At 44.5% G+C, this 72,089-nt stretch overlaps 1 protein-coding gene across 1 annotated transcript; it reads left to right on the plus strand.

Moving 5' to 3' along the window:
* Positions 1 to 6,848: 6,848 nt before the first annotated feature.
* Positions 6,849 to 56,782, plus strand: LOC147706145 (regulator of G protein signaling 9-binding protein-like). The gene is made up of 3 exons (XM_086929041.1): positions 6,849 to 7,001; positions 43,174 to 43,568; positions 55,755 to 56,782. The coding sequence occupies exons 2-3, from the start codon at positions 43,364 to 43,366 to the stop codon at positions 56,273 to 56,275; spliced, it is 726 nt and encodes a 241-aa protein (XP_086785167.1). The 5' UTR covers positions 6,849 to 7,001; positions 43,174 to 43,363; the 3' UTR covers positions 56,276 to 56,782.
* The last annotated feature ends 15,307 nt before the right edge of the window (positions 56,783 to 72,089 follow it).

Below are 72,089 nucleotides of genomic sequence, written 5' to 3' on the forward strand. Positions count from 1 at the left end.
CCGCTTTGTTTTTAGCTGGTCGGTTATTGATAGTAAGATCTTTAGCCACCTGGGAGCAAATGGCTTCAAATGAGGTTATTACTTCCTCCCCGTTAGAGAGGACATCCTCACAGATGTTTAGGTTGTGTGCCGCCTTATTAGTGATGGTAATAAAAAACTCCTCCGGCACAATTTTACTTCACTTTAGCCTCCTCCCCTGATCTTTAGCCTTAACCTCCACTACAGCCCGTGGCAAAACAGTTTTGTTTAAAAGAGAGAAACCATCTACCAGCTCAATCATCACTGGATTGTGATCACTAAACGATGAATTTATAGCATTATAAGCGATAACATATCTTAAAAGACCTGGCGAGAGAAAAATATAATCAATTATTGTTTCACAATCCCTGCCTATATATGTGGCTATACGAGTGCTTTTGTCCGAAAACCCTGCTTCATACAGTTCATTTGTAGACAGGAGTTTTTCCAAAGCTTCCCCCTTATTAGTATGCTCAAAATGTTGCAGGGATGTGAAATCTGGACCATCATAATCAATTAAAAACAATTCTCACTACATAGATGTACATTAAAATCACCCAACAATATATATTGGCAGAAAGTGGTTTGCTTTACATTATAGGTATTTAAAAAAATCTGTCAACCAGGCCAGATGTTCATTTGGGGAATCACCTTGCTGGGAGTTATAACAATTCACAAGAATCAATTTAGTATTATCTGGTAGTCTTAGTTCTAAGACAAGAAAATTATGTGTAGCACAATCTACCCTTTTCACTTTTCCCCTTATATTCACAGTTACTAATAACATAAGACCCCCTCTGTCCCTTCCTGCTGCTGATCTCAAAGCAGGGACAAAGTATGAGGTGTAACCATCCATCCAAAAATCACAGTCCCTATCCCAAGTCTCTTGGAGAGCCACTATATCCTATTGTTTAACAACGTTTAACCAGCTGCTATCCTCCCTCTTAGATCGCAGACCAGCAATGTTCCAACTTAACATCTTAACCGTTTCCCCCACACCTTTGTACTTTATTACTTGATTCCTGTGAGCGATGACAGGGGTCGGTATAGTTTGATCTGATGCCAAGGAGACCAGGACTGGTGGAGGCTCTCTACTGGGTCCCTCAGATACTTCTCGTCAATCACACAGTTCTAAACCGGAGAGAGCATCAAATCTGTTTTGTGTGACAATATTGTGACCATAATTAAAGTAATTTTCTCCTCCTGATCCCTGTGCAGAGCCTGGTGTCTGGACCAAAGCTGGTGTATGAGGTCTCCTGCTCATGTTATGTTGGGATGCTCTAGCTAAATGATTATAAAAAAAAACAAGTGGTCGCACTCCAATACTATTTGCATCTTGCGTCATAGAGGCTGCCCTTAACAGAACGGTAGCTACGTGTTGTGGGTGTCTAAAATTTACAACTATGCAGTCTCCTGTGCAGTTCTTCCTAGTAGGCCCAATCCAGTTTGCCCTTCTAGTTGTTATAATATCCGGGGCAAATTTAATGGGGAAACCACACTTCCTGTTTAGCCATGCCACAGTTTTGTTTTTAAGGTAGTTGTGCGTCTCCTCAAGTATCTGGGCAGTGTGCATATCCTGAGGTGGGACATTAGTTAATTTCTCAAACTGTATGTCGGCAGTAGCCACCTGGATGGACAATAATTGTCTCCGCTTAAATGGAGACAAGACCGAGGTATTGGTGGTAGGGAAAGAAATCTCCGTATGGTCTTATGCATGGCGGCCCAGTGAACTGGGTAAACTGCCCAGCCCTGTAGAAATGGTAAGAAATCTAGGGGTCATGCTGGACTCAGACCTCTCTGGCAAGACCCAAGTCAATAAAATAACAGGAAAATGCTTTGGCATATTAAAAGTCCTCCGAAAAGTACTTGATCTCATTCCCATCGGGGTTAGAAAAACAATAGTCCATGCTCTAATAACACCTCAAATGGACTATGGAAATGCCCTCCTGATAGGTCTCAGCCAGAAGGGCCTTCACCAGCTTCAATGTATACAAAATGCAGCTGCTCGACTGGTGTTAGGTCTTTCAAGAAAAACATCTACCAAAGCAGCCTTAGCAAAGCCTCATTGGCTCCCTATTAAGGAGAGAATTAGATTCAAGAGTCTCTGCTATGCCCATCGTATAGCTCACAATAAAGGCCCCATTTATCTTAGAAGTCTTCTGACCATCCACCGTCCGATTAGAGACTTAAGATCATCAGGCATGATGCAATTTAAGCTACCCCGAATTACAAGAGCTAAAATGGGAGGCAAATCCTTCCGTTACTTGGCCACAAAATATTGGAACGCTCTTCCACTCCAACTGCGGATGGAACCTTCCGAAATGAGATTCAGGGCAAAATTAAAAACTCTCTTATTCCCGAATTGCTAAATAGTCGGATGATCCCCTTGCCTCTATTCCTCTAGATTGATTTGTTAGCAGTTAGCGCGGGGACACACAGTTTTGTGCAGCCAGGCGCTTTACAAACGTTTTATTATTATTATTATTATTATTATTATTATTATTATTATTATTAATACTACTACATAGGGGCTACATTCAGGGGGAAGATTTAGATATTTACTTCTCCTCACAGATATATTACTAGCTATGACTTCAGGCCCCATTATTGGACGTGTAACTACACTTATCGCTGTAGGGCAAGCCTCTATTTCTGGGTCAGGGCTTAACATAGTCGGGGTGGGTTGTGGCTGGGTCTCAGGTGTAGTTTTCTGCTCTTTCCCACCCAAGCCTTTTCCCATCGATTTTGTACTATCTCCCACTGTTGGTTGTTTAGCTAGCAACTCCCCTAGTCTCTTTAATTCGGCAGTTACACTATCAAGTTTGCTCACTAGGGGTTGAACATACTGGAGTAATTTTGCCTCAAACGTGACCTCTAAGGAACGGAATAAATGGGCAATTTGGTCTGAGCATAGTTTGTTATTGGACATAGTGCTCTCTTCCTGTACTATACTAGACTCATCAGAATTAGTCCTTGTTGGTAAATGGGTAGCTGCCCTTTTTTGGATGCTTACCCCCCCTTTTGCTTAGTTGTTTCCTACAGTTTCTGACTGGTCTGGTAGATGGCAGTACTTCTTCATTATTGTCACTCCCAGTGTTGAGATCTGCAGGGGGCGTCTCAGTATGAATCTGGGCAACCACCATAGTACCCCCCGTATGGTCCGAGAATGAGGTGGCAACCACTGGGATAATCCCAGAATGAGTCGGGGGATCTTCGGCAGAGTTTGGTGGACTACTCCTACCTAGTGAGGCTCTCCTATCGCTGTTTATTTTATTCACCATCTTTACTAGGTAATTGTTGATAGGGCCTCCCCCCGAGATACATTTCTCCTTTGAAGCACTTGGCATGATTTAACCTGTTGCCCTGTGTAATGAATAAAGTAAAAAGTAATACCACCGTTCAACAGGATGATTCCAGGGGTAAAGTTTCGAGTAGCCAAATGTCTGGATACAAGTACCTTAGATCACCAGTAGTCCCGACACAAATCGGCCAGAATTTGTGGCCCAGCCCTGCCTCTTCCTGTCTATGACTGTCATAGACTGTCCCGCCCTTGTCCCGGGCTTCTCCAGCGCGCATCCCGTGGGACGAGGGACCAAGGGAGCCCTTAAGCGCCTCCTTGCGCCTTCAGGTCGGCGTCAGCGGCGTCCTTGCCGCGCTGGGGCTGCTGGGGATTGTAGTAACCAACGGCCCGGCGGAGCCAAGCCCGGCCAGACCCAGAGCGGAGCTAAGCCCGGCCCGAGATTCACCACAGGAGGACAGGAAACACAGCAGAGCCAAGCCCGGCCGTCAGCAGCACTCCCGGTCAGCTGCAGATTTATACCAGTCACTTTTGTGATTTTTACGAAAAAGATTTTTTGTGTTTCCTCTCAGGCAGAAGAGAAATACATATTTACATACACTTAGATCAATATTTACACATATAAATACATTTTGTACAACACAAAAAATTACAAAAATTACAAAAATTAAACATCACAAATCAAAAACATCAAAATGACAATAGACATTTCAATTTTCATTTGTTACCAACTCAATTCTTATTCAGAAAAATGCAAGACAACGTCAAATCTAAGGAGCAAAGAACAAACACAACAAGTATCCTTCTGCAGTCAATGTACTAGTTTGCTCCTGGTGGTATGCCGGCGCGTTTCAAGTTCGGGGAGCAAGTTACCAAACTCTAATCAGGGCCTTGTCATTTATCTGTGGTTTTCTATTCAGACTGGGACTATGCAGTTCGAAAAAGCTTCACGAATTCCAGATTGCGTGAACTGTGTTTTGTGAATCTATGTATGATTGCTTTATCTCTCTATGTGCACAAGACGACGCCGGGTGAGGAGGAGGACTTGTCGACTTGATTGATATGCCTCCTAATGTTTAGAACAGCCACGGTGTCACGTGTTTGAGTCTGCGGTCTGAACAGACGTTGTTCCTGGGCTGTTATTCAATTGGTTGTGCCGCTCTCTCCCCTGACGCCGCTATTGGAGTTATAAAATGCATGGGTGGTAAAGTGGCTACAGTGATCTTTACGCAAAGTAGATTTGTCCCCCAAAAAGACACATTTGACCTTCTGTTTAGGTATATTAGTCGCACTTACGGGGTCACTGAAAACCTCCAGATCAAACATTTATTTATAAGAAGTTGAAACATAATTTAACCAAGGGATCTGACGGACTTTATCCAAGCGAAGACAGTCTTGAATTATTCGCCTAGTGAAACCTGTTTCTTCCTTGGCCCATATTGACCTCCAGGCCATAAGGGGCCTCAATCCTGTCAAATCAGTTTGGTAGATGCCGATGATGGTAGACAGAGGAGCCTCTTTAACTCCAACAACCACATTAATGGTCCTGGTGATGTTGGCATAAAAGCCTGGAAGACTAGATGATGGCCAGACTCTATGGTGGTATGATTAGTGACATCTGGAAGGATTTACTGAACAATCTGAGGGTTGCCTTTCTTCAACATCTGTTTGGTTTCGAGTCAAGAAGATCAACAGCTTTTGGGTGAGTGCTAGGGCTAAAAACTTCCTACTAATAGAGTGAATAAGGAATCATCTTTCTATGATGGGACTTGGACTTCCAGATTTGACATTTCGAGTTCACAGGTGAACCTGGGGCGAGTTTGTGAATTGCTTTGAGGGCAGGGTTGGAGAAACTACTCCCTGAGTGGATTGGGTAGATTGGAGTGGAGGGGCGTACAGTTGAGTGGACGGACGAACAGCGGAGTGGGGGGGTCATAGAGTGGAGTAGAATGGCGTAGATGACAGTGTTATAATTGAGTGTGCTTTCCGGATTTAAGAAGGTGCCTCCAGCAGTCAACAGTAGCCCTTCCTAGAAGGCGCAATGATACATAAAGCAAGAGACGAGGGAGAAATATTGCACTGGATGGGGCCAATGTATGTTTTCTTTCTGGCAACAACAGGTTCACCCACACAGGTGTGTTTTCAAGCCAGACCTAAGAAAAAGACAATCATCTAAACGATGGGATGTTATTCCCGGAGAGCTAGAGTTTTCATCCTGAGCACTCTGCCCTAACCTCCAATATTTGTTCCCACACTCAAGACTGTGAGCACAAGCCCAGGACACTGGGGTCAAACAAAGTGTTTGATGTTCATACCCAGCAGTGCACTCTCTTGGTACGGAGTGCTGTGCTTCTATTAAACACTCTGGTCACACTTATTGCTCTTATTATACTCAAGCTTCCCTGTGGTCTTAAGTACTAATACACATGGGTTCACTCCCAGTCCTCACCCGAGGTCAGGTGCTCTGACTGTTCTCATAGTCAATATAGTGCTGTAATCAAAGACCACTTTTCTCACACCTGGTGTTCTGTGATCAGATCTCGAATTCTGTCCTCGTTCCTGTTCCTCTGGAGTCAAACCCAATGAAATTACACGATTCTGGAACTGCAGCATTTTCCACATAAACACGAATGCACCACCCTCGCCACATAATCATGCATCTGTAGCATAATTTGCAGATTTCACTAGCAAAAGCGCTATTTCTAGCTCAGAGCGAACGTTGCTAAACCAAAAGCCACACGTCGTTCTGCGCACAAGCAGACCCTTGGTAAAGATGAAATGGCCATGTGTTAGCTTCTAATTGCAATCTTAAAGTGTGGAACTGGAACTAATTTGGGGGGTGCAGTGCCCCAGACAGAGCTAACGCATGTTGACATGGCAATATAGTGGCCCTACTGCCTCAGAATGAGCGGCGTTACACTGCATAATCTGCTTTTTCATACCGCACAGGTTATCCAATCTGCCGCATAATTCGGTCCTACCTTGCCGCATAATTACAGCGGCTTCGATCACACAGCGAACCTCGCACCAAGTATTCAAAGCTGACACACACAGGCCTGTACCCGCACCCGACCCTCTGTGCTCACATCCGGGGCTCGGGGGGAACGCTGTGCTTGCATTCCAACATCGTGCATGGCAAATGGCAATAGATCTGTAGATGACGGCGAAAGCAAGATTCTTGAAAATGTCCGTCTCTAATGCAATGTGATGTTTTCTTTTGACGAGGGGGCGGAGAAAAGCATCCTTAGGGCCACTCCTCAGAACCCCTCCCATCACCACCCTCCCCGGACTGCCTGGTGCCGCGAGGATGAGGTGCTCCCTGGGGTGGGCGAGATGGGCAGCGGGGGGAGGGGGGGGGGTTAATGGATGCTCAGCTCCTGGAAGCTTTAATCAGCTCAACATCTGCTTCCTGCCAAGAGAGCTCTCTTATTGCACTAATCAGGCGCGCGCCCAATCAGCGCGAGGCAGCCTCCTCCTCCCGGGCTCTCCATTCTCAAGCGAGGCGGCTCCGCTCAGTGTGGGAAAGCACTGACCTATCACCGCCGGGGAAGCGGGCAGCATCCCAGACCCTTGCATCCACCGCCGCCCGCGAGAGGCAGACGAAGCCGGGCCTGCACACTGCCAGGCAGCAGAGGGCGGCACCGCGCGGGCGTCAGCTGCAGGAGGCACCGGCAGGGCGCAGCAGGTGGGTAGGACCGCCGCAGGGGAAGTTGGAGGGACGAATACCCCATCCTCTACACTACTGGGTCGGGCACGGAAAGCGGGCTGGGTGAGAGTCATAATAAGAACGAGAAAATGGGGAGTGGAGACTGAATTGGGGACGACATTGAAAAGGATGGAGAACATGAGGGCAAGGGTGGGAGATAGTGGGGCAGAAAAGGAATCAGAATTTCAGGTAAAAAGAAAATAGAGTGGAAGCCAAAGGAGAAGAAAAAAGTATAAACACCGATCACGCAAAAGAAATCCAACAAAAGGAAAATGTGAGGAAAACAATAAAAGAACAGACCGAAAGAGAGGAACTATGGAAAGGGGTAAAAGATAGAATAGAGAACAAACAGAACAAATGTTAGGAGAATGGAAAGAGGAAGAGAAGGAACCAAAACAAATGTAAGAGGGGAGCATGAAGAAGGAGAAGAAAAAGCAATAGTGAGAAAGATAGTGTGAGCAGGCGCTGGAAAAGAAGAAGAGGACATAACTAGAGAGGGCGTCGAGAATAGAAAGGACAGTGGTTGAGAGGGCAATGAAGAGCAAGGAAAGAGGACTGAAATAAGTAAAAAGTACGTGTTTAATAAATGTGACGAGAAAAGAGTGAAAATAAAATACTGAGAGAAAATATAAGAAGCGTGAGCGGATTGAAGAAGGTTAGCGAAAAGGATAAAGAGGAAGAAAAGGCAATAGAGACACGGTGAACAAAGAAAAGGCAAAATAGAAACGACGATTGAAGGATTAGAAACAAAAGGGCAACGAGAAATAAATAACAATAAAAAGAGAAGAGATGAACTATTGGGAACCGGCTTCACTTTTGGAATATGCTTCGTGGTTTGGCACATCCTGGGTCTGGCAAAAAGAGAACTCTGCATTCGTGCCACCCTTTACCAGGGTGACTGACAATGAAACACTGGCATTTCCCCTGGGTACAACTTTTTATATATTTTTTAAGTTTTACAGAGCTCAAACCTGGTCCGAGGGCATTACAGGGCTGTACATCTTCACCAGAATACGTTACACATTGTCTTTAGGCACAGGGTCAGGGAGATTACGTAATTTGCTCAAGATCACAATACGTTGAGCCGAGGGTAGAATTTAAGTCCGGTTTACAAGTTTCTTTGTCAGCAGCTCTCGCCACAAGGCCACATCTCCTCCCCTATTAAGTGCAACTACATTCTGTAGGGTTTTCAGCTCCCGCGTGCCCTTGAAGGAGATGCCCAGTCCCACGTGCACAGTCCAACCCAAACTGATGAGTCATGTTACCTCTTCGGGGGTCCCCCAAGAACTCCACCCTGTGGCATTTAGGCCTTATTGGCGTCCTGGACTGTGCAGCTTGAGCCAGAGTGACACAGCAAGTTTCGCACTCATACACATCCCAGTCAAAGCTGGGCAGAGCCTCTTAGACAGCAGAAAGGGACGGATGTCACTGCTTAAGAACAAGCTTCACATGGGAGGCAGGTACTAAGGTCAATGAGAAGTGCCTGATACATTCATGCGGTGACGGCAGTCCTGGGATACAGTGTGAATTACATGGATTTGGGCTCTGGCAGCCATTTTTATGCCGGTTCTGCCCCCCACCTGTGTTTGGTGCACGATGCTGTCCTTGAATCACATGCGTTGGGAATGATGCATATTATTTAATGTGTGTGCCGCCCAGGGCTGTCTCATAGAATGAGGTGGTGGGGTTAAGGCCACTCTAAACCTTCCACCCTGCTCCAGTTGCCTGACTACTATGATATATTCCTCTGCCATAGGCGTGTCCAAGAGCATAGCTTAGATGCATTGGGCCCCAGTAAAAGAAAGGAAAGTGGACCCCACCTGCCCAGTGGTTGGGAGCAAAATATAGACATAATTTAAAAACTTGATATAAAAACATAGCAATAATTAGGGTTCAGTGGGCCTTGGGGACTCTGCAGGGGCTGCAGTATTGGTAGTTAAAAACCTTGGTTGAGGTGTGACTGGGAAAAGGTGTCAAAGGGATCCCAACTGAATGGGGCCCCATGATCTCCAGGCTCAGCAGCCCATTGAGAGAAACAATAATCTGAGTTCCTTTACACGTTGACAAAAGGTGAAGGAATACTGGAACCTCTTCACTTTGTTAGGCACTGTTTGCAATTATTAGTGAGTTCTATAAAGCACCATACATCACCTAGGTGACGTCTGAGATATAGTGCGTTGGTCTATGCATGTAATTACAATAATTAACATTTCTATAGCATACAATACAAACTCCATTGTAATGTTAGGAACTTCATAATATTTGATTATTGTTGTCCAATCAGTGGGAATCTTTCCACCTGGGAAGAAAGAAATATTGTATTTAAATCTACAATCATTGAATTTTATGCCTTGGAAGGGGCATACAGCTACTTACAACGAGAAAATAACCCATTGAGTTATTTAACAAGGGTTGACACTTTATGACCCAGGAACTGAAGATACTCCTTCGTTCTTTGATACATGACCCCAGCCATAAGATCTTAAGAACTTTGGGTTGCAAAGTTGCTCCTGGAGTTAGAAGGCCACATTTTATAAAAGCTAGGCTTCCTCCACTTTCAGATGGGCCATCAGAATGCCTTAAGTAGTTATTGTCAAAATTAACAAATCTTCTAACAGTGTTAGCAAATGTCCATAATGCTTCTGGAAGTTGTAGATCTTCATTTCCTGCTGGTAGGGCAGTTGTGTGGGGAGGGTCAGTTTGCACTATCTCTTGACTCATCTTACCAACCTTGTTTCTGTCCTTCTGCTGGTGCCCGCCGGGCATGGGCTGCAAGGACCGTGCCAGTGCTGCGGTCACCCTAATATGGTCTCCCCCTGAGGCCTTGCCTTTTGGCATCCTAAGGTATGGGGTAAGGGATGACTTCTGACTTGGTCAATCAGTCAATCAATCAGGTGTTTGTTAAGCCCGACTACTCACCTGTAAGGGTCTCTAGACGTTTGGGGGGTCACATGTTCCAGTCCATCAAGGAGGGGGTCTGTTGAAGAGCCAGGCTTTGCAGTTTCTTGCGAATATGGGGGGCAATGTTATATGTCTGAGGTGGAGCGGAAGGTCGTTCCAGGCTCCTGCCGCGCGGAAGGAGAAGGAGGTGCCTCCCAATATGGTCTTTCTGGTGCGGGGGGCCACGGCGTAGCAGAGCTGGGCTGATCCTTTGGGGTGCGTTGACTTTGAGTTGGCTGTTCAGGTATGCTGGTCTGGTGTCGTGGAGGGCCTTGTGAGCGTGGGTGAGCATCTTGAAGGTGACTCTAGCTTCGACGGGGAGCCAGTGGAGTGTGCGCAGGTGCTGGGAGATGTGGCAGTGTCTTGGCAGGTTGAAGACCAGTCTTGCGGCGACGTTTTGGATGTTTTGTAGTTTGCTGTGAGGTTTTTGTTTATTCCGGCATAGAGTGTGTTGCCGTAGTCGAGCTTGCTGGTGACCAGGACGTGAGTGACGGTCTTTCTGTGTTCGAGGGGGATCCATTTGAAGGTCTCACGTAGGAGGCAGAGGGTGTGGAAGCAGGCGGACGAGATGGAGTTGCTCTGGTGATCCATTTGAGCTCTGAGTCCAGGATGATTCCCAGGTTGCGTGTGTGTATGGTCCGTTCTTGCGAACGGGGTACTGCTCTTTGCAGCCTGACCACTGCGCCGCCAGCCTGCAAAATGTGCCCTCCCAATCTTTGCTTATCTGGTGTCGGTGCTTCAAAACTTTGCAGCAACTGCTGCTGGGCCCATAGGCTTGTCTTAAATGTGCACCTGTTGTGTGCCCATAGGTCTGTTCAAGTGGCACCACCCTCTACCATAGTTATATGAAACAACCAGGCTTTCCTTTCCAATGCATTCCTTAACAACACAGGCGGAACAACAAATGCATCTGAACCACGCATTATATTTACTACGCAAGTTGTTACAACAACTTGCTGGACTTTGGAATAGCATAATTTACTTTTCCAACTCCAGTCCCTGCAACAGTAGGGAAAGTATTGCACTTTAATTACAGTCCAACACTGCTTTACCTAACGCATGTCATTGTAACAAATTGCGTGTAAATGGAATACATAGTTCAGACACATTTGTTGCAAAGGCAACGCATTGTTCAGCGGTCGTGGTATTTGCTGTTTCCCCTCCTCCACTGGCTGCTCTCATTTTGGGCCTTACCTGTCGATTTTGAATTTTGCTGGGTTCGTTTCATTTTCTTAGTGGTGGAGGGTGGAGTCAAACGCCTCTTGGCTAACCCCAGGCATCTGGTTGCTCAGTGTCCACTGAAGTTTACATTCAAAGCTCTACAGCAGGCACATCAACCCCCAAGGCTACTTCATGATGATCCAAAGACGTGACCAGAGATTACACACAGATCTAAAAAATACACTTCTCCTCGGCTGTCCCTCTTTTTTGAGTTTTCTGTATTGTCATGCAGGGGTTACTAACAGTGTTATCAAAGACTCCTAGGTTTCACTCATAAATCATATTCAAGGGCAGGTAAATCTCTCCTCCTCGGGGTGCACACTTATTGAATAAGGGGACATTCATGCCTTTTCCGTTAGATTTTTTTTGTATATTTGTTTCTTTTGTATACTTTTGGTTTATTTACATATATACAATGCAGAATTATTTCATGTGAGCAAATATTTTAATAAAAAACATTTTTTTCAGAAGATTTATGCTCGTCCCCCATGAAGAACATACAAGCAAAAGTATTTTCAGAAAAATAAAATATTGTGAATCCTAAATCATTAGATATTTGAGAGAATCTGCCTTACAGCATTTTCAGTGCATGAACAATGATATAAACATACCACAGAAGTTTAGTCCATATTTGGATGGTTGGACTCTAAGGGGCATATTATCAAGAGGGGGCGATAAAATGATTGCCGTTTTAGCATCTGTTTTTGGCCGAAAAGCGGCGATAATTTTATTGCATTATTATCAAGGACACTCTAGCGCGTATTTCCATGATTTAGCACCCGTTTTACTCACGCCTCACAAGGTATCGTTAATGAGATGCAAAGTAGGCGTGCTTCACCAAACTTCATGGGAAAATATTATTGACGCAGCTTCGCGATAGTTACAACGAGGCCCGACCCTCGTAGCGATAACAATAATCGCGCTAACTCGCCATTAACGCAGGAATCTAACGTCTGTTAAATTCCTGACTAAGGCATACTTAACATTGGAGGTGGATTATAAGGGGTTATAGCCACATGGTCGTATCAGCAAGATTGACTCCGTTTTGCATTGATTTTCGCTGGTTTTTCAGCAATGTTGGCCCATTTTCCCGCTATCACTGGATTTTAGATTGCCAATGCGCTAAGCCTTGTTAATACAGTACTATCATGGCCATATAATCCAGCGATAGCCGGCGATAAGAAAAAATGCGCTAAGTGCATTCAGCAAAAACTATCGCTGAGTTTTGATAATATGCCCCTAAGTTAGGAAGGACGTTTTCTATTCCGATGCTTTTAAGCATTGGGGTATTAGTAGTTTTTTGGGGTTATTTTGTTACTAGAGCAATGCCTATATGACATGGAAATTGTGCTTTAGATGCTAGGGGAAGAGTTGCAGAGCTGCATGGAAATGTTAATGTAATTTCTGGGAGGATGGCCCACTGAGCTGAATATTTGCAGTTGACAAATGTGGTGGTCCTATTTCACTCTTGCATCACAGCAAGGCAGACTCTACCTTTCATCCACCTGAGGTTGGTAGACTTAGTGCTGAAAATAAAAATTTAGAAAAGGCAAAAGTGTGTGCAAAAACATGGAAGGTGCAGGTGGGAGAAGTAACACAGAGGGATGGGGAGGATGCAACACGAAGGGGGAAACAACACAAATGTGAGGGGGCAAAGCACATGGTAGAGAGAGAAAGATACAGAGAAACATGGAGCTGTGGAAGAAGAACACAGACGAGAGGGAGCAACGTGGGGGAAGGAAAGAAGCACATGAGCATGGGTGGGGGAGAGAAGCAGAGGAGGGAGACAGCTGGAAATCACATGCACTCTTGTGGAGTGCTTAAGAAATTTTTTAAATATAGTTCCCTAAATGTGGGCAGTGGAAGTACATAAGTGAGGAGTCTCTGTTCCATGGAATGGAACAGAGCCACATAGTTTGGACAAGCCAAATAGATAAATGTAATAAATGTCTGCGGTATGAGGGTGAATGTTATGGAATCTGAGAGGAAGAGGTAACCCGCCACAGCCCAGCTACTGAGAGCAGCCAGTCTGGGATTCTGATTTGCCCCTGGTACAATGAAAGGTTCTCCTGGCAAACAGTGCCCCCTTGCTCCAAAGAGCAGCCAATCAGATGTGAACAGCACTGCATCATATTTGAGCCACACACCAGGCAGGCTGGTAAACTGATGATCACTTTAATAGCATCTAAACATTTGGCCACACCCTGGAATGTTTGAGCAAGAGTCAGTAGTACAGTGCAGCAGCCATGAGCACGTGACGGCAGAACCCTGATATTGCAGTCATTAGCAGAGTGCATTTGACAGCAGCATGAACAGGGATGACCTCATGCACCAGCACGGTATTTAAAATTGACAGCATTTCCCCAGGCATAGGATTTTCAATGGGCTCATTTTCCAGTGAGGTCCACTATATCAAAGGCACTGCAGCGTCTGTATTTAGCACAAATACCGACAAGATGTTTGCACTGGAGACACCTTTTTCTTATAGGCATGATTTGCTGCTATGGTAAATATTGCTCCTGGGTATTTGGTCAGACTAGGAAGTATTGAAATATTAAATTGGTTCCACCTCGGAACTGTTTGTAAAACACGTTTTTTCACCCAAGATATTATAAACAAGAATTTACAATGCAATGGTTTTGCCTTTGTTAAAGTTAGAGCGATTGGCATTGCTCTTGACATTATTTTTATTTATGTTTTTTTAACATAAATAAATGGCATTGAATTGACCCTTTGTAACCGAATATGAAACTGGGTTAGTGGCAGAACAGTCACCTGAGAGGGGCTGCAGCAGGGGAGGTGATTGGGGGAGGGGAGAGGGGTTGAGGGGAGATGAGTGGCTGGGGTGAACATGCAAAAACTAGAGGTGGGCTAGAAGGTTCGACTCAGATGCCCTGTTCTGGTTCGGCTCGAGGTTCTCTGGCAGTCTCGAGCCAAAAGCAAGCAGAGCCAAGAAGCAGGTGCTACTGCTGGGTGGAGAAACTAAGAAGAGAGGGCGAAAGGCAGAGCAAAGGAGCCTCAGCGAAGCATTCTAGAGCCAAAGAGAGAGAGAGAGTGCGGAAGAGAAAGAGACAAAAAGAGAGACAGAGGAGGAGGGAGAAAACGAGGGGGCGAAAAGAGAGAGTAGCAGACTAAGGAGAGAGAAACTGACAGAGAGCGAAGGATGGAAAGAGCAAGGAAGAGAAAGAGAAAAAAAGAGAGACAGAGGAGGAGGGAGATAACGAGGGGGGCGAAAAGAGAGAGTAGCAGACTAAGGAGAGAGAAACTGACATAGTGAGCGAAGGATGGAAAGAGCAAGGAAGAGAAAGAGACAAAAAGAGAGACAGAGGAGGAGGGAGATAACGAGGGGGGCGAAAAGAGAGAGAAACAGACTAAGGAGAGAGAAACTGACATAGCGAAGGATGGAAAGAGCAAGGAAGAGAAAGAGACAAAAGGAGAGACCGAGGAGGTAGAAAACGAAGGAGGGGTGAAAAGAGAGAGAAACGGACCGAGGAGGGAGAAACTGACAGAGAGCGAAGGATGGAAAGAGCAAGGAAGAGAAAGAGACAAAAGGAGAGACCGAGGAGGTAGAAAACGAAGGAGGGGTGAAAAGAGAGAGAAACGGACCGAGGAGGGAGAAACTGACATAGAGAGAGAAGGATGGAAAGAGCAAGGAAGAGAAAGCCGAGGCAGAGAGCGAGATGGAGCGAGGGTGATGGCTTAGCTCGTTTTGGCTGCTAGAGCCAGGCCCCTTACCCAAGTCTTCTCTGGCCTGCCCACTGTTACCGACGACTCGTAAAGGCCTCAAAATCACAACGTAGTTGGTGTACACAAACACTTTGTATGAGTCTTTCCACTATAAAAACGCATTTAAATGTGATCATAAAGTTAATATGTTTCCACGGCAGGAAAGGGTTTGAATAACTACCATGCTGGGAGGGGTGTTGGGGGGCTATGCAACTCAACAAGTGGGGTATACATGCAAATAACAAGAGGAAACTTACGATGTGTAGATTTCCAACCTTTTTCAAAATGTTTGTGAATTGACCCCTGTATTTTTATCAGTTAAATAAAAAAATTGCTAAAGTAGATAGGCCTATTCTCATCAACTCCAGCAGATACCTTAATGCGAATGCCCTTCGATAAAGTTATGTGTAACCTTTGGGTATGTGTAATTTTTGGGTACACCAACATATTCACAATTTCAACTGAACTAGTGTGGCTTCAAACCATCTTTTGTACATACTCAAATAGGATCTTCCTTTTCCCAAAAGCTTCCTTGACACTAATGCAGCATCCCCAAAGATTTCGAAATTTCCAAAAACAAGCAAATTGGACCAGTACAGCACAGGCAGCCATTTCCATCGCGCCCGGCTCAGCAGGGTCGCACGGGGTGTCAGCGACCCCCTCGCGTGCGGTATTTCACAGCCTCGACTGTAATGAGATGCGGCGCGCTCGCACGGACAATTACTGCGTGAAATTTGTGTTTCTTAATATACTCCATCTCCAGTGGGAAGCCGCTGCCTAATCATCAGCATAAAGTAAACATTAGCGGTGAAGGATGAATCCACAGATTCTCATCTGCTAGTTGGACGGGGAGGTAGGGGCGAGCGGGGGGATTCGCAAGGACCTCATTATAGTTTGCAAGGAGGGGGAGGGGGGGTGGGAACGGGTACACACTTTATTAATTGTACACGCCATAAAGATATTTCTCTCTGGGGTGCCGTGTTTGTACAGCCTTTAAGCTCGCTGGCCTTCCTGTGCGCTCTGGGTCCCCTCCCGCCGGGCTGCAGTCAGCTCCCTAGCTCTACAGATCCCGCCTGTATCTCACCATCTTGAGTGTGTTGCCTCTTCCTGGAATGCAGCGCCTTTCCGGCTGCGCGAGACCTTTCTACGGGTGCCGGGTGCCGACGTCACAGTGCTACACCAGATCAGCTCACATGACGGCAACAAAGACAAACGAGAAGGCGTGCAGCGGACATCCCCTTCTGCCTAAAGCTGCCATCGGGCGCTGCGAGGTGAGGCGGACCTGGTCCCAGGACTCGTGGAGGGGGCGCTGAGTGCCGTCAATGGCGGAGCAGATTCGGGGGCGTTCCCGGCTTTTGGCTGACGTAGCGTGACGTCGCCAAAAGCCAAAAATTCTCGGGAACGCCCCCGAATCTGGTCCGGCATTGACGGACAGAGCCCTCTCCCAATGGCTAGCCTCCATTTATGGAGCTAGCCAGTGGGAGGAGGGGGCGTAGGCCCGACACCACACACAACTCATAAGGTTTTTTGGCGCATGCGTACTTCGTACGCATCGCCAGTCAAAACCTAAAAGTTGAGCACAGTTTGTTGCTTTTTTTGTACAAATATGTTGTGGTTATACTATGTCACATACATTGTTGTAGTGCTTCTCTACCGTCTTTTTAGGGTCGAGCCCAAAGGAGCATGTGCTAGCGCAAGTGTCTCAATTGGAAGACACTATTGTATCCAAAAAGGGCTTGGAGGCCGTCCGTTGCTTACCAATTTGTTGGCTTGTGTGGCACTCTTCCTTACAGCCTCGTAATTCGCCCCTGCAGGCCTAACATAATGTCCATTTCTCTCTGTGGAGCAGGGACCAAGCACTGATTGATTCAACTTAATCAGTGCCCAACATGATTGAAGTACTATTTTGTTCTTTTTAACTTCCAGTGCCTTGCAAACAGAAGGCGTTTGACTGGCGAAAATGTGCCCAGCAGGACAAACAAAATTGCAAAGTTTTATTTTCTATAGTTAACTTTCTTTCATTTTGCCAAGTCTCCTTTTCTCGCTTTGCTCTCACGTTTTCTTTTTTTTTTTGCTCGTGGGTGCTGTTCTCAAAAGATGAGGATTATTTTATTGCAGAGCGACATTGTTTCTTTCTTGTGTGTAATCCTGAAATTATGCTTTAACACATAACTGTGCAGTACACCCCAATCCACCCCACTTTAATACGCCCTACTCCAATCCACCCCACCTCACCTCACACCAATCCACCCCACTCAATCCAATTCACACCACACCACACCAATCAAATCCAAACCACTGACCACAATCCAAATCACTAAACTCCAGTCCTCCCAACCCACCCCACTCCAATTTGCCCCATTCCAATTCACCTCACTCCAGTCCAAAACAACCTGCCCCCCTCCAATCCAAAACAATCTGCCCCACTCTAATCCCAAACAATGTGCCATACTCCAATCCTGAGCAATCTGCCCCACTCAAATCTAAAGCAATCTACCCCATCCCAATCTGCCCCACTCTAATTTTCCCTTTCCAATCCAAAACAGGCTGCCCCACTACAATCCAAAACAATTTGCCACACTCCAATCTACCCCACCCTAATCCAAAACAACGTGCCCCACTCCAATCCAAAACAATCTGCTGCACTCCAATCTGCACTACTCGAATCAAAAACAATCTGCCTTACTCCAATCCAATACATGCTTCCCACCTCAATACAAAACATCTGCCCAACTTAATTAAAAATTATCGGCCCCACTCCAATCTGCCCTTCTCCAATCTAACCTACTCTAATCCAAAACAATCTGCCCCACTCCAATCCAAAACAATCTCCCCCACTCCGGTCTACACCACTCTGATCTGCCCAGTTCCGGTCTGCATCACTCTAATTCACTCCACTCTAATCCGCCCACTCTAATCTTCCCACTCCAATATGCCCCTCTCCAATCTAAAGCAATAGGCCCTACTCCAATCCATCCCACTCCAATTTTCCCCAATCCAAAAAATCTTCCCCACTCAAATCCAAAGCAATCTACCCCACTTTGATCTGCCCCACTCCAGTCTACCTCATGCCAGTCCGCCCACTCTAAACTGCCCCACTATGATCCACCCCACTCTAATCTGCCCACTCCCATCCACCTACTAGTACTATCCTCGACCTGTACCGCGCCAACCAGAGATCTGAGTGAAGCAAACAGGTCCTACTTAAACTGTCTGGAGGCAGCAGTAAATAAGCTTGCGCCCAAAAAACTCCTTTGCTTTAATAGACAGCGGCCTTCATCTCCATGGTACTTGCAGGAGTTTAGAAATCAAAAATTATGCTGCAAGCACCTGGAAATAAACTGGAGGAAGGAATACAAAGATAAGGAAAAAAAGGAATATAAGGCGAGTATTGCCCAATATAAACAGTTGCTTCAGAAAACCAAATTAGACTACTTCACCAAGAAAATCAACTCCGCAAAAAATTCGCCAAAAGAGCTATTTAAAACTGTTACTACCCTGACCGATCCAATCGTACCCACTATCCAAGCTAGCCAAGAACTGTGCAATAAAGTAGCAAAGTTCTTCTTTGATAAAGTTAATGCTATTTTTTTTAACTTTCTCAGACTTAAATATCATGAATACTATTGTGCTGACGATTAGTTCCAAGATAGACGAAAACAGGATCTCTGTACTGTAAAGTCTTGCCCCTTTATCAGTTTCAGACACTCTTCTCCTCATGAAAGTGAAATCTGGCTCTCCGTATGATCCCTGCCCAGGATCAATAGTCAAATTGGCAGTGGAGCTAGTCTCACGCACCCTGACAACTATCATAAACTCTATGTACTCAGAGGGCTACTTTCCCAGAGAGTAGAAACAGGCATCCATTCTGCCCCTGTTAAAAAAACCTAGTTTGGATGCCAAAGACCCTAACAACTTCAGGCCCATATCTAGATTACCATTCCAGGCAAAAATTATAGAGAGAAACATGAACACGCAACTCAATGTGTTTTTACAAGAATCACAGGTGCTAAATCCAACTCAGTACGGTTTTAGAGAGGGGCACAGCACGGAGACAGAGTTACTCAAATCCACGGAGGAGATTCGGACCATTCTGGATCAGGGAGGAAAAGCTGCATTGATTATGTTTGATCTCTCTGCAGCCTTTGATACGGTCCATCATGCTTTGCTGATGGACTGATTGCACGAGACTGGAGTTCAGGGCACCGCCTGGAAACTCTTCAACTCCTTCTTATCCAACAGAACCCAAACTGTTGTCCTGGGTGAATACAAGGCGGATCCATTCTCACTACCCTGTGGCGTGCCATAAGGGTCTTCACTGAGTCCGATACTTTTTAATATCTATGTGTCCTCATAGGGGCCACTTATTGAATCTTTTGGTTTCAATCTGACTTCCTAAGCGGACGACACCCAAATAGTGGTGTCTGTATGGTCTGAGGAGATGCCGGGAACTGCGTCCCTGCTCCAGGATTGTATGAACGCAGTTGGGGTCTGGATCGCACAAAATTGCCTAAAACTCAACTCCTGTAAAACAAAGGTTGTATTATTTGGCAATAACCCCAATTTCTCGACCTCAGACTGTTGGCCAGACACTTCAGGGTCCCTTCCCACTCCAAGTAGGAAAGTGAAAAACTTGGGCTTGTGGATTGATAACAACCTTAGCTTTAGGGACCAGGCCAACACAGTGGTGTCACGGATCTCCTATATCTTGAGACCCTGCAGAAAAATAATGCCTCTGCTCCCCAAAGACTCCCAAAAATCAGTCATCACAGTGCTAACAATGTCCAGATTGGACTACTGTAACACCTTATATCTTACCATCCAGGAAGGACTGCTGAACAAATTGTAGATCCTGCAGAATGCAGCAGCCAGACTTCTCACCGGCATACCTAAAATGCCTCAATCTCAGCTGAGATAAAAAAAACTCCACTGGCTGTCAGTCAGAAAACGCACCAGGTTTAAGGCCTTATGTTTGGTCTTCAAAGCCCATCACGGAACTGGACCAGACTCCCTTCAACAGAGAATACGCTGGTATGCACCAAAAAGATCGCCAAGGTCATCAGATGCAAAAATGGTGTTGGTGCAGTGTGTGAAAAAAGCCAGTTGGGGGGTGGGGGGGGGCAGAAGTTTTGTAGCCAATGCTGCCAAGGCATGGAACAACCTTCCAATACATCTCAGAACTATGACCAATCTAATGATCTTCAGGAAAGCACTAAAAACATGGCTTTTTATGAAATAATATTGGTGCTGTTTCTTCCACTCTTATAGTTTCCAGCAGGACTTCATATAGCACCAGGACACGTTCAGGTAGCAGCAGCGCTCTATAAATGTCAATAACAACTCCAATCCACCCCACTCCAATCTTCTCCACTCCAATCCAAAACAATTTACCCAACTCCAATCCAAAGCAAACCGCCCCACTCCAATCTGCCCCACTCCAATCCATTTAATATCACCCCAAGCCACCACTCTAATTCAATCGACCTCATCCCAATCCACCCATTCCATATCAGTCCACTCCACTCTAATCCAGTCCACCACAATCCACCCCACTCCAATCCAAAACAATCCGCCCCACTCCAGTCTGCCCCACTCTAATCCTAAACAATCTGCCCCATTCCAATCCAAAACAATCTGCCCCACTCCAATCTGCTCCACTCCCATCCAAAACAATCTGCCGCACTCCAATCCAAAACAGTCTGACCCACTCCAATCCAAAACAATGTGCCCCACTCCAATGTGCCTCACTCCAATTAAAAAAACATGCCCCACTGCAAAGCAAAACAATCTGCCCCACTCCAATACAAACAAATCCCCCCACTCCAATCTGCACCACTCCAATACACCCCACTCCAATACAGTTCACCCAAATGTAATCTACTCAAGCCAATCCAATCCACCCCACACCAATCCAATCTAACTAAATCCAGCCAAACCCAATCTACCCACTCCAATCCACCTCAAACCAATCCACCCACCCCACCCTAATCCAATTCAACCCACCCCAACCCAATCCACCCCAATCCAACTCACCTCACCTCAATCCATTCCACCCCAATCCAACTCACATCACCTCAGTCCAATCCACCCCACTCAATACAATTCACCTCACCTCATTGCAATCCAATCTACTTCACTACAATCCTCCCCACCCATGCCAATCCAATCCACACACTCCTGTCCAGTCCACTCTACTCCAATCTGCTGCACTCGAATCTAATTTATCCCATCGAGTCCACCCAAATCCACCCCACTGCAATCCAATCCACCCCACTTGACTCCAATCCACCCCACACTACCCCAATGCAATCCACCCCACCCCAGTTCAGTTCACCCTACTCAACCCAATCCATCCCGCCTTCCACACGCTAATCCACCCCACTCAACTCCACCCATTCCAATCCAATCCAATTCACCCCTCCACTCCACTCTAATTCACCCCTCTCCAAACCACCCTGCTTTAATCCAATCCACCCAACTCCACCTCAATCCAATTCACCCCACCACAAACCAATCTAATCCACCTCACTCCAATCCACCCCAATCCAATCCACCTCACCCCATTCTAATCCAATCCACCCCATCCAGTCCACCCTCTTCAATCCACCCCACCCCACTCCACCCAATACAACCCACTTTACCCCATCCAATCCACTCCAATCTACTCTAATCCACTCCACTACCCCAATCCACTCCACTCCAACCCACCCTACTCTACGCCACTCTACAACACTGCACTCTCCGACACTCTCTGCCACTGAACCCCTAAACTCTACTCCCCTCTGCTCAACTCTGACACTCTACTCCCCCTACACCACTCTACGACACTCCTCACCAACAAATCCAGTCTACAACACTTTACTGCACGCTAACACACTGAGCTACCTTTGGGAACCTTCCTTGACACTCCCCACCTAAAAATGGCAGTTCAAGCACTAGTCATTTCTAGACTGGAATATGGCTGTTCCACCCTCTCTGGTTTACCCAAGATCTCCCTAGCACCCTTAAAAGCCTGCCTCAATGCAGCCGCCAGACTACCTACCGGCACAAGGAAATTTGATCACATTTCTCCACACCTGAAAGCACTGAACTGGCTTCCTCTTGAGGCCAAAATACAGCTTAAGCTGGCATGCATCACACACAAGGCCTTATACTCAAACTCCCCTGCATATCTTGCACAGAAACTTGTGGTATCTGGAGGAATCAGAAACTCGCGGTCCGCCAGAGACCTCCTACTCCAGCCCGCATGCTTTCGAAAAAAAACAACGTATAAGTGGGCGTTCGCGGGGCTGCATCAAGAATATGGAATCCCTCCCACCCGCCATCAGAAAAATCCTCTCTCTTGCACGTTTAAAAAAGGAGGCCAAATCCTTCCTCATGAGTAATTCCTCGTCTAAACCCTGTCCATCAACCCCAACAGAGACTATTGCCTCCCTCTGTCGACCTTTCGCCCCACCAAGAAACCTGGGGCCTGCCTTCAGCAACTATAATGATTAACTCTACTTTTATCCTTCCATCCCTCCTGTGTCCTCAGCAACTGTAATGCTAACTGTACTTTGTTTTCCTTCCATCCCCCTTGTACTCAGCACCCACCCACCCTCCCAATCTATGGTATACTCTTGTAATTCCATGCCTTTTGTACAACTCTTTGACTATGTAAAGTGCTCTGACACCCAACGGGTCAAGTAGCGGTCTATAAAACACATAAATAAATAAATACAATAAATAGCCCTAGTGTAGGTGAGAACTATTGGCATTGCCAATGCTTGTTAATAATGGTATAGAAGATCCCTTCTATTGCCTCCTTCCCCTGGCATGGATGGGGTGTCATGTTTGTGACAGACAAATTTCTGTCAGAGCTACTTTGGGTTTCAAATCTGGGCCTAGACACGTTCCCTCAAAACATCACATTGTGCAAAAACAGATTTATTAGCATCAAATACAATTTACTTAAGTCGTTTGTTTATTTATTGTTTAAATCTGACACTCTTTTACTGTAGTAGTGTTTTTGCACTACATTGGTGGATGAACCAAACCTGGAATCTGTTTGTACCATTACTTTACGTCCCAATAAAATGTGTGATTGTTGGTGGCTTGAAGGGCTGCGAGAGGTCTAAAGGGAATTATACTGGCCACAACAAGCACTGGCAAGTGCAACATGTCTTAGTTTAGTGGAACAATGCCTTCATCCTTAGTACATTAGAGTGAGACACAGAGGAGGGAGTCAGCAGGAGTGGACAGAGATGTCTATGGCTGGAAAATAGTCAATTGGTGCAAGCACTCAAATGAAGGCGGTAGGATGCATCCTAACATCCAACAGAATTAGGTGAGAGATTAGCACCCTGCTGGGCTTTGCCAGACCTGAATGACAAGGTCTCAATCCAACGGTTGAAGGTGCATGGTCAAAGGAAGCCCAGGGTTGGAATGACAGGACCAAAGAAAAATCTTGTATATTGTTTGCATAAGGTCTGTTTGATAGCTGCAGAGTTCAAACCTGGAATAATAGATCTATTTCTGGCTTTCCCTTGTACGGTTGGTGAGTACCATGATTCTAGTGGACAACACACATTGACAAGGGTGCATTTTAGCTCCTCTGATGATCTGTAATCAAGGAAGACAAATATCAGAAGATAACTCTTTGATGCAGCGAGTTTGAAGACAGCATGTACCAGAATACACTGAAGGATCAATCGAAAGATTAATAAACGTTGACATGGGTTGACAGTAGAGATGAAAAACAACCCGCATGAGTAATAGAGACAGGGAGAATAGGGTTGCATGGGGAGAGTGATGTTGTGATATCAAAAGCAAGCATCCTTGGTATTTGACAACCCTGGTACATAAGATTTCTATGAAAAATTCCCTACTTTCGTTTGTGAGCACGTACGTCACGTGGCACAAAGCATGATGTCAATTTAGCATTAAAAATGCCTGTGGGTGAAGTGCAACACTGCACAGCAACATATGAGAGCCCAGGCAACCCTGGGTAAATATAGGGGCCCGATTCACAGAACTAATTTAAGACAAAATCCTAAACTTACTACTTTTGGTATTCACAGAAGTTAGGATTTTGTCTTAAGTTTGTCTTAAGACAAACTTAAGACAGACTTAAGACAGACTTAAGTTAGGATTTTGTCTTAAGTCTGTCTTAAGTTTGTCTTAAGACAAACTTAAGGCAAAATCCTAACTTCTGTGAATCGCAAAAGTAGTAAGTTTAAGATTTTGTCTTAAGTTAGTTCTGTGAATCGGGCCCACTGTCATGGGCTCAATTCACAACGAAAGTCTTAAATCTGCACCACAGATCTACAACCTCACATTCGTGTTTGCAAAAATGCAGAGGCAGCTCCAAGTACTTCGAATTATGTGTTGTACATAGCCTTTGTGCAAACTAATATACCTCTGCTCCGACCTATTTACGATTTTCGATGAAAAGTAAATAGGTAGGAACAGAGGTATTATATTGGTTTGTCTTGGTCCTCCCCCTTCTCTTGGACCTAAATGATCTTAGGGGGGGGGGGGCTTTTCTCCTTCCAGTTGTATAGCCTTTGTGCAATCACACTTTTTTTTGTCCCATCGTAAAATAAGTTCTCCCTTGAAAAAATCGTTTTGCCTACAACCACTGTTTTATGCAGGTGTTTTCCGGTGCTCAGCACTTATGTCTAAACACCAGCAGTATTTGCAGGATTACACCACATGGTACTGGCATTTTGCAGCAGTGGCAGGGATGTTGGAGGTGCCAACTGCAATGGACAGCTATGAGGGGCCTTGGGAAATGGCACTTAATTTTTTAGAAATTAAGCACTGGATGGTTAGTAGTTGTGCTGTTACTATCATTGGCAACATAGCAGAGGCAATGTGTAGTGCAAGCTGCAGGGGCCTCCTGATGAGAGCCTTGGCACTTATTTTTGTACAAATTAAGCACTTCATTAAACCTAATGAGCCTAGCAACTCTCCACTTTCTCTGTGACCACAAACAGGCAGCCAACTACCGGCGGCAGACAGTCTGGGCCTGGGATCGCGGGAGTGGACACTGAAGCAAGGAGCGATCATGTCAAATTAGCAAATGTTTAATTATTCATAAATAGCTTGATTACTCTTGGGGCAGCATATCTAAGTGCTTGCTGATGCCCCTGCCATACAAAACCCATTAGACAGTACAATGCTCATCAATGTAGCATACACTAGATAGCCTGCCAGAAGTGGGTGGTGAAGAGAAATCCGCCACATACAAAATAGGATGCCCAATGCAGGCATCAGGGGGTTATTCTGTGTCCTGCAACATCACAATGTGTGAGTGGCTAGTAATAAATGAAGTAGTCCGAATAGTACAAAAGGCTCGATTCACAAAGCCAGGTATTCGTGGATGTCTGACTTACACGCCCAAATAGCTCAATTCATGAATGCAAGGGGGCAGATTTACAAGCCCCTTGTGCCGCTTTTGCGCCGCTTTTACGCCGCCGTTGCATCACTTTTGTGACGCAGCGGCAGCGCAAAAGGTGCGCCATGGTGCGGGGCATTTACAACATGACGCATCTTCCAGATGAATCACGTTGTAAAGCCCTGCGCCAGAAGAGGCGTACCATCGCAGGGGGAGGCGTTCCGGCGCAGGAACGCCTCCCAAAAGTGGCTGAGTGAAATCTACAAGATTTCACTCAGTCACTTTTGGACCCATGCTGCGTCAAAACCCTGCGCCTGCTTGAAGCAGGCGTAAGGATTGACGCAGCAGTGTGCACATAGGGCCCCCTTGATCATTGCTGGAGCTGCGTCGCAGCGCTTTTACGGCTCAGATGCAAGACGCATCTGTCCCCTTTTTGCCCCATGGTGCGCCGCATTGTAAATGCAACGCATCAAGGGTGGCGGAGCTGTGGCGCACAATTACTAGCGCATCCCTGCCGATATGCAGGGATGCGCCAGTAATTGTAAATCTGCCCAAAGGTATTTAGAAACGACTAACTTATGCTTGTAAACTATTTACATTTTTTTATCAATATTACTCCTCAATGGAGTATTATGTGCACGAACACCCCCAAAATCAGTGGGGTAACCCTGGGTTGGGATGGGTGTTGAGTGATTGGATTAGGTCAGTAGAGGTGTTGGGGCACATCATGGATGTCTGATCAGCACCGGCGATGATCATGTTGAATTATGGCCGGTATAGGTCTCAGGTTCAACATCATGAACTTTTGCAGTGTAACAGATTCTTGAGTCTGAAAAAAGCATAAAATAAAATTGCAGGGGCTGTTGAAGGACAGCCCGGGTGTCACAGTGAACCTGGACACCTGTCTCACCAGACTGACTGAAGTAAGTGAAACTAAATAAGGCGTATGGTGTCTTACAATGCATACATTATGGAGCACAGAATTCGCACCCAAGGTAAAAAAAACACTGATGTATGCAAATTAATGGAAAAACGAAAACTGAGAAGCCACTTTGGAAGAAACCTAGGGCCAGATGTATCAAACAGTTTTACCTATTCTGTGTCTATGAGAAAATGTGTTCATACATCTGGCCCCAAATCACACAAAACCAATTTTAAGGAAAGGTAATATTAAGGAAATACAAATAAATCAAAAATTAAAAGAATCCTTCTAAAGAAAAGATACATTTAAGGAAACATCCCAAGTCACACACTTGGGTGAAGGTTAGGGGTAGTGAGGGTTTTTTGGGTTCAGGGATAGCTGATGTTTATGGGCGATGAGGGGTTGTTAGGGTTCAGGTATGGGTGGAGTTTAGGGGTGTTGCAGGTTTTTTAGGGATGAGGCATGGGTGGAGTTTGGGTTGGTGAGGGTTTTTAGGGTTCACGAATGAGTGAAGTTGAGGGGTGGTGAGGGTTTTTTAGGGATCAGGAATGTGTGGCGTGTAGGAGTGTTTTTAGTTTTTTAGGTTTCACGGATGGATGGAGATTAGGGCTGGTGAGTATTTCTAGGCTGCAATGATGGGCAGAGTTTTGGTGATAGTGATTTATTTTTAGTGTTCGGGAATGGGTGGAGTTTAAAATGGTGTGGGGTTTTAAGGGTTCAGGACTAGGTGGAGTTCATATGTAGAATTGGTTTTATAGTGTCCAGGGATGGGGAGTTTAGGGGTGGTGAGAGTTTTAGGGGTTATGAATGGGTGGTGTTTAGAGGTGATGAGGGCTTTTTTAGGGTTCAGGGAAGGGTGGAGTTTAGGGGTTGTTGGGCATTTTAAGGGATTAGTGATGACTGGGGTTTGGGGCATAGAAAAAAGCTTTTAGGGTTCAGGAATGGGTGCAGTTTAGGGGTAGTGAGGGGGTTTTAGGTTAAGAGATGGGTTGAGTTTAGGAGTAAAATGGGCTTTACGGGTTCATGGATAGGTGGGGTTTGGGTATCAGCGATGGGTGGAGTTTAGAGTTAGAAAAAGCTTTTAGGGTTCAGTGATTGGTGGAGTTTAGGGGACAGGAATGGGCGTAGTTTATGTGTGGGGAGGCATTTTTAAGGGGAAAAGCTGTATGGTGATTACGGGTGGTGAGGGTTCCCAGTGAGTGCAACAGTAGGTTAAGTGTTGGATAGTGTAGGGTTAAAATTACTATTCCCACTCCAGTCAATGTAACAGTAGGGTAAGTGTTTGATAGTGTAGGGGTAAAAATTACTATTCCCACTCCAGTGAGTTCAACAGTAGGGAAAATGTTGGATAGTGTAAGGGTAAAAAATTCTATTCCCATCTACCCCAAAACCCATACCTACCCTAAAACTAAAAAATATCTCTTACTTGCCTTATAATGTGTTGTAATGGCATGCGTTGTAACGGTATGCGTTGTATTGGAATGCTTTGTAATTAGGGCTCCCGGTTTTATGGTATTTATTTTTTTGCCATTTCCGTCTGTATTTATCCATATTTATTTTGGGGGCATTTTTTCTGTATTTATCCGCATTTATTTTTGCCACAAGCAAAAGACGACGCTACACCTAGTATTTTTCCACATTTATTTCAGTCCCCAAAAAAACATGTGCAACTGCTTGTACACGGACACAAGAGCTGAGGGAACAACAAACCTCGCTGCCTTCCTCCTCACTAGCAGACTCTCTACTACCATCCTCCTCGCTGGCAGCCTCCTGACTAGATTTAAGTAGATTCAAATGCAAATCTGTCTTAAATCCTGTGCAATCCCGCTTGGCTTTCTTCTTTTCCCTCACAACAGACTCTTCTAGGAACTTTAACAAAAACATTTCAAAGCCCATAGGTTTAAATGAACTCAAGTCAAATACTGGTAGTGGCTCATCAGCAGCTGGAACCGTGGTCCCCGAGTCTGACTGAATAAAATCTTTATTAGGAGTGAACCATGAAAGACAATAAAAAGAGCACATATAATGCATAAAATAAATAAATAATGCTTTTCCAGCTAAAAATCAAAATTGTTAAAATAGCGTTACAGCGACCATTGTAGAACTTATGTGGTGTAGAGATAGCATAGTAATAAGACCCCTACAACATTCAATAAGTAAAAGTTTATGAATTATGAGAAGCTAAAATTATAAAATATCTATGCAACAGCTAGTTCGGAGCAGGGTTAATGCAACGATCACAGAAGGATGACCTCATACCTTTTTCTAATAACTAATGCCCTTCTCATAAAATGTAGCACTCGATAGCATGTTTCTTTTGCAGAAATGTTCTGTAGAAAAACTAGGCCTTCCCTATGGGTTCTCAATTCTACCCTCTGGAGAATGTTTGTGTGCACACCCCCATAGACCTGCTCCATATGACCCTGCAGAAGTCAAATTGGTTTTATACAAGTTAAGCAATTCTTTTGTTGATTTCTGTCCGAGCCTGTGGGGAAATCTGAAGATTGCCTCAATGTGCCTATTAAATTGTTGTGCTCTGGCGGTTAAAAGTGAGTTCCATGCAAGAGAAGAGCGGAAGAAGAGCCCTAAATAGTTAAAATAATTCTCTGTCTCCAAAGCTGATTTCCCCGTAAAAAAAGGTTTTTACTTTCGTACTGCGAGGTCTGCAAGTCATGATAAAAGACTTGGAATAGTTGACCCCAAGATTAAAATTGCAGAGCGGAGCTTCAGGGACGTTTAGAAGGGGTGAGAACACACAAGAAAGCCTCGTTAGCAAATAAATGGTCTTTTAACGACCTGTGAAGTACTCTGGTGCCACTGTGTGTGTGTTGCCGCGAAGCTGTCTCTGCCGGGTTGACACACACAGGGGGGGGGGCAGGCAGGGGTGTCTGAAGCTCTTTAATCACATGGGCGTTGTGCGCCATTAATCTGTCACCTGAGGCCACATAAATACGTGCCGAATTTAAAACAAAGGCTGGGGCAGCAACAAAAGGACCAGGCGCGTGGCAACTCTGGGCTGAAGCACTGCCACCTGGCAAAATTTACTAGTATTTTACCGTTTTTACATATAAATACAGACAAAGGAAAAATTGTTTTCTGTCTGTATTTATATGTAAAAATCCGTTTAAACAGAAAACCGGGAGCCCTATTTGTAATGGTATGCGTTGTAATGACATGCGATTGCGTTGTAACAGCTGTGTTGTAAAAGCAGTGCGATGTAATGACTGCGTTGTAATGGATGTTTCCCGTCCAGAATACCTCAAAGCGGCCTCTTGCTGATGAGGTACATCTCAGATGGGTGAGAACTGATGACAAATTGCAAGCAACCCTCGGAGGCTTGGGAGGCGCGGCTTGAGCGCTTTATAGGAGGTAGTGATAGTGAGTCAGATGAAGGTGGTTCTGAGAGTGAGAGCGAGGCTTCTATGCCGGACTGGGGGAGTGGGGTATAGGTTGTATGGAGTGTGCTCACTGCCTTGGAGGACTCTGCAATATTCTTATTATGGCACCACCATGATGTGCTTCATTGTATGAGTTACAGCTAATATTATGTTGTATACCTGTTATGGACCATGTACACAGTTGTCTGTTCTGTGTTGGGAGAAAACGATAAAAAAGGTTTTAAAAAAACACACATGAGACCAGCAACTTGCATAACAAATATAGTATACAGATACAGAAATGGAGAACTGACTCGGATGAGCAATGTTTTTCTTAGTTTTCTTAGTGCTTAAGGGTGTGACTTTTTTCCCATGAAAAGTATTTATTTGGCATGCAGTCCTCACTTAACACACCTCAGTGTATATGGAATGTAGTTACCATGGTGGAAGAGCTAATAATAGCACACTTCTTTCATCCACATGAACCAATTAAATATACTGGGGAAGTACCTCAGGGAGTTAGGAACTAATTTAATAACTGGAAAAGTACCTCAGGAAGTTTGGTAAAAATAAGTGTGGCATGCAATTAGGAATGCGTGATTGTGAATGGTGTGGCACGGATTTGGGTAAACGAACCTGACCAAACAAGAATAACAATATGCAAAATAGAGCTGCAAGGGATCTTCTAGCAGCTTGGCTGTGAAGAAGCCCAACTGACCAGTTATTGCTGTTTTCTACGGCTGAAACATGGAGACCGGCGATGTACATAATGTACTCCAAAAACATCACCTCTGTTTTTGAATCTTGCCAGGTGCCCAATTAAATTGTCTTTTACTAAACTTGATTTTTTTTTGTTCGGTTACTCCAAGGCAATTTTAGATATAAGTTCACCCCCACCCTAAAGCAAACAATGAAGAGCTTCCCTGAATCTTTTCAAGGTAGTGCCCACCCAGATACCCAAGTGTATCTGGGTGAGGACTCAGTGATGAAGCATGCCACTAAAAGAATCAACAGCGGGTGAGAGTCCTTCAAAATAGCATGAGTTGTGTGGAAAGCGTGTGTTTCACCTGGGCGGACTCAAATGGGCAGATACCGCTCATAAGGGTGCATTCACTCCCCTGTGATTTACATGAGTCACATTCATCTGCAGATCACAAACAGATAAAGGTGTTGCTTTGAAAGCCACAGTTAATCTTCTCCAAAAGCAATAATGCATGAATAACCTAGATGTTTGTCATTTGTGTGAGATTTAGGTGCTAATTTGAGATTGGCAATTTAAGCCCAACCAGAGTCACCGCTGGTTTGATAGATGAAGGGCTTCAATTCTCATTATGAGAGTATTAGCTGTAATGTTAAGTTTGAGGATAGTTGCTGGAGTGTGCACACCGAGAGGATGTGAGTTACCTGCCCATCATAGGCCATATGAAGAGTAGTCTTCACATGCTGGAAAAAGATAGCTAAACAGAGACACTGAATGGCACAACCATGAAATGCGGGACAGATGTTTGAAGCTGTTCAATACAGGGTGCTGGAAAAAAACAGAACACTTTTGGGATGCAACTAGAGCATAAGTGAAAGGTGAACATGTGCTCCTGAACACTATGCCTTTGGCTTTGACACCTTTCTGGATTTGATCAATAGGTCGTCCCATTTCCACAATTTAGGGTGGATTATTAAATCCTTCCAGGAGAAATTTGCTTTTATTTTCAAGTTGTGGGAGCCTCACAACTAACAATCACCACATATTTCTGAAAATAAGCAAACTTGGAAAATTAAAAATGTTGTGGGTAGCTTTTATGCCCCACAATATCCCCTTCCCACAATGCGCATGGAAGAAAAAGAACACAAACTGACAAACCATTTGAATCCATCTCAAGCTACTTGATGGTATTTATTTATAAAGTTTTATATAGCGCGAACTTGATCCCGAAGGATATCAGAGCGCTTTACAATTTGAGGGAAAGGAAGGTAACAAATCAAAACATGAGTCTAACATGGGGAATCAAATAGGCATTTCATCAAATAGTGCACACATAACAGATCATTTATAAACCTAGAAAATATCCTTGTTACCTGCTTTTCCCGGGGCCGGCTGGCGATGCCAGATAGGGATATGCTGTCCTAACACACCTATCAGGGGCAGTTGTTTACATGCCATTATTGTTGAGATAGCCATTAAATTACATAGTCTGAGGAACCCATTTTCTCCATTACAACTGTAATATATTTTTCATGAGAACTAGAACACAGAACTTCAAAGGGAGATAATACGATTTCGCTCAAGCCTCAAGGGGTGAGAAAAAATAGGAGAAACATTGCTCGATCACCCAGGAATCCCGCCTTGGTCTTGGGATTATCGATGTTGCTTTGATAGCAGCCCTGAAAATGCACTGCTGAGCTTTTCAATATTAAGGCTGTTAAAGATACACACAGTGCTACAACAGAGAATGAAAAGAGGGGATACTTGGATGGGGCCTACCTACAGTATCCCTGCACAGTTTAGTTTAATTCCTGCTCCCCACTTAACCAGACCTCACAAAAATTGTTTTCCACCTAAAGACAGAAGAATGGTAATCATTTTTTTTGCCCGTTGAAGAGAATCCATCTAACAAAATTTCAACTCAGGTACTTATTTATGAAGGGCTTGCACCGCCGTTGCGTCACTTTTTTGGGATGCTGCAGCAGCGTAATGCATGCGCCTCACTGGGCCCTATTTACAAAGTGAAGCATCTAGGCAACTGCGTCACTTTGTGAAGGCCTGAGCTACATTATACCTGCATCAGGTATAATGTATGCAGGGTGGGCGTTCCCCCATAAAAAAAGCCTTGTAGAAGTGGAGCAGTGAAAATTATGAGATTTCACTGCGCCACTTCTACACCTTGGCTGCGTTGCAATCCGTACACCTGCTTCAAGCAGGCGTAAGGATTGACACAGGTCTTTTTACAGGGTACTAGCCCTTGGGTTATGACACATTGCTGGAGTTGCATCACTTTTCCGACACACTCCAGCAATGTGTCATTTTTGCACCATTAGAGTCAACAGAATTCCTGACGTATCTGTAAATCCTTGCACCATGGAGCGCCGTGTTATAAATACCGGGCATCCATGGTGTCGTAAGGATGGTGCTATGAAAAGTGACGCATCACTGTTTTTGCCCAGCAATGCGTCACTTTTCATAAATGAGGCCCTCAATAATTTTTAGCCTGAAAATAGAAGGCATATGATTTGATGAAACTCCAGGGTCTGTCTTGACAGATATCACACTCAGTAAAATTAAACTAAACCTCTTAGTCTGCTGAGCTATAAAGTCTCCTTTCAGATTCTCTGAAAAGCAAAAACTTTTGTTATGTTTTTGACTCTATTGATTTCTATCATGAACCCACCCATACTTCTGTGAAGATCATAGTAAAACTTCATCCAATGTTATTACAAGTGTCAAAATTGACTATTGCAACTGCCTTTGGTCTTCAAAATCAATTCGTTACACATTAAGGGCCAGATGTAGGTCGCCAATTACCGGTCGGTAACAGCCGATTTCGGCCGTTACCGACCGGTAATTGGTTTTTGAGATGTAGGGGGCCCGAATTCTACTGAATCTGTAAATTTACCGATTCGGTAAATTTACAGATTCGGTAAAATACCGACTCGGTATATTTACCAAATCGGTAATTCCAGATGTAGGTGGCACTTAAAATAGTGCCACAGGCCCTTAAGAATTCATTATTTACCATGGAATACTATCTCATGGTAAATAACGAATTCCTGTGTACATGCACATCTGTGCATGCACACCTGTGCCATGTGGCACACATACATGCCCTAAGGGCATGTATGTGTGTCACATTGCACACAAGCCAGAATCAGGGGTGCAACAGGGTGTCAAAGTGACACCCTGTCCCCCTTGTAAATTCAGTAATTTTACCGAATCAGTATTTACCGATTCGGTAATTGCCATTGATTCCGATGGACCTCAAGGCCCATAGGAATCAATGGCAATTACCGAATCGGTAAATACCGATTCAGTAATTACCGAATCTTACCGATTTGGTAATTGATTCGGTAAATAAACCTACATCCCGATTGCCAGTTCTTAAATACTGTATCGGTATGATTCGGTATGGTAATTGGGGATTACCTACATCTAGCCCTAAATGCCTAACTGTAAAGAGTCTTTCACAGGCTTCATTACACAAATTTGCAATCAGCTTGAGCGAATGACATCCTGTGGACACCTACAATCATCAAAAAGGAATTTACCAAATTATCTTAAGAATTGGCAAAGCAAATAAGTCTGGCATTGTCTGCCAACATTTGTGAATGTTTTTTGTAAAACTGTACACGGGAACTACCTTTGTGTGTGTGTGGGTGTACATTGTGCAAGAGCACAATGCTGCCAGTCAAAGAGAGGTAAGTCACTGGCTGAAATGGGCTGACTTTTCCCTTTGCTTCATGATGCGGTGGGCAGAACAAAAATTTAAATGACATACTGACAGACCAATGGATGAAGACAGATGGTAGAAAGCCCATATAGTTAAGTATATTATGTACGTCATTTCTTTTTTTATTAAATCAAAGGGTCTTGGCTAACACCAGACCAAACAAGCAATGACAAAGCCAATATGTCTCTCCAATGCGATATCTGTTGGCTTTATGAATGTTTTTTAGACATGTTGCAGAACCACTACAAGCTGCTCTGCAATATGGCTTGAAGTCATTAAAAAAAGTGCTATAACATGGCCAGCATTGACTGAGTCATAGCTTTTTTGTTAAACCACATTGCACAGCAGCACCCACTGCTGTGCAATATATTAAAAATAGCAATGGGAAGCAACATGAGAAAGACACGGCAGAGGAGGGCAGGAGCATCAGATGGGGTTAGTAACACATAGATCGATGGGTGAGAGGGAAAAGAAGAAATAGTACCTCAATCACAGTGCAAACAGCGGATGGACACTGATTAACTAGGATTAAGCTGTGCTTTGTCCATGCTCCACAGAAAGAAACGGAAGTCACATTTGGCCTGTGCTGGCCAATTAGGAGGCAGCAAAGAAGCTAAGAAATGGTAAGCAATGAGTAGGCCCCAAACACTTTATTGTAAACAATACCATGCGCAAGTGCTGTCAGGCGCGCAACGCCCATAGGGCTCAAAAGGCTTCAGCCCCCCCCGTTGTGTGTGTCGGCAAGGGATGAGACAGCTTCCCGGGCACACACCCGAGTACTTCACAGGTCTTTATAAGACCATTTACTTGTCAATGAGACATTGTTGTTTTTTCACCCCTTCTTAGAGCCCCCGCATCTCCACTCTGACTATTGCTGGAAGAATTAGCTCCTCCCCCCCTCGGATATTTTTTTACCCCAATCCCCCCTCCGAAATTTGGCTCTAGTTGCGCCTCTAAGTACAGTGCATGGACTCTCGCATGCACAACATAAAATTGAAAAACTCTGATCTTCCAAGCTCTCAAATCAATGCTTTTAGACTGCCTTTTCAGGCCTTCGCCAATACATTTGCAACACATTTTCCCTTTGTAGATGGCCTCTACCAAACACTGAAAAATACTACAAATGTTTGTTATACTTATATCTTGCCCTTCACCACATTGACTTTCACAGACCTTCTACCTATACCTTTATGATTATTAAAGGGAAAGTTCTTCATTACCAATTTGTTTCAGGTGTTTTGTAAATAGCCACAATGATGGCAGAGCTAGAATCCCTACTCGTAAGAGCAGAATATCCAGAAACTAAGAAATACAAGGGGTTCATGAGCATCCCGCAAACTGGAATTTCGATCTACACCAGAGCATATTTGCAGAATAATTATTCAGAATTGTTTCAATTAACAACACACCTCTACAGCCATACTACAAACTCCCACTTGTTTGTGTTCCGCCCTTCAAAATAGTTCTTTGGCCTTGAAAAAATGGGCTTTCGATTAAAAAGCTATGAGGCTTACAAGAAATAATGTTAGAAGGGAAGAAATGGACCTTTGGGAGTAAATGTGAAGGAATCAAAATTGCCTTTTATCTAGATAAGATACAGTAATCTGGAAGTTGGGTAGCAAAAGGTGGAGGGTGAACTTATGACAAAATATGTCACAATGCTGACTGAAAGAGATGTTTTTTAGGTCTCGCCTGAGCCAGCGCACATGCGCTGCTCTGCAAGGCTTTTAGTAAGGGCTTTAAACTCTGAACACACGCTTGGGCATGTGCTTTTTTTTCATCACCCTTTTTTGGCCTTTGGATGCATCATTCTAAGAAAGACAGCACGCAATTTGCCAAAGGCATGTCCCACCTTCTCTCTCCCCTGGCCTGGGGAGGTTGGGAGAAAGCAGCAGCGCGGCCGGGTTCCAGCTGTATACCTCGTATTCCTTTCACGGCCGATTGGACGTGCTTGTTCTTTCAGCAGCTAAAGCTTTCCTTAATAAAAATCTGCTGCTCTTCCCTTTACCCGCTCTCTGTCTCCCAGGCAAGTAACTGACAGAACTCCATCCCAAACTTCCACTGCGGGGTGCTTGCAGCCAGGTTCCCTTGCAAAGACGTGGCCCCCAGATTTCTGCAGCGACGCACTCAGACGCACCTTTCTCTTGGTGTTATTTATTGCTTGACGTTGTTGTGTTTAGCGCTCATACCAATGACGAGGCACCAAACTGGTATATAACGGGAGCTTGTACAGACACGCGGTGATCCCAAACTGCTCCTACAAAGCATATGTAGGTTCTTTACAGACTGTCGTACTCACCCGCTCGTAGTTTGGAGTCCCTGTGGGTGCTCAAGGAACTGTCCTGCGTCGAGGCTCTTGCCGCTCGACTCTAGCAGTCAGGAGTCGACTTGTTAGAATTCATCATTATGCCTGACACACTTCGCCGAGATGCCCATTTCCCTTGACCGCTCACTCCCTATACCTACAATCTGTCACCCCTCCATTATTATCCTGATAATAGTAATTATTTTTAATCAATGGATTGATGTACTTATGTGCTTGTGTGTAGCGCTACGGATCATACGGATGGCGTCACAGGGCATGCCCGTTACTGCGCCTGCCCTGAATCTGTGTAGTCTGCTGGCCAGGCGTTCACATCTCAGCAAAAGCGTGAATTGGACTAGCATTCATTTACGGTGTGCGTGCATACTATTGTGTGGTGGGTGATGGGCTTCGGGGTAGCGGACGAAGGTACCATCCGTCAGCAAGACAGCTTGGTGACAGCACCTGCATACATGAATGTAGTGAGCGAGAGTTTGTTTCCCACCAATGATCGATTCTCATTTCGGTAAAATGGCTCGGTTGAGAACTGCGCCTGCTGCAGAGATGAGTATGGGGGTACGTGGAAGTGGTCGCAGGCCCTCATTTCAGTCATTCGGCAGTGGAGTTCAGTTAGTGAGTGTGCCAATGGCGTAGAAGTATGTGTGGTGTCTTACTTGCAAGCCACAGGTTCTCATCTCGGTAAGAGTTCTCAGTAGGCAGGGCTTTCAGTGGGCCGGGTCCTGCTGGTGCTCACCCGCGGCAGTTCTACAAAGCAGGTGCCGAGACGGTCCCTATTGGGCTCTCCATTTTTGCACTCATCCTCAGTGAACAGATACATCTTAACTCTGCAGCAGAAGCACCCTTCACTGCCTTTGAAGTAGCTTCAAAGAGACTTGTTTTAGTTCTTTCAGTCTCATCATTTCAGTCCACCAGTACTCCTGTGTAACCCCCACGAGACTCTGCATCGAGTTTTGCCTTTGTGTGCTCGCCCGCTTGAGATTCTGGCCCTTAATGCTACAGAATATCTCGAGAATCTGGTTGTACATTTTGAGCTCTTACCCTACAAACCTGGCCCGCCTTCTTCAGTTTATGAACTCAGTTGCACTTGGCACTGCTTGTTGTGTTTGTGAATGGCTTCCGCCCCGTAAATTAATTTGCTGCTCCCATAGCAGTTTGTTACACACATCTGGGTTCAGCCTGTGATCTGCCTCCCTACGCACGTGGGTACTGTTTACTTATCATCCGGTGAGCTACAACTTGCTTCTGTTTTGGGGGTCTGTGTGCAGTATGAAAATCGACTTTAACTGCAACCGAGGGCCACTTTTTTATTAGTCCCTAAATTGCTGACTGGCTGTCCGTTATGAACATCTGGGTGCAACTTGTGAAATGGTCATTCATGCACCGGGGTAACGTTTGTGCCCCATTATGTGAACCGCTAATTGCATTGGGCACTGCTTGATCTGCGCTATGAACTGTTGTCAACGCGGTCTTTGAAAAAATTGATAGATATGCACATGCTCTTCTCCCCCACCTACCTCTGCTCAAAGCTCAATGATCTGAATATACTTCCAGCACTTGAGCACAGCTCACAAGTATATGCTGCATACATACAATATCAGCCCCATGACCAGTCCCAGGCTCCCTCCACCTGCCCGTCCCTCTATTTAGCTGCTCCTGCTGTAAGGAGCGCACCCGCAGAAGGCCAAGGTTCTGGCAACCGCACTTTGGATGATACTAGTGGTAGCATCGCGTTATACAACTGACAATGCTTGCCTTCATCGCTTCCTTGCGTGCTTTGCAAGCTAGCTGAATCTGACCTACAGCCACTTGCGTTTACAACAGTTCTTTTTGTTGTAGCTTGGCAATGCTAAACCGTGAGCTGGGGTTTTATCCTGGTGCTGTTAGCTAGAGCCTGGGCCGTTCCACTACGATACCAATCATGCTGATCAGTTTTCTTTGAGCAGAACACATAGTTTGCATTTGACTACAGGGAAGATATACCAGTGCTATAGGAAAGGAACTCCTTCATGGGATCTTCGATGAGCCATATATGTCTTCTTGGAATACAGAGTAGGGCCTTGTTTCTAGAGGCCTTTGAAGCTTAGCCTATTTTTGTGTCAGCCTTGGACTGAGAATCAGTTCCAGAATGCTTACAGAAGAGGTATATACAAATACTAATTAAACTTTTCTAGTTAGCTAAGAAATGTAGAATGTTACTTGGAAGACTATGAGGTGGGCTCTTACTTAGCTGGTAAAAACGTTAGTACGTGATACACTTCACATGGGATACACTGCTTGCAAACTGCTTTGGCTAGTGAAAATCACTGAGTTGTCTTGAAGATCACAGACTTATGGTCTTAGCTGTACACTCAAGTGATAATAGTGACATACCTAATCACTCCCTTTTCATTATAAATCAAAAAACAGTAGGGAGGCCTTTCACCGTGCTGCTCCCCCAATCAGAACATGTATAGCTTCCACTGACTCGGGAAAAACCCTCTGCAACGAACTTTGTTGACTTTAATTTCTGAGTCTGCCTCGAAAAAGCCAATTAATCTTCAACATTTTAATGTCCGTTTTAAATCACTACCGGGTTAGACACACAGAAGGACCCGACCCACTTGAAGCCCTGCCTACGCCCCACATCTATGAGAAATGCTCCATTTGCATAGCTCACACCTCCTCTATTTCTTCTTCAGCACCCTCTTTTCAGCCTCTCCGGCATGTACTTCCTTTTATCTCCTTCACCTCACGTCCCCACACACCACAGGCACTCACTCACGTGTCCGCACTACATTTTCTTTTATTTTCGCGGTGTCAGTGTTTCAGCTGCTGTGTACCTCTTTCCCACGCTTTCGCATAGTATCACAATTCCAGTTGGGCCACATGACCATTCCTGTGTGCGATCTGCAGAGAGGCCAATGATTGGATGAGCATGTATTCTTAACTCCTTTATGACCCACAGACGGGCGCTGTGAGAAACTCGCACTGCCTCCAGCCTCAACTGAACACTTGTAAGGACCCAAAGGCGAGACCTATTGGCTACGCCAATGCTTGTTATAGTGCTCTGCACTTAAGCATGTGTGTACACAGGACATGCTTGGCCATTCACACAGGTTGCTTTTTGTTTACGGCCTTTGACAGATTTTGTTGGTCAAGCATTTTATACTGAAAACGCCAAATTTTATTGTAAATGGCTCCAGAAATGACTGAATAATACTTGCAACGCTGTTCCCATAAATATGGAACTAATGTGGGAATAAAAGGTCTGGAGTGTAGTTTGTTACAAACGAAGGTCCTAAATACTGTATACATTGGTTATATTTCGACTGTGCACTTAATCCATTATACATTTTCTTAGTGCATTGAGATGTGTGGTGATGACTCCAAAGGCCAGTCACAGCTAGCCCACTATCCGTTAGGGCTCGAAGGAATCCCTCATTAATCAATCAATCAGGATTTATAAAGCACAGCTAATCACCCAATAGGTTATCCAGGCGCTGGGACAGGTCCCGGAGGCTTATTTGGACATCCAGGTCTAAAGGGCCATTCGGAATTCCGGAAGTGAGGTGATGGGCCGCAGGTGCATAGGGAGGCTGTTCCAGGTCTTTGCTGCGATGTGAGAGAAGGAGTCTAACGGCATAAGAAGGAATAAGAAGTTGTCCATTACTGAGGAATGATTAGGTCGGTGACAAGAGTGCAAAATAGAATAATATGGTGAGAATTAGCCACTAAAGACGCTGAAGAAATGGGGGTGGGAGAACGTTTATTTTTCATTCAGTTTGTGCCCGGTGGTATATCCTCATGGACGAGCAATGCTTTCTAAAAAAGTTAGGAACCCACCCAGAACATTGAAGTGAAGAGGGAGGGAGACATCTTCAGGACAATGTGTCAAATGATGGAGAAAGGAGTTGGCTACTCAGAACATAGGAGGGCTGGGGAAAGAGTTGAACATCGAGGAAAAGGTGGGATAGGTAAGGGAGTCTGATACTGAGGACGTGGGAGAGTAGGAGAAAGAGTCAGGTACCATATGTCTGGGAAGATGAGAGAAGTTGTTCTGTACTTTGCTATGGGGGAGCAGGAAGAGTTAGACTGAGAAAATGGGAGGGTGGGAGAGGGAGACTGATACTCAGGACATGGACGAGCAGTGCCGCCCTAAACCCTGTGGAGGCCCCTAAGCAGTCGCAATTTCAGGAGCCCCCCTCATAAATTGTCTCCTAATATCCAATGCACTGAATTGTTTTACAAACCGCCAGCTGCCAGAAGATGAGCTTTTAAGAGAAACTGTTATGTGAATCTGATGTCTTTGGTGTATGTACTTTAAGTAGTTAATGGGTACATTGCATTAATACAGTATTTTCTCTATAGAGTCTTCAATGTAAAGTTTTAGTTTCTTTGAGTTGATTCATTTTTTTGTATCTTTTGGAAACAATATTTAAGAAAGCTTGATTGTAATTTTCTTTCAAATCAAATCAATATTGTTTTGATCCGTTGTCGCGAGGCCCCTAAAAGGAGTGGGGCCCATAGGCCAGTGCCTACTTTGTCTATTCGGAACTGTGCCTGAGCAGATAAATGAGTTAGACCGTGAGTACGTAGGAGAGCGGGAGGGGAGTCTGATACTCAGCAAGTGGGAGGGGGGGAGAAAAAGTCAGATACCGAATGCGTGGGAAGATGGGCAAAGGAGCTCTATACTGAGCATAAGGGGAGATGGAGGAGTTAAACCCCGGGGCCATGGGAGAGCAGGAGAAGGAGTCATATACTGAGGACGTGAGAGACTGAGTTCTACACTGAGGACATGGGAGAGCAGGCGAAGGAGTCATATACTGAGGACGTGAGAGACTGAGTTCTAGAGTGAGGATGTGGGAGAGCATGAGAAACAGTTATGTACAGATTGCAGGAGGGTGGGAGAATGAGTTCTATACTGAAAACATGGGAGAGCAAGATACAGAGATAGGCACTGAGTAGATGTGAAGGTGGGAGAGGGCGTTGCATTCTTGGGAGATGGGAGGTCAGAAAAAGGAGAGAGGGTGGAAGAGGGAGTGCAATACTCAGGCATGGGAGAGCATGAGAATGTTAGGCAGTGAGTAAGTAGGAGGGTGGGAGAGGAAGTCCAGTACTCTGGACATGGAAGAGCCCATGAAAGAGATAGGCACTGAGTACTTAGGGAGGTGGAAGAATGAGTTCTATACTGAGGATATGGGGGAGAAGAAGAAGAGAGATACAATGAGTACTTACTCATTGGAGGAGTCCAATACTCAGGACATGGTAGAGAAGGAGGTAGACCCTGAGTACGTAGCTGGGTGGGAGAGTGAGTTCCACATTGAAGACATGGGAGGGTGAAAAAGTACCTAAATCAGGACCTTGAATGAACGAGGAAAGATGACACGAATCATAATTAGTCATTATAGGGAAGCTGTCATAAGGGCATGTTGGTGTTGGCAGCCCAGTACTCAAGTTACGACGCTATGGGGTGGATTGAGATACTGGAAGAGATATTTTTTAGCATGGTGGGACAGCAGTAGCATGTCAGACACAAATGGCGAGGGATGTTAGAGGAAGAGACATACTTACGACATGGAGCAGGGCGAGACATGAGACACTTGGGACAATGGACGGTTTGGGGTGGCGCTGCATCCTTGGGTCATGGGAGAGCGGATCTGAACCAGACAGACTACTTGGACGACTCTTGGGATACAAAAGGCATCCATCTGACGAGCATCGCGCCAGCACACCAGAGATAGAGGCTCTGACTGTCTTCCATATGTACAGTGTCGGCTTCTGTTGCACCTGTCACATTAGTGATTGTGCACGGCACAGTCACAGCCCTGCAGGTTATTCCTCTCAGCTCCCTGTGGCCTCTGCTGCCACCGTGCACACCTGGCCTCCTCCCATGGGGGTTTCCTCGGGGAGCCCCAGCTTTTCCGACTTCCTTTAGTCAGCTAATGAGCAGCATGTGGACTCAGAGCGTCACGCGCCAAGCAGCAGCGCGCGCAGAGAACCCTGCGCGCGGCCAGCACACGCGCCAAACAGCAGCGCGCGGAGGGGACCCTGTGCGCGGCGAGCACACGCGCCAAACAGCAGCGCGCGGAGGGAACCCTGCGCGCGGCGAGCAGACTGCTCGCCGCATACATGCGGCTATTGGCACAACACCGACAGTAAATACAGTCAACCCTCGCATCATAAATTGTAGCGTTTGCCCGGGCCGGTGGTAATTCACAGACTCTGCCTCATCTCTACGGTGGATGAACCAAAGCGAGGTTCCGTGGCCAATGCTACACAGCCAGGTCAACAGCCTTTTTTTTTAGCTCTAATGTTTCTGTGGGAAGGGTATTAAAGGTTTTAAAAAACTGCACATAAAACTGAAATATCTGTAGTTGATAAAAATATAATTCCAATAAATTATAAACGGGTTTACTGAGTGAAGCTGAGAGTCACTGAGATATGCGTGAAGTAGTGTGAGAATCACCGAGGCTGCAAGACACTACAAAGTACATGGTCTACGTGATGTGCCTTGATCAGATTTAGGAAATACGTCACTGAACTGGATTCACCAATGCTTTTCATAAAGTAAAATATATTTCCCAGTATCAGTAGGAAGTATGTGAGGCAACTCTAAGTGCAAGCAAGGACACACAGGAAAGACAATAGAGCCAGAATTAGGAATGGCACATCTTCCCTGGCACCATGCACAGAGGTGAGATCGTTTTTGGAAGGATATTAGGAACTGAGATAAAGAGTAGAGGTGATGACTCTCCTTATGCGAGGGAATGATATAAATCAGCTCTTGCCTGGTGTTACAATGCATTATTGTGAAGCATTAACCTTCTACGCATTCTTTCCTTCCAGGTGGCGTCCATTTTCCCTGCTCAAGCATCAAGAAGCAGGAAGTGAAACACCCAGACTGGAAGACTTCTCTTGCAGACAACCATGCTTTCGAGCAGTCTGAGCAGGGCTTGAAGTTCAGGAGTCATAGTTGTTTAACTAAGCTCTACTGCATACATCACCTCCATCTACCAATCAGCGCTGGGTATTGCCAATGCTGGGGTCACGTGGCCAATCAGTGGAGGAGTCCAAGAATAGTCAGGATGTTGTGGATGAATGCATGAAGACGTATGCCACACTGAACAAGGTGACCGCCTTTTACAGACAGCTCGTGCTGTGTGTCGGTGGAACTTCGGACACCGTCAGGCTCAGGGAAGACTTGGAGGACAACAGGAAACGTGCCCATGAGCTAAGCACAGGTAAGGGAAACCGACGAATGTGGTTGCCACCTGGCCGGTTTCCTACCCACCTGACCCAAATTGTAATTCCCCTGCCGGAACAAACATTAATAAACTGACCTAAAACTGGTTTTCCCCCCTAACTAGTACATACTTTAACAGTAAATGCGGGGCATCGCACCTTCTGGTGTTGAACGATCGGCTATGTGGGGGTGGCAAGACTCAGCATTTTGTCTCAAAGTGACCCTCATGGAACAAAGTACTATGCTAGGAAGACTATATGAGTCTCCTCCTCCCCCAAACCCTGCCCAAAGTCAGGGCCGGCGCTAAGCATGGGCAGGCAATGTGTGCAGCTGCCCAGTGCACTGAGCTTATGTTGAAAGGGCCCTGCTTCTGTGTGAAATGCCACACTATCAGTCAGCACACCTGCTCCTCCAATGCCACCTCCCCAATTTGATTACATCACAAATGTATTTTTCAAGGGAATTGTCTTAACCTCAGCGCTGGACTTGCTGTAGTGGAAACCTGACAATTCCCCAGTGGGCCGCCAGGGTGGCTGGTTTTGGACCCCTGGGGGTCAGTTTTCATTTCCGGGGACCGGTTTTGCAGCTTAGCTGCAATATCGCCCCTTGTAATAAAAGCAGCAGAGGTTAGACAGGAGTGGTACTTCAACTAGCATTCCCCACCTCCACAGGCCGGCCGAGCTTTTTGCCAGGGCTGGTTTTGGGTCCCAGTCTGGCTGTACTTGACCTCCATCTTTCAAGGGCATGGTGGCATTCCTGAGGGTGCAGGGGTGGGGAAAAGAAAACAGTTGGTGGGTAAGTGGGCAGCAGTAAAGCCAACAATTGTGATGGCTAACAACGTCAGAAGCAGGGCGTCAGGAACAGGGCAGCACCTCGCTTAAAAACCTGCACTGAAGCCTTGCCTGCCTTTCCTGTTTAGCGTTGCCAGGCAACAAAAAGGCTTCTTTCTTCCAAGGACCAGCCGGACATTATCAGGTGAGGGTAGGAGGTTTGGGGGAGGAGGGAGCAGCCAGAAAAGACTGACATGGCATGGCAGGGTTTAGCAAACTTCAGTCACCTTGGCATGGAAGTGCTGCATCAGGCTGCAGAATCCAGGTATAAGACCCCCTTCCTTGGGCCTTGCTGCTATTTTCCAGTGCTGTGTGGCCCAGGGCAGCGGCCCCCCTCTCCTTGGCTTCAGTGCTGTGAAGCCCAGGGGATAAAACTCCATCGCCTGGGCCTTGCAAGACATGGGGTAGTTAAATGGAAGTGGGGAACCAGGTACAGGTCCTGGCATCCGCTCTAAATCCTGTGATTCTGGGCAACTCATTAAACCTCCCATGCCTAAAAATAACTCTGACCTTTCGTACTGGGATTGGTTCTTCCATAGCGCTCCAAAGTTTTTGGGCTGAGTGTGTGCTATATAAAAGTGCAAAACAAGAAACCACAAAGCCAAGTCACCTCACATCCTGGCACTATCCATCATGCATGATTCATGAACCCTATGCTGAATAGATGGGTGGAAGGGTGGATGGATGGAAGAGTGAAAGGGATGATGGGTGGAGTGAAAGTGTGGATTGAGTGAAAGGGTGGATGGATGAGTGAAATAATGGAAGAGAGTATGGATGGTTGAGTAACAGGGTGGATGTACGAATGGATGAGTAAAAGTATGGATGGAGTGAAAGGGTGGATGGATGGAGTGAAAGGGTGGATGGACTGATGAGTAAAAGGATCGATAAATGTGTTAAAGGGTGGATGAGGGAAAGGATGGGTGTAAGGGTGGATGAGTGAAAGTAGAGGAGTGCAAGTGTAAATGATGAACAAATGAGTGTATGGATGGGACGATGGATGAGTAAGTGAAAGGATGGGTGAAAGGGTAAATGGATGGATGATCGAAAGGATGGGTGGATGGTGAGTGAAAGGGTGAATGGAGGGATGTATGAGTGAAATGATAAATGGATAGGTTTGGATATGGATGAGAACACAGATGGACAGACATACAGAATAGTGAAAGACCAAATGATGGATGAAAGATAGAATGGATGACATAATGCAAATGAATATAGGTGGCTCTCAGCAGGTGGATGAAAGTACGAATGGATAGTGCTTAGATGGAAGAGACAAAAGAGCTCTTCTACGAAGATGTTGCAATGAGTCGATTGGTGCCATAAAAGTTTTGGTTCAAAGTGGGGGGTATTTTAATTACACTTTCTGGCTATCTGTTGCCTATGTATGACATTTCTGTATTTGCCATGTGTTTACTTATGGCATATCTGCATCATATGTTGAGTGCTACCCGACTGCTACTTGAGTGTTACACTAGTAATTGTTAATTGTATCATGTTTTGTTTTAAGTATAAGGTTCTAAGGAGAGCCTTATAGTGCCTTGAGCTGTGCTTGAGGTGTATATTGTGCTTATAGCAATAGGCAAGGTGCCCAAAATAAACTGTGCAATACTGTTTTCTCTGTGCCTTCTACAAGTTTGCTGCAGAGAAAAGCCAGTGCTGGCCTCCTATTATGGCAAACCTATTGCAGCTCTGTGCAATGCCCCATAAACAAATTCTGACTCCCTAATTCAAGTCTTCACTTGGTGGCAGAATGCATTCCATTTATAAACCCAAAGTTTCAGTAGTTTTCTTTGAATACTCAAAGGCAAATGATTTGGTGTGCAATCCCCATAGATTAGAATATATGTCGAAAAAGCTGGAACCTCGTCAGGTATACCAGACCCGGGATGCACTACCGTAGCAAAATTTCAAAATGCTGAAACAGTCTTAACTCAACTTCAGCCAGTTTATCCATGTTTAATCCACCTTTATTCATCTTTCCTTTCAAGTATCAAGTTCAGGTTAACAGAATGCCAATCAAGGCTTTCTTGTCAACAGCACATGATGGTTCACCATTCTCCATTAGCCAACGTAGCGAAAATATACCCAATGTATTTCAGGCCACTGCCCTTTGGCAGGGGAACTACTGTACCAAAATACCTAAATCAGAATAAACATTAATTTGCAATTGATTCAATTATGTTTGTTACATTTCCTCATGCCAAAAAACCCATGGCTTTTTTCCAATTTTAAGTACTACTTTTTGATACACTTATAATGTGCCCCCTATAGTGGGTCTCACAGAGCAGTCCCCCACTTTGTTCATCACAGCAAGTGCTCTTTAGTAACATCCCCTCAACAATACAATGCAAGAACTTCTTAATGACTCCCAAGAGTATAGAAGACCAATTCTCTGGGGATGAGTAAGGCGTCAGCTTCCAGTTTCTAGTTAAGAAACAGAACTGTTCCGCAGTAGTCGTGAGGCGAAACCTAATTACTGATATTGTTTCTCTGTCCAGATGGTACAAAGGCCTAAACACTCATCTCATAGCAGCAGCAGGAATAAACAGTTCTGGCATACTGGTACAGCTAACAAACACACTTGGGTGAATACAGTCACACTAAAGCTGTCAACTTCCTGAGCATCACAAATGGCTTCACTAATGGCTCCAAAAGACTGTCTCATCAAACTTTTTTCCATTCACAGTGCAAGGTACTTATATGAAAACGGTAACTCTCACTAGCACAGACTTCTACCAGAGGAGGGCTCAGGTTGCTTTTCTAAACCACATGTTAGTAGCTCTGCTGTTATTTTTTTGCATTCTTGAACTTGCATTTACATTTTTCTGTATTAAATGCAGCAGTACAAAATCCAAATGAGAGGAATACGTTTGGAAACTGTGAAAATTCACATTTTAAACAGCCTTTTCAGTACAGGGGTGATTTTAACACTTCTTTGATGCCGCCTCACATGGAAGCATGGTGTTTGTCTACAATACATTTATTTTAACCCAACTTGATTTCACAATATCCGGTTGCATAATCTTTACCATAGTGATGCCATTCAAATAAAATAATAATAAAAAAGTGTGGCAGGATATACTCAGACGTGAGTCCCTTGCTCACTTTGCCACTGGATTCAAGCAAGCTGGGCTGAAGACGGCTGGAATGCCAGAAACCGGTCCTCGGAAGCTTGTTTCCGGTCCAGGGAAGGCATGGCTTGGCAGTTCGGGCTGGACTGTTCCCATGAGGCACATGGTCAGACTGATTTGCATATAGCCATGTCTGAACTGGGGTGGCAGAGTGGGCTAAAGAACGGTGATGGATTAAACCCAGATCTTTTGACTGGGAGTGAGTGTTTGATTGGTTCAGATGCTCCATCCATTACCACCCCCTTTTGTACCGCATTCAAATAATATTTGGCAGTGCTCTGGACAATTTATCATGCACTAAATTGGAACAAATCAGCTAACATTGAGTAAGGAAGTCCATCTTTGTGAGACCTGTGCCTAGCTTTTCCGTTCAATGTGACTAATGTAATCTACTGAGTACAGCTTTAAAATAGACACACTTATTTATCTTTTTATCAATGTTTCTGATATACCAAAGAAGATTACAAGTCCTGTGAGGTCACATGAAAAATTAGAGGGGCCTCACATCTTCCCTTTCATCCAGGGTCCCAAAAATCCTAGGATCGCCCCTGCCCAAAGTAACTAGAATAGATTTCCCGGCCTGGCATTCACTCCGAGATAGGTTGTATGGCACCAAAGGATCATCCCAGAGACATCTTTGTGGCACCTCCGCTAGCAGGAACACTGTGCCCACCTGACAGAGTGCAGAAATTGGGAACTCATTGAGCTAGCACAAGTGAGGGACTTTTGAATGGGCAAACCTTATCAGGGTGCACCACAAAATTTCCTAAATTAACCTGTGCTTAACCCTCTGGTAGCTTGGCACAAAAGCAGTCAGTCTTAACTTAAAGGTAATATGTAAAGTATTTATGCAGCACACAAACAAAAGGTAAATCACAAGAAAAATCTGACACCAATTTAGAAAAAGTAGAGTACACTTTAATAAATAATACATTATTTGACACCTCGATTACAAACATGCAAGCAGTAGAACCGGAGTTATGATTTTTAAAAAGTTTAGTACAAAATAGAGCCTAAAAGGTCAAAGAATCAACCGCAGACATCGACTCGAGCAAGCCCAGGTCGACTAATATGGCTGATTATGATTGAGCGCGGTTTGGATGGGAAAAGTGGATTGATCCTAGTCAGTGCTTACCTTCTGACTTAGAAGAAATTTTTAAGAAAAATTTTCTGGGAAGGTAAAGTTTAGTGGGGCAAGTCTGCAGGCAGGTGCAAGGAGAAGGCATTGTCATCGGGGTGCTGCTGGATGAAGTCGCTGTGAAGATTTCTATGTTCGGAGTTAGTCAATTTTCTAGTCAAAAATCTACAGCAGGAGGTTGCAACCAACGAGAGTTCCAGGAGGCCGGATACCTCTTTGGTGAAAGACTGCTCAACAGGATCTGATGCTGCAGAGAAGAACATAATGGGAGCTGCCACGAAGTCAGGCCGGCCAGCGATGCACCACGGGCAGATTGATGAGCAGGTTGGTCCCGGTCTTTTGTCTGTTCTGTCGTTTTTAGACAACAATTTTATAAGTCTCAAGTTTTGTATTTTGGCTATCTAGGCACCTTTAATATCACCACTAAAAGTCTAGGACTGGATGGGCACCACATGAGGGGTTAGGACTCACTCAGGCAAAGTATAGGTGTGGGTTCAAGATGGTGAGAGTATTTTCTGTCCCTAAGGCTCTGAAAAGGAGGAGAGCAAACTAGCCATTGCAGTCACCCTGGTTGTTCTGGGTTCTTGTGAAGTAGCAGGCCCAAGGAGCAGGACGGAAACCCAAGGGTTTGAGGCAGGCATCAGGCAACAAAGCAGTCTTTGAAGTACGCAGCAGGTCACAGCAGCAGACAGTCCTCAGAGAGTCCTTCTGCAAGTCCAGAAAATGAATTGAAGAGTGGATCTGAAGGCATTATTTTTATACCTGGTGCCTTCTTTGAAGTAGAAGTTTCTAGAGGTTTCTCTTTGAAGTGCTTGGAATTTGCTAACTCCTCTGCCCTGGCTACAAGCTGGATAGAGGAACAATGCAGTGGTGTCAAGTTCTTTTTGGCCCCTCGCAGCGGGATGCCTGGCTTTCTCCTTGGGGATACCCTGCCGGGGTTATCTCACAGGGGAATACCAGGACGGGTTCCCTAAGCAAGCGCGTAGAAACCGCTCGGTGATTTGCGCTACATAAATTCCTGTACATTTATATTTACATTTATGTGAAGGCAAAGCACAGCCTATTTAGTTGCAAGTGGGGATGTGTCCAGCTCGCCCCATCCTGCTAGCAGATGGCCCATTTAGGCACAACCAATCCCTTTATTGTGTGACAGAGGAATTTACAAAGTCACACTGCCAACTACACCCAGTCATGTGACCTTGGACAGGCTGTAGGCATCAACTGTCAGAGAGCAGGAAAATGCCAACTTTCTAAAAGTGGAAAAAGAACAATTGATGGACGGAATGCTGAACAATGCCAAACACTCACCCCTGTCAAAGATCTGGGCATAAATCCATAGTTTTTTTTGCTCACCACGGTATTCCAGTTTGGACCCAACCATATGCAAATCAGTCTTGACTCTGCTCCCCTTGAGAACTGTCCAGGCCCAACTGCCAGGCCAGGTCCTACCTGGACCGGAAACAAGCATCCTAGAACTGGTTTTGGGTATCACTTCTCATCAACCAGAACAGCCTGAATTCAGTGGCATGGTGAGCACAGGACCCACTTCTGGGCCTACCCATCCCACTTTGGGTGACAAATTCAAGAAGAAAAATTGATGGACGGAATGCTGAACAATTTCAAACACTCACAACCAGTCAACGATCTGGGTCTAAATCCATATTTTTTTTGCTCACCAAGCCATTCGAGTTTGGACCCAGTCATATGCAAATCAGTCCTCCTCAGGGGCTGAAATGTAAATTAAATGCTGTAACTTAAAGAGGCCCCGCAACCCCATCTCCCAGGCAGTGAGATCTTGTAAATGGGAGGGGCGCCACACTGGCTGCTCACTGAGCCCTTATAAGGCCTGAGGACCCCACCCCCGGGGCTGGCTCACTTACTGTTTTCCGGGGAACCCACCACCGAAACATAGTAGTTCCATCCCTGCACCAGCATGGGCAGGTAACCATGTGTTTGTTCCCATCTGGCAGGAGCATTTTAAAATCTACTGCCAAACAGGAGCAAATATTAAGTCTTCTCCCAGCCTGCGGGAGATTTGGGAGCAGATTTGTGTTCCGTTTTCCTGCCCACACTGATGCGGGCAGGTAAAAAACACACATTGTTCCCACTTGGAGAAAGCATGTAAAAAGCAGCAGCTTCCTCCAGGCGGGAGCATTGCCAGCCCCCGCACCATGCGGGCTGGGGGTGCAGGGGCTCTGGGCCACCCACCCTCTTTTTTTGCATTGGATTTGGTCCCATAGATGGGGTCCCTGGAATAAATTAAATTGTAATAGCAGCAGTGAATAGTGGTCATTCAAGGAGACCAGGATTAGAAATACTTAAAATATATACATTAACTGAGAATCCAATTCCATTATGCCGTACAGCACGTAATTCATATATTTGGGGCCAGATGCATAATTAAACTAAAAATGCGGAAAAAGTCCCCAAACCTAAGCTGGTGACGATAGAGCAACCCTTTTCTGGTTGCCTCACGACATACTCTGTAAGAAGCAGAAAACCGCAAAGACAATCAATTGAGATGTAAGGTGTTCTGATACCTCGGGTCTAGTTTGTGCTATATAAAACTAAATTTTCTTTTTTTAAACGATATATGGTATTTTAGATTCTTAAAGCAGATCTAAAGTCCCTAACACCCAGATTATGGGCCTCATAAGAGCGTGGTAAAGTGGGCAGAAAAACAGGACATGATCAATGGATTCTTTAATTCCTGGGCAAAAAAGGAGCACCTTGTCTCTTGTTCTGAATAGGGACAATGCCATCTTGCAGTAGATGACCGGATTGGCAAGGTCCCTATCCAGCATTTATGGTACAGAGGTCTAGCAGGCGAGTGCTCAAATTGATCCATATAATCCTCCAAATGGTAATCATCTTCAGAATACAGAAAGGCTGCAGTCAAAGAGCCTACCCTCCCAGGCCTAAAGAACCCATAATGCATATGGCTCCAATACATCCCCTTTAGTGTGGTCTTGGATATACTACAGACAGACTCTGGGTGCACCCAAAGATTTTCACACTCCATCTCTGAAAGACAACGTTTAATGTACTAAATTCAATTAAGGTCACTCCTCATCCACACTGCATTCTGATGGATGCTCTCGCACTGCTCTTGCGAATTAATCTAAGGATACTAACTCTTTATCCTCCAATAGCAAATCCCTTTACGTTTACAGAACGTTTAACATTTTTTTACATTTTGCTTCTTTATTTATAAACACTCCATTCATCTGTTACTATTTAGTTTTCTAAACTGTTACGAACCCCCTGGACCACAAGTTGAGACCCAGGGGCATATTATCAAGGGGGTTTATCTCCGCTTTTTTGGCTTTAAAAGCCAAGAAAGCGGAGATAAAATTATCTCCCTATTACCTAGCTGTCGCCAACACCAGTTAGCGACAGCTAGTAGGAGATAGCGATCATCTTGGGCCCCGCTTTGCATGTCAGTGATATTTATTACTAATGACATGCAAAGTGGGCGTGCCAAGATGTTAGCGACTGAAAATAGTCGCTAATATCGATATCTCCTATTACCAACGTTTGGAGATATTCGCGCTAAGCACGAATATCTCCAAAAGCTAACACCTGCCCTGAGCAGTTCTTAGCCATGTTATCCAATGGGAGGTGGATAACATGGCTAAAAGCATTAGCTCGGTAATGCATGAATATCGCAGACTTTTCAGCGATATTCATGCATTTCGGCCGATTTTTATCGCATTTGCGATAAACCTTGGTAATACCAAGGTTTATTTGCGGTAAATTTCGCCGCAGCTCAGCGGTAAATTTTTGTCTCTAACCAAGCAATAGCGATAATTATCGCTATTGCTTGGTAATATGCCCCCAACTTCTCTATTAGATTCTTAGTCTCTACCTCCCTGTTTTTTCCAACTTTGTCGTGTTCCTCCTTCGTGCCACTTTTACAAGGCCTTGTCTAAAGAATCAAGCACAACTAAGTGCCAGAGACTTTTTTGTGACTGGCATGGCCTTCACAGAACTTGCATAAAAATAATTTCCCCTTTTACAGCCTAAATAAGAATGCAAAAAACACACTTAATACAAACTTTTAACCTCTAATTGCCTGCGAGTACATAGCCCATCCTGAGCAAAAACAATATTGATGGGAATTAAGGAAAAGAAAGCAGAGTGAAGACACTTCTTCAGACCTGGAACACGATGCAATGAAGAATTCCCTCTCTACACACACCTCTAACAGGAAAGTTAGAAACAGCTCTTTTGCTTTCATTATGTAAATAGAAAATGAAGAAAGAGTTGCAATCGACTGATAATTTCTTCAATCACTGTATAGGTACTCCATCATCTATTTACACGATCTGCAATGAAAATAAACGATTGGCTGTTCTCAATTCACACAAGGGTGTTTAGAATGAGAGTGTCATGATAGTGAATACCTTTTTGAAAACTAGGACCACTAACCTGTCTTAAAAAGTTACTTTGACCTGCAGGAGAGTCATGGAGACGCATTTGCGAATGGAGAAGAAGGGGAAGTGAAAGGAGGCCTCTTGTATTTTGAGGTTTTGATTGTTGTCAACTTCCGTCGGACACAAAAAGGAGCAACGTCCTTACTGTAATTGTAAAATCTTGTAATGTCATTTGTAACATAATCTAGGGAAGTTATTGGAATTGATGGTGGTTGATTATGCTGTGACTTAATAAGTGAGAGTTTTTCTATTTCCTAAAAAGGGGCACTGAGATAGAGGGGATGCCTCAGTACTTTGGTTGACTGGATAAGTTACTGCTAATATGCAGAAACTCCCCCCTGAGTTAATTCTCCTCAACACAAGCCGTGAACGTTTTTGAATGTTTCGGCTTATCAGTCCATACCAAAGTTTCAATTTGAGTTACTACCAATGAAGTTGGGGATAACTGGAATAAGGAAAGACAAGACCTCCTTGGCAAGACAAAAGTAGGTTTAATCACAACGGCTGGGAGATCAGTCACCTCCGTAGAGCCGAAAAGATGACCTCAAGTTACTGCTCACAGGCAGCCCTTTATATACTCACAAAAATGCTGATTATCTGAAAAAAGCAATAACATCAGGAAAAATAAGAGTTAATAATATACTTTACATAAATATTTCCAAACACAGCAATGAAAAGCAGCATAAAATGATATACAATCAATTTCCATAAATTCCAAAAATATTGAACAGGGAGTCTTGGAGAGTCTTTTTTCCAATTCCTTTATTTGTAGTCATATATGACACGCGTACATCAGCCCAGCCAACGCTTTTCGTTTAACAGGACTTCCTCAGGGTTGGGTCAATATTTCAAAGGAACTAGCGAGTTCTTCCTCTATTCCAAATACTATTCTGCGCTGGGGATCCCCATAGCATCCAAACTTTCATGTGATAAAAGGATAAAGGCCTTCTTATCTGATCTGCCGAGTTCCACGACCAAAAGTGAATGCTGAATCATCTATCCGTGCGGGTGTGTGTTTTTTGCTCTGTTCCTAAGACTTCTGATCTTACTCTGTATACTTTTTACTAAAGTTAACTTTGACCACATATTTCCTACGTCATATCTCAATTTACAACGAGAATGGAATACATGCATGTGCGCTGGGATCATACTCTCTTCAAGACTTGTTGTACATGTTTTCCTATTTAACTAAAAGATGCTGATCTTCAGTTCTGTTTTGTGGTTAACTATCACCTACTTTGCATCCTTGTGAAGCTTAGGTTTGTAGTGCTCTTTAACTACATATAGTTTTGCACCGCTGACCACTGATGTATGTTGTGGTGAGATTTATTTGCATTTTATACTTTCGTTATTAACAGGACATTTTTTTCACTCAGATTAGAAATGTACACCTGTGAGATCAATGCCAGCCCTTACTAACAACAAGATAGCTACCTCATCTAAGCAGATAAGTCCAACCTTCTAAAACTGTATTCTCCACTAACAATATGTTCTGGGTTGCTATCAGAACAGTAACCTCACCCAGATGATTAACTATATACACCAAATTTCCTGAAACCTCACCCTAGAGAGAATTTCAAGAAAACCTTCAACAATGAAGGCGCTGAGTGGAGGACTCACTGTCTCACTCTTCTGGGCTGTGAAATTTGGCCATATTTATTTTCACTGCCATGGTTTGCCTGCAACCACATGAAAGCACCAAAAAGATACATAGCACTAAAAAGGCGAAGTCCAGAAATACTGAGCATGCAGATTCTGCTCTGGGATTGTGGAAAAAACAGACAAAGGCACTGAGGAACAGCTAGGGTGTTCGTTTCTTCCTAAGGGACACTCAGATGGGACTGGGGGATAGAATGGGTTTCACCCGTAACATTAGATCTACCACAGGAAGTTCTCTCCAAGGCCCTGCAACAATACAACTCTGGCTTTAAACCTGTATTGTCCAATTCTTTAGCATGCAAAATAACAGTGGGTTCAGCTAGTAGAACCGAACGACAGAGGGTCCATGCTTGGGAAGAAACAGGCCTTCCTTGTGCCCGCACTGGGTTACAGCATTGATAGGCGTTATGTGTGAACTATGCCAGTAGCAGCCACTTTTCTCATCATTTGTGTGCTGAATATTCTATTCACCAGTTTTATAAAGTGCTTGGCTATCTGAAAATCAGGCTTCCGAGCACTATCGAAGAGGCTGGATTGAGATCATGTTGATTGAAAAGATACGTCTCTAGCTTTTTCCTGTAAATTGTCCTCCATTCCGAGAATGCTCTATTCCAAGCTTGAGGGCAAGGTAAGTTAAAGACCGACCTCCACTCCTGGCTCTCTTGATTCTTGGGACACAGAGCAGCTCAAGGTTATTGCCCTCAGGTTCTTGATGGCCCCGACATTGAAAAGAGTAAGGGAATCAGCATTCTTAGGTAAGTACATTTTTGCAGTGGACCCTGAGAAGGTGAACCAAAGTCTAAGAAGTGGGGGATGAGTGATTGAATAGGACATCTCTTGTATCCCGATTAAATTACTTGTTCCCTCCGAATGAACATGCCTGATACGAAATGTGCCGCTTGCGCCTGCAGAGAAGCAGATTTTTATTTGTGTAACTTGTTCCTCATTGATGTATAGAAATTGATCTGTTTCCACTTTTTTTTTTGTCTGAAGGCTTACAGAAAACACTCATGTCACTGCTCACTGACCAGGATGTGAGCACAGAGGAGCGGGTGCAGCTGGAGCGCATGTTTGTTCTTTTTCTCTCTACACTGGAGCAGTACCAGCAGGACCTCTGCAAAACCCAACATCTCAACCAGCTTTTCCCCCTGCAGCTTCGAAGGCGGTGCCTCATCAACACCGGTGTGGTGGGGAAGACTTACGAAATGGTTTGGAGACCCCGGAGTACTAAATCTTCAGGTGGCAGAGCGAGCGATATGGTGGATCCCCAGTACTCCTCAGACATTGCAATGCAAATTGAACAGATCGAAGGAATGCTACATGACATGCAGATGAAGGTCAGCGTGCCTGTCTGGACAGTGGAAGCCACAGAGGAAGCTTGGGCAGAGGGCAAATCCACACATGACGTAGAGGACAGTTCCACAAATGAGATCTTGGTCACAGAAGAGGTGCTCAGCAGAGGGTGCTGTTCGCGTGGCCAGTCGTGGCACAGACTTCCTTGTATGATCTCTTAAAGTGTAATAGGAATGTCCTTGTACTGGCCTCACCAATGTGTGCATTATAACAGCGGGGTTTCAGCAACCAGGAAGAGCCCAAAATTTTGTAGGAGAAGACTTGCCAAACAGTAGAACGACTGATGATGAACTGTTAGTGTGCAGAGAATTATAAATAGTTAACAATCCTGGCAGTAGTTGAGGTACCCGTATCAATATGGTTGTAAGGGCAGGTGGTACTAAATCACCTCTACAGGTTCATCTCAACCAGGCATCTTGAAACGCAGAGGAGCAAACTTCAGCCGCCCACCCCCACTTCCATGATCCTACCGCATGTATTTGCATGATGTGGAAACACCATATAACAAATTATGCTCTGGGGAGATTTAGAAATTAAAAATTAACTAAAAAGCTGGAATAAGTGGCAAGTCCATTTTTTAATGCAAATCCAAGGTAGCAATCTGAGGTGAATAACACAGGTAATTGGAGAAGATGTCCAGTGGTGGTGGTGAATGGGTTGTGCTTTGTAATAAATAAATAAAAAAAGAATGCGACAATTCAGGATTATGGTGCATTCGCTCAGAATATGCATAGGGGTTCGTACACTGTGACAAAGGTGCTGCAGATCATGAACTTACCCTATAGGATTTAGCAATAATCCCAAAAGCTCAAAGAATAAAGACAAATAAATGTTGGTAAGAGAGGTGACTCCTACAGTAAAGTGGGAGAGGACTCGGGACCTAGCGGTTAGGCAAAGAATATGGAAACTAAGCTCCTGACATTTTATTTTAAAATTAATTGGTGGTGGCGGAACACCTCTGGCCACATGTTCTCAATCCACCACAATTATGCCCTTCGTTACACGAAGCTCACAGATATTACTTAAAACCCATTACGGTACTTAAGAGAGTCAGATTTTATTTGTAATTAATTTTTTTTCTGATTTTTTTTTACAGTGCCTCTGAATATTGTTGTGTTTTTTTATTTAAATATACACTACAAGCAAAACCCTCACAGTATTTTTGGGAGTCAGATTTTTTATTTTGTAAGTAATTTTTTTCTGATTTTTTGTTTACAGTGCCTCAGAATGTTGTGTTTTTTTTATTTAAATATACACTCCAAGCAAACACTTAATGCAGCGATAAAAGGGACATTAAGGAGTTACAACAAAATCTACGAACACTCACGCAAAGCTACTTTTGGCAAAATAAAAGTAATTGTGACCCCTAAGAAATAAACTGGAAGGAGCACAGAGTGTAAAGTAACGTATATGTGCGCATTGGTTGCTAATGATTATTTATGAGGTGTAGGCAGGGCCAATGGAATTATGCAGCTGTGCAGCCGCAGTGTTTTTCGCACAAGAATACATTTGCCACTTAATCTGTAGATTTTAACAACAAAAAATGCTGTCGCTCAGTGGAAGGCCCTTTGTAAAGGTTGTTGGTCACCATTCTGTTACTTATTGCTATATGTTTGTGCTAAACTGGTGCTAATGAGGTGCAAGAAATGCCCAGGAAGTGTTAAGTGCAAAAATGACAAAATAATGAAGTAATACCTCATAAAAATGTACGGTATTAAGCTGCATAATTTGCCTTTTCTTGCTGCATAATATACTCAACCCTGCAGCATTATTTGCCCTTTCCCTGCTGCATAATTCCAGTGGCCCTAGGTGCACCAGACGCTGCTGTTTCAATTTTAGTTTCAAAGGCGTAGGCAGTTCTTCGTTTCCAACGTATCCTTTAGCTAGTAAGTACAAGGTACCCATTATATTGACTTGTGTAGTGTATCTACCGTTCGTCCCCAAAAGACACACACAAACAGCAACCTTCCGGGCTCCTGGGACGTCCCAGACAGCAAGACAGGAGAACATTGTTCGAACAGCAAAAATTAAAAGGTTTGTAGATGAGAAACCTCTCCGTGCGTGCCATCGTTGGGAAATTAAAGGAATGTACCGTATATGGAGTACAACACATTCCTGCCTTTTCTCTATTCTTTTCATAAATATGCCCCTCAGAGTGGATTGCTGGAACTCAACCAAAGAGGATCACAGTCCGACACATTTCACCAGATGGCAAAATTAGATGATAAAAATAAGTTGTAGGACCTAAATGTCCAGTCCAGGTAAAATGTAAAACGGCTAATGGCGAGAACAGCGAGTCTTCTAAGCACTACAGGGCAGATTAGGGAAATAAGAGCACAGTGCACGGACCTCTGGTGCAGCACGTTAAACTGGACATTTTTGAATCTTTGATTGCGGGACACTTTTTTGTGATAATCTAGGGCCATCAGTCACTCTATCGTGGAGGACGCGCCGAAGTCCTCCTCCAGCGGAGCCATAACCGTGTCAGTGGTACTTGTGTAAGTTCCATAATGGATTTATAGATCCATGTAATATGATGTCTACCAGATTTCCCAATATGTAGTTGTGTGTGCAACACCGGGTGGGTCTTGGGTTCTCCGTCCCCAAGGTCCCAGATCTGTCTGCAGTCCACCACCAGCAGCCGGTGCAGCAGGAATTGGCCGGTTGTGAACCCGCTTTCTTCGGCCAAACCTGCAAACAAAAACCAGTCGGCCAGCAGTGATCAGGGCTTCAGCTTCGGTGAGCTGATGTTCAGTCCAAATGATTGGGATATTAGCAAAGAAGGAGTAGTTTCTGTCCTGTAACTCCAGTTCTGTAGTAGGGGTATCTCTGTTATAGTCATAATCTAGTGAATAGTCCCGCCCATGTGCGTGGACCCCGGCAATCAAAAATAATCTCTTAAGTTGTCAAAACATGCAGAAACTGCAAAGACACTTAAGAGAGAATTTAAAGACAAATAATGCAGCCTATATCCACAGGCTACACTGTCCAGTACTTCAACTAGAAATTCCACCAAAAAAACACCACACATAATAAGCCTGCCCAGTTTCTACCATAGAGAAACTTGCCTCCCCCAGTAAAAGACACTGGAATGATAGAGAGGAAGGCATGGACAGACAAGCCCCATAGGCTGCCATTATGTGGCTTAAATAGGATACTGTGCCTTTAAGAGAACTTTCCAGAACTTCTCCCAGTATCCCAGAATGCATAGCAGGTCCCTCTACTTTCAGTTCTTTTTGAAGGCGAAGCACGCCAGACCTGTCGCATTCCGTACATGACGAAATATCTCCACCGGGGAGGAGGGCGGGCGCTTATGACTATAACAGAGATACCCCTACTACAGAACTGGAGTTACAGGACAGAAACTACTCCTTCTGTAGTAGGGGATCTCTGTGTATAGTCATAATCTAGTGAATAGAATGGCAAGCCCATCCCCACACCAAAGCGGCGGTGGAGAAGAAAATAACGCCACTACTGTGCGAACAAATTCCGCAGCGAAGCCTGCCCAACCTGAGCGTCTGCCCTGGCGTCAGTGTCCAGGCAGTAATGCTTAGCAAAGGTATGAACCGACTTCCAAGTGGCTGCCTTGCAGATTTCAGCAATCGGCACGTTACGGAGCAGAGCCGTCGTGGCAGCTTTGCCCCTGGTGGAATGAGCCTTAGGCTTACCTCCTAAGGTCTTATTAGCCTTTTGGTAACATAATTGTATGCAGGACACAATCCACCTAGAGATGGACTGTTTAGAGGTAGCAAGACCCGTCCTGACTGATCCATAATTGATAAACAACTAGTCAGACCTACGAATATCCTTGGTTTTATCCAGATAAAATTTCAACACCCTCCTAACATCCAGGGAATGGAGAGACCGTTCCGCTGGAGACGAAGGGTTCTGAAAAAACGTAGGCAAAGTTATGGTCTGGTTGACATGAAAATCAGAAATAACCTTGGGAAGAAACTTAGGGTGAGTGCGCATAACAACCTTAGCAGCATGAAACACAGTATAAGGTTCAGTACAACACAACGCCTGAATTTCACTCACCCTGCGGGCTGATGTAATGGCCACGAGGGACGCCGCCTTCCAGGACAGGTGCTGCAACGAAGCCTTATGAATAGTTTCAAAAGGCTCCTTCATCAATCTGGACAGCACCACATTCAATTCCCATGAAGGCGAAGGAAGCCTGACAGGAAGGAATACTTTCTTCAATCCTTCCAGAAAATCTTTGATCACAGGGATCTGGAAAAAGGAAGTCTGTGAAGGGCATTTCCTGTAGGCAGTCAATGCAGCAAGATGAACCTTAATGGAATGAACATTAAGGCCAGACTGCGCCAAATGTAAAAGGTAAGGAAGGATGACATCTTCCTTACAGGTCGTAGGGTCATAGTTCTTAGACTGGCACCAGATACAAAACCTCTTCCACTTGTAAGCATATGAAGTTCGAGTGGAAGGCCTCTTAGACTCCTTCAGTATGTCCATGCAATCCTCAGGCAGATTCAGATGGCCACATTGCACTATCTCAGGAGCCATGCCACCAAACTCAAAGACGAGAGGTTTGGGTGTAACATCCGTCCCCCGAACTTCGTGAGAAGGTCCGGCCTGCACGGCAACCGAATGTGAGGAAGGAGAGACCGGTGAAGTAGGTCCGTGAACCACCACTGCCTGGGCCACTCCGGGGCAATGAGTATCATCCGAGCCCTGGACCGGGCCAGCTTGATGAGCACTGCCAGAATCAGAGGAATGGGAGGAAAAGCGTACAGAAAGCTGTTCATCCAGTCGATCCATAACGCATTCCCCAGCGTCCCTTGCTGGTAGTACCTGGAGGCGAAGTCTCTGCACTTGCTGTTTTCGGCGGTGGCGAACAAATCTACGTCTGGAGTTCCCCACCTTGCGAAGACTTCTCCTAGTACTTCGTCGTTTATGACCCACTCGTGGTTTTCCTGAACCAGCCTGCTCAGTGCGTCTGCCTGAACATTCTGCACACCTGGCAGATGGGTAGCTGTTATCGTCAGTCCTCTGGCTAGGAGCCAGTGCCAGATCGCCTGCGCCTCCTGTGACAGAGTGCGCGATCTCGAGCCCCCCTGCTTGTTGAGGTAATACATCGTGGTGGTATTGTCCGTCTGTACAAGCAGAGAGTTGGTCTGGAAGGACGGAAGAAAGGCCTTCAGTGCCAAGTGAACAGCTCTGAGTTCCAGGAAATTGATGTGATACGTGGCCTCCAACGGTGACCACGTTCCTTGAATCTGTAGAGTCCCCATCACCAGGAGAGAAGCATCCGTCACGACAGTCTGCGTGGGAATGTCCTTGTGAAAGGGAACCCCTCTGAGGAGATTCTCCGCTGAACACCACCACTTCAGAGACTGAAGAGCATGCAGCGACAGTCGAATCTTGTCGTCCCAAGATCCTTTCCTCTGATCCCACTGGTCCTCCAAGCACTCCTGCAGCGGTCTCATGTGCAGCCGTGCGTGTGGCGTCAGGAAGATACAAGAGGCCATCGATCCCAGTAGAGAAGACACCGTCCTCACTGTTGTAGATGGAGTTGTCATAAGAGCCTGAGCCTTCCGAAGGAGAGATAATCGTCGCTCTTCCGAAGGAGACACGCTTGCTGACAGCGTATTGATTGAGGCTCCCAAGTACTGTATGCATTGGACCGGAGTCGGGACAGACTTGGCCATGTTGATGTGCAGCCCCAGCTTGTTCAAGAGAACGCAAGTCTTCTGGAAGTGTGCTCGCGCTTCCAAGAAGGAGGATGCCTTGATCAACCAATCGTCCAGGTACGGGTAGACGAGAAGGAGGATGCCTTGATCAACCAATCGTCCAGGTACGGGTAGACGAACACCTTGTTCTTCCTCAGGTGTGCTGCTACCACCGCCATGCACTTCGAGAATGTTCTCGGCGCAGACTTCAGTCCGAATGGGAGTACTGTGTACTGATAATGATTGGTGCCGACTTGGAACCGCAGGAACTTCCTGTGTTTGTGTGCAATGGGCACATGGAAGTAAGCATCCTGTAGGTCTATAGCACATAGCCAATCCCCCTGTTGCAACTGAGGATAAATCTGATGCAACGACAGCAGGTGAAACTTTTCCCTGCGAATCCATTTGTTTGCCTGTCGCAAGTCCAGAATGGGCCTGAACTCGTTCTTGTCCTTCTTGCGAACCAGAAAGAACCGGGAGTCCAGACCTCTTCCTCTCTGAGACAGAGGTACGTCTTCTATCGCCCTTTTCCTTAACAGGATATCCGCTTCCGCCTGAAGCTCGCGCAGCTGAAACTGCGAGCTGACCGGTGGAATTGCTGGAGGAGGGCTGGTGAACCGAAGACTGTATCCATTGCAAACAATATTCAGCACCCACTTGTCCTGAGTAATTTTTCTCCACTCTGCCAGAAAAAATTGAATGCTTCCCCCTACCGGAGTGGGTAACAGATCCGGGGGAAGTAGGTTTCTAGGGCCTAGACCCAGCCTGGCCCTTGGGCGCCAGAGCCGACTGCTGGCCTCCTCTGCCCTTCTGGCGCTTCTGGAACGGCTTACGGAACTGTTGTTGATGTTGCGACTGTCCCGAAGCCTGGCCACGTCCTCGGCCTTGCCCACCGAACCGCCGCTGGAAAGGGCGGTACATCTTCTTCGTCTCTTTATTTATTTATTTTATGCAATTTTTAGAGCGCGCAAATACCCGTACGGGTGTCTCGGCGCTATAGTTACAGAACTCACTTCTTGCGATGTAAGGGAATTAGGATGAAAACAACCATGTTTTGAGGCTTTTTCTGAATTTTAATAGCGTGGGGGCAGTTTTGATGTGGAGTGGTAGTGTGTTCCACAATTTAGCAGTTGCGATGGTGAAGCATCTGTCTCCCCAGTTGGTTTTTCTTGTCCGTGGAACTTTCAGCAGGTGGGCTGAGGATGATCGTAAGGTCCTAGGGTGTTCTAATGGACAGAGGGCTTTTTTTAGGAACTGTGGGCCCGAATTGTTGTTGATAGCTTTGTAGGCTATACATAGAGCCTTGAATTTGATTCGACTCCTGATAGGGAGCCAATGCAGCTCTCTAATGTAGGGGGAGGTCGAGGTGAATTTAGGGATGGATACTAGAATTCTGGCCTCTGCGTTTTGCACCGTCTGGAGTTTATTGAGTACCTTTTCCTGAGCATTCAGAAGGAGGGAGTTGCAATAATCAGTTCTTGAGAACACTAAGGTGCTGATCAAGGTTTTGCCTGCAGACGGCGGTAGGTAAGGGAGCAGTTTTTTTATCCTTTTTAGGATGTAAAAAGAGGAAGATACCACGGCGTTGGCGTGATGGAGGAAAGTCATCTTGTTGTCGAATGTGACTCCCAGATTGCGCACCTTGACTACCGGTTGGGGAGGGGCACCCAACTGAGATGGCCACCACTGAGGGGACCAGGCAGGCTGCAGGTTCCCGAATGTCATCACCTCCGTTTTATCAGAGTTTAGTTTGAGACAGTTTGATGACATCCAGGAACTTATCGCCTTCATTCCCTCTTGGAAGTTGGCTGCGACAGAAGTTCTATTATTGTGCACCAATAGCACTAATTGGGTGTCGTCAGCGTACGTTGTGAGGGCAATTCCGTATGATTTTATTACCCTCGCTAAGTCCGATACATAGATATTAAAAAGCGTCGGACTTAGTGAGGAGCCCTGTGAAACTCCGCAGGGGAGGGAGAAGGTCTGTGAGGTGTAATTACCCATCTTGACTGTCTGGGGGCGGTTGGCCAGGAAAGAAGCAATAAGATCTTTGGCCTTGCCTCTTATTCCTAAAGCCGAGACACGGTCGATCAGAGTGACATGATCGACCGTGTCAAAGGCAGCGGAGAGGTCCAGAAGTATTAGGACCGCCGCTCCTCCTTTGTCCATCGTTGCTCTAATTTCATCTGCTGCTTTAAGTAGTGCTGTCTCCGTTCCGTGACCCTGTCTGAAGCCAAACTGGGTGTCATCGAGTAGGTCGTTGTCATTAATGAATTTCGAAAGTTGGGTGTTCATTATTTTTTCAAAAATCTTGGCTGGGAAGGGGAGACAGGCAATGGGTCTATAACTGGCGGGAAGAAGAGGGTCCAAAGTTGGCTTTTTTAGAAGTGGCTTGATGATAGCCTTCTTCCAAACCGATGGATAAATGCCTGTTAAAAACATAGCGTTGCAGATAGTAGATAATGCAGGAGAGACAGCTTCTGGAATGAGATTCAAGATAGCTGGGGAACATGGGTCGAGGGGGGATCCAGATTTGGTGCTGGCTACCAGGTGTTGAATGTGTTCCTGGTTGATCGTGTTGAAAGATGAAAAGATCGGAGGGTTGCTGATGGGAGGTGCCACAGGGGTGGGGGGAGAGGAGGAATGAGAGAAGGTCAGAAAAATGGCGCTAACCTTATCCTCAAAGAAGCTGGCCAAAGCGTCCGATAGCGACTGTGAGCCTTCTAGTCACGGGGCGGGGGGATTGGACAGATGTGTGACCACCTGAAATAGTTCTTCTGCCGAGTTTTTCGCCTGGTTGATTTGTGAAGTATAATAGCGACTCTTTTCTGAGATTATAAGTCTTTTGTAGTTCAAAAGGGCGTTTTTGTAGGTCATTTTGTCCGCAGGGATGTAATGGCGGCGCCACTGCTTTTCAAGGTTCCTGCAATACTGTCTCTGAGTTCGTAGGGGCTCCGTGAACCACTGAGCTGATGGCATTTTCCTGTTACGGTGGGAGGTTTTAATAGGGGCTAGTTTGTTGCATGTGATGAAGCGGGCTTCAGAAAATATTTTATTCTGACTCGTGGATTTAATTTCCCATAACATGAACTAATCAATTAATGAGTGTTTGCATGATTTGTTTAATTAACTCAACCTAGATTAAGTTTGCACCACACATGAACACGCGGGAAACTAATTACATGTGCTCTTGTTGCATTTGCAAGTCTGTTTTTGTAACACATTATTAATATTGTCCTGTTTGTTATGTCTGTCCTATTGTCTTTGTCACTATTAATATGCAGCTGATCATTCATGGCATGTGCTTTTATATGTGCTTACATGTAATGTCCTATGTTGTGTTTGTCTGTCTGTGTATCATTTAATTATCTTTTTATTCTTTCAGAAACATAAAGCTGGATTACATGAAGAATGGTAGATATTTTATGTGCTGCTTTAAATGTTTGCTTTTGCTAAATGTCTTTTTATTAGTGGGTTAATTAATAATTAGCAAGGGCTGGGTGGTACAGAAGGGTTTGTTTTACCTGAATTAATTATTCTTTTGTGTTTGTTTAGATAATAGTTTTTCTGGAAAGTGACGCAGGCTAAAAGTGGCGCAGTGACGCAATCAGAAGCAGCGCAGAAAAGGCCTGCTGTTGTTGAAAGCCACATGAGACAACTTTATTTTGAAGTGGAAGAAAAGCCTTTTATTGTGAAAACTTTAAAAAATGAACTGCTAAAGTCAACTCTGTGGAGTGGGTTTGGATGTGCCATGGAAAGCTCAGAGCCGGCAGGCTCAAGGTTGAAAGGAAGAGACGTGACAAGATTTCATATTGCTTGAACATTTTTGCTACATAATGTAGCAGACTAAGGAACTGTCGTCAGGATTCTGTGCTTGAACAATGACTGTGTAAAGCCTGGTCTCGTGGTGGAAGATGTCACAGTTTACTGTGGCGTGAGGTGATTCAGCCAATGGAGAGCCAGAATTCAGCTGTTGGAATGTGAAAAATAGTTAGCTCAGCTTAATTTAGGGTATAAAAATAGGCTTTAGTTGCAAACTTTTGGCTTACGCTCTTGATTCCAGAGGGACGTGTTCTGCTGTCCGATGATTACACGTAAGGAAATGTAACTTTTTAAGACTTTGTTTTCAGGCGATGAGGGTAGAGACAGAATAGTTAGTTAGGTTTTGGAAATGCTTTTTTTCACTTATTTCTGCTAATGAATAATATTATCTTGAATTAAGCTCTCTTTATAAAATGCTGAATAAAACTTATATGACTTTTTCTAATGCTTGCTTAATAAAGTTCCAAACCTAAGTTTTCTTAAATATGTTTTAATAAACTTTTTAAAATGACAAGCTGGTCTTGTTTATTATGAATGTCTTAAACAAACATATAGTATCCATTCACCTCACTCTCTATGTTTATGGGCCTGGTATTGATTGGTAAGTGTGATAGTGGATTGTGTCATCATTTATAAAGAATTTTAGTTTTTGCGCTTCATCAATTTGGTAGCTTCAGACGGTTATATGTTGTTTTTGACATGTATGTTACATATATGTTGGTATAGACATAGGATTGATGTTTAACAACTGTTAAGTTTTTGGTTATGTCAGAGTGTTATATGTAGTCTTCAGGAATTTTTCCAGTAATGTGAAAAATTCCTGGTTTGCCATGGCAAGAGTAGTGTAGCTAGAAGAGTTACACAGTGCATTTGTTCTGTTTCAAAATTGTGGTATAGCATATATCACGTGTTGTGGGCGTACAACACAAGTTTAGGGACCTTAGATTGCATGGTTGAATGTATAGTGAGGATTGCCTATGAAATTGTAGCATTAAGCAGAGGGACCTGGTGAGCCTGTTTTAAAACTTTCTGTGAAGAGAGTAGTAGATATATCCAAGCTTGTGTGAAGGGTAAGGGTTGTTTTCTCTTCCAAGGTTAGAGTCCTAGGAAGAAAAATAAGCGTTGATTTCTCTTCCAAGGTTAGAGTCCTGAGGAAGGAAATAGGCGTAATCTATTCTTATCAACGCTTGACGTTTTCTGTGGTTGGTTCAAGTCCTGCCAAGAATTTGTGTGTGTATGATCAGGGTTTTCTGTGTGAAGGTGCGTGAATGATTTGTAATGTCAACTGGGTTGAATTTGAACTTGCTGGATCTAGGTGTCTGCTTTTAAATGAGACTCTTTTGATTATTACCTGTTAGAAGGGTAGGGTAAGAATTGCCTTACTAGTGAATGAAACTATTCTGTGAGAATAGCGTCGTCTATTCCACGTTGAGAATACTTGAATGAATGTGCAAAACTATCTCTTTGTATAGAGAAGCAGACAAGTGGTTTCCTTTATGTAGTTATTAATAGCGTTTTAAAGAGTTAATTGGAAAGCGTTTTTGAGCCTTCTTGGTAAAGAATGCGCTATTTTTAAAATATTGTAGAGCGCTCTGAAGCCTTTTTAGGTGAAGTCTGCGCTGTTTTAAAGTATTAAATTGTGTTTATGCTATTAAAATACCTTCAAAAGGCATTGCGCGCTATTTTAATTCATTTAAAAGTGCCCTGATCGATAATTGTGAAGGAGGGGCTATTTTAGGAGTGAGAGCGTGTGGGGACAGCCTGCAGCTGCAGCCTGCTGCATACGTCAGAGCCTGCCGCGCTCTGATTGGTTAGAATGTTGGAGCAAAACAGTGCTCTCATTGGCTAAGGCGATCAATTCTTGAAATACTGTTTATTGTCTTTTTCTTGCGCTATTTTAGAAAATACTAATCTGATTAGTAAAAGCGTAGTTTTGTGGGCTTGACCCCAGCCCCAGATTCCCTGTTGATTGTCACATTGCTGCGTGTGGTGTGCTTTCCTTTTAGCTCACACGCTGTGTTCTCACACTCTGTTCTTGTTGTTTGTAATACACTGCCTAACACGTGTGCACCTCGAGTCTATTTTATGCTTTATTGCTGGTCCGAGTATTTGGTGAAGGAGGGGGCTGGAGCGAGTGGGAAAGCTGCCTGTAGTGGCCGCCGCGCTCCCATTGGTCTACGTCATATATGGTGCTGCGCTCTGATTGGGCGAGGCTCCGTGTATTGGTGAGAGGAGCCGCGCTCTGATTGGGCGAAGCTCCGTTCAATATTAGATTATTGTTGTTTCTTTCTGCTTCTAGGGGTCTCACTTGGCATGTATAACGCGCATTAAGAGAAGCGTGTGTGGAGGGGTACTGATTGCGGTGGCAAGAGAGACAGGAGACGCCCTTTGTTACTCGTTAGGACAGGGCCGCGATTTAATTGGTTGAGGCTTCGTGAGACTCGTGCACCCATTGGTTGTTGACGCGTAGCGTCACACAGGGGCCGCGACCTCATTGGTTGAGGCTTCGTGAGCCTCGAGGTTGTTTATTTTTATCTCCTTTTTTTGTTCCCTTCCTCGCCACGAAAAAAAAAGAGAAAATAAACAGCTGAGTCTAACAGCTGATGTGAGCGTTCAAGCGTCCCTTTAAGTGCGTGTTACACCTGATTTGTGTGTGGCCGTCTATGAGTGTTGCGCGTTGTTTTAAAATTAATGGCACAATGTAATGAGCGATAGTGCTCCTTATATTAAGTGTAAAGCACATATTACAATCAAGGGGCTGAGCGCACGAAGGGAGAGGGAGACTGCAGCAGCAGCGGTATACGGTCACAGCAACAGCCGTGCTGTGATTGGACGAGCATTGCTAAAGCTGCGTTCTGATTGCCTGAAACATTTTCACCTGCTGTGCTGTGATTGGCCGCCGCGCCGCTGCGCTGTAATTGGCTGTAGTGGCGTAAACAGTGCTGTGGTTGGCTGAAACATCGCCAACAGCGCTGTGATTGGCTGAGGTGGGTTGCCACTTTGAAATATTTGCAAGTGCCTCTGTGAGTGTCTTAAGTTTAAATGAAGTATTGATTTTGAGCGCTTTAAGCGCAAGGAGAGAGACGGAGACTGCTGTGACAGTGCGTGTCACATTAAAGGTGGGCTGAAATTGGCTGAGTGTCAAGGGATAGTCGCGCGCTGATTAAGCTAAGTGCTGCAGTGTCACGGGAGGAGCTGTGACCTGATTGGTCGAGGAGAAGAGCTGTGCCCTAATTGGTTAGAGACGGCGAGGGAGCTGTGACTGGATTGGCTGTGCGCTGGTATCAAGACTGCCGAGGAGTTGCCTGCCGAGGAGTGGCAAAGGGGAAATAAAGCGCTGTGATCGCTGTAATTGATTATAATAGCCAGCTGATGCTTGAGGAAGCATTAACCTCTTCCAAGCTCAGTTCAAAATGGGTGTCAGCCACGTGTAGCAGCAGAAGTAGGGCAGTGAATAAATAAAAGAATTCAGAAACACAGTGAATAAATAAAAGAATTCAGAAACACTTTAAAAGTGTATTTTGCAGCAGGAGGCAAATTTAAAGCTGATTATTGCAGGGGGAGGTCTAAGGGTTTTTGCAGCAAAAATTTTTTATTTGAATTAAAGGCAAGCACATTTAGGCTTACTTTTTACAGGTATATGTTGCAGAAGGTGTGTAAGTGAAAAATAAGTACATTTAAAACAAATGTGATTATATGTTGGTATTTATTGTTGTAAATAAATATTTTGCGTTGCTATTGTTTTTGCAAATTTATGTTTTTCTTTCCAGGTTTATTAAAAATAAAAGGTATAAGTAAATTAGGAGTTAAATTAAATTGATCAGGTTATAAAGTTAAATGTCACCTGACCTTGTTAAATTAATTAATTAATTGATCAGTAAACGCTATTAGGCCAATTAAGAGAACGTAATTACTTATTGTAATTATTTTAATTAATTTTAATAAAGGTAAGTATATTAAAATATGGATCAAAATTATTCTAAGAAGAAGAAAATGTTTTTCTGCTATCAGAAAATGGAAAATGTATTTAAAAAGATTAAAAAGGTTATTGAAATAATTTTAGATGAAGAAAATGAAGAATGGACTCCCAAATCAGCGAATGTAAATAATAAACCTGTCAGAGAAGAATTAATTGATCATTGTAAAAATGATGTTGTAAATACAGATCAGGATAGAAATTCAAGCAAACGCCCAGAGCAGATTAATGTGTCGCCAAGAGTCCCAGTCCAGACATCTTCTCAAGGTGTCACAACAGGTAGGTATGATGAGATGTCTAGTATTTCTGAAATTAATATTCCTGATCATGTAAGTTCTACAAATGATTTAATTAAGCAGTTAACGAGAGACACGGAAGCAGTGACAGTTCCTGTGATAATTGAACCTGTTCCCCCAGTGCTTAGAAAAGATGAAACTAGTCCCACAGCTTTAACGGTCACATTAAATTGTGAAATTCAAAAGTTTGCTGAAAAACTTTATTCTAATGTACCTGAAAATAAGTTAGTAATGACTCCAACTCAGCAAGAGAGAGTAATGACTCGAGTTTCACTTGGTGAAAACTGTGACGTTGACCTGATTGACCTGACACAGCCTGGTGAGTACAAATTACAGGATAATACAATCAGTACAGACAGAGTAAAAAGATTACAGGATGATGAGAACATTGAAGGTTTGAACAATACAGGTAGGATTGCCTCTGTCCATATAAAAGATTTAATTTGGGCTTTGAGAAAAAGGGGTAGTCCGAATAAATGGAAAACAAAATGGACAAAGAAAAAGGAGAAGGAAAAAGCGACTTTAGCTTTTGAAGGAGAGTGTAAAAATTCACAGATGCAGAATGAGATAAATCAGCAGCAACAGTTACTGAATGAACAGCTACAAATTAAGCGACAGGTGGTGATTCAGCAGAATGAGATACCTTCGCCGCCATTTCTAAATTATGTTAATGAGCAGAAATACAATACAGATACAGGATTCAGTGGAGACAAGGAAAACAGACGTGATCCAGTTAAAACTGCAAACAAGCAGGGAAACTTATTTCCTAATATTTCACAGTACAAGATGAAGTCAGAAACAAATAAAGGAGTTATTCCTGTTATTGAAAACTCTTGTTGTCCTTTGCACCTGGAGAGTCAAATAATTTTTGCTTTCAGGTTCCAAGAGAGAATTCCCAGACAGGTAACTATTGAGAGAAATAAAATGATTCAGGCAATGGAATCCCCAAAGACGCAAAAACAGGTAAGAATGCTCCTAGGCATGGTTGCATACTGGTGCCAATGGAGTTGTGCTTTCTCAGTGTTCGCAAAACCATTGCAGAGACTGACAAAAGCAGATATAAAAGACCCAATTGTCCTGACAGAAATAAAGCTTGAAGCCATTGAGCAATTTAAAAAGAGTTTGTGTGAAGCTCTTGTTCAGGGCAAGCGAGACTTCAACAAAGAAATTGAGCTTCTTGACAAAATAGCAGTGATAAAATGTGCTGGAGAGAAAAATGATCATGTCTCAAAAGGTAATGAGCACGCAGGTACCATTGTTAAATTTAGTGCTCAAGAGAGGGTTGCAATCAAAGGGGAAACATTCAATGAACATGTTTCATGCATCCTCATACTAATCTTTGCAATTCAGACATGGCAAGAATTAAAACAATTACAAGATGAGGCACATGATGAGGAGAAAAACACATGGCTCAAAGAAAGTTTCAGACAGCAAGAGGAAAATGAAATTTGGTTTTACAGAGAGGACAGACCTATTATGCCCAATTGCATGATTGCTGACATGGCACAGATGTACCATGGTCCAGGTCATTTAGCAAGAGACACAATGATTCAACTGTTCAGGGAAACATGTCTGACATGTCAGAAAAACACATGCCAGAAAAACAATGCAGATCAAAAGACATTTGAGAATTTGGGAACCATAGACCGGGAGGGTGGTTCATTTGCAAAAATTCAAATAGATTTCTTTGAAATGCCCCAACAAAACAAATTGAGATATGTCCTAGTCATCATTTGTTTACTTTCAAAATGGTTAGAAGCTTTTCCAACAAGAAAGAATGATACAGTTTCTGTATTTCATCAGTTGGGAACAGATGTGGAAAAGGAGCAGGCTCATGATCTATTACCAAGAGACTTGGTCAGAACAAAGGTTCATCGAAGGAGAAACTGTCTAGTACCCAGGTGGCAGAAAGCAAGTCAGGTGACAGATACTGGATGGATGCATATCAGTAATACCCTTTGTGTACCTGCACCTGATAACACTGATGAAGCTAGTGAAGACACTACAACTGATTCAGACTCTGAAAAAGAAATTCCTGAAGAAAATCCAGATCTTGAAGATCGACCAGGTGGTCGACATCTGGATGATGATGTCAAAAATCCAGATCTTGAAGATCGACAAGGTGGTCGACATCTGGATGATGATGTCAATGTGAATGAAACATTGAATGAAGAAGATCTAGAGATTGTGA

This window comes from Lissotriton vulgaris, chromosome 7, assembly GCF_964263255.1.
Source record: "Lissotriton vulgaris chromosome 7, aLisVul1.2, whole genome shotgun sequence".
Lineage (NCBI taxonomy): Eukaryota > Metazoa > Chordata > Amphibia > Caudata > Salamandridae > Lissotriton > Lissotriton vulgaris.

Coding starts and splice junctions, on each gene's coding strand:
- LOC147706145 (XM_086929041.1), top strand. CDS start 43,364: ATGCTGGGGTCACGTGGCCAATCAGTGGAGGAGTCCAAGAATAGTCAG. Junction 43,569..55,754: donor TGCCCATGAGCTAAGCACAG/GTAAGGGAAACC, acceptor TTTTGTCTGAAG/GCTTACAGAAAACACTCATG.